This window comes from Helianthus annuus, chromosome 16 (assembly GCF_002127325.2).
Source record: "Helianthus annuus cultivar XRQ/B chromosome 16, HanXRQr2.0-SUNRISE, whole genome shotgun sequence".
Taxonomy (NCBI): domain Eukaryota; kingdom Viridiplantae; phylum Streptophyta; class Magnoliopsida; order Asterales; family Asteraceae; genus Helianthus; species Helianthus annuus.
This window is the reverse complement of record NC_035448.2, coordinates 129,572,503-129,644,591: the sequence shown is the minus strand read 5'-3', so window position 1 is coordinate 129,644,591 and position 72,089 is coordinate 129,572,503. Positions and strand designations below refer to the sequence as shown.

General features: G+C 37.3%; 5 protein-coding genes across 6 annotated transcripts; 1 reads left to right on the top strand and 4 right to left on the bottom strand.

Annotated features, from left to right (window-relative positions):
* The first annotated feature begins 698 nt into the window (after positions 1 to 698).
* On the top strand, positions 699 to 7,229 carry LOC110904513 (protein Mpv17). The gene is made up of 6 exons (XM_022150353.2): positions 699 to 1,027; positions 5,417 to 5,569; positions 5,651 to 5,783; positions 5,876 to 5,915; positions 6,845 to 6,968; positions 7,043 to 7,229. The coding sequence occupies exons 1-5, from the start codon at positions 761 to 763 to the stop codon at positions 6,930 to 6,932; spliced, it is 681 nt and encodes a 226-aa protein (XP_022006045.1). The 5' UTR covers positions 699 to 760; the 3' UTR covers positions 6,933 to 6,968; positions 7,043 to 7,229.
* An 8,499-nt stretch (positions 7,230 to 15,728) lies between these two features.
* Positions 15,729 to 20,466, bottom strand: LOC110904516 (protein FAR1-RELATED SEQUENCE 5). Its single transcript, XM_022150356.2, has 2 exons — positions 17,812 to 20,466; positions 15,729 to 16,224 (listed from the first exon to the last, which is right to left on the bottom strand). Exons 1-2 carry the CDS (start codon positions 20,011 to 20,013, stop codon positions 16,051 to 16,053), a joined length of 2,376 nt encoding a protein of 791 aa, XP_022006048.1. The 5' UTR covers positions 20,014 to 20,466; the 3' UTR covers positions 15,729 to 16,050.
* Positions 20,467 to 25,387: 4,921 nt separating this feature from the next.
* Positions 25,388 to 26,824, bottom strand: LOC110904517 (putative nuclease HARBI1). The gene is made up of 2 exons (XM_022150357.2): positions 26,616 to 26,824; positions 25,388 to 26,547 (listed from the first exon to the last, which is right to left on the bottom strand). Exons 1-2 carry the CDS (start codon positions 26,794 to 26,796, stop codon positions 25,415 to 25,417), a joined length of 1,314 nt encoding a protein of 437 aa, XP_022006049.1. The 5' UTR covers positions 26,797 to 26,824; the 3' UTR covers positions 25,388 to 25,414.
* A 4,331-nt stretch (positions 26,825 to 31,155) lies between these two features.
* LOC110904514 (brefeldin A-inhibited guanine nucleotide-exchange protein 1) lies at positions 31,156 to 42,474 on the bottom strand. Of its 2 annotated transcripts, none has more exons than XM_022150354.2 (11): positions 41,322 to 42,474; positions 39,831 to 40,148; positions 38,714 to 39,053; positions 38,019 to 38,441; positions 37,654 to 37,943; positions 37,264 to 37,537; positions 36,682 to 37,184; positions 36,258 to 36,579; positions 35,321 to 35,687; positions 33,509 to 34,191; positions 31,156 to 31,972 (listed from the first exon to the last, which is right to left on the bottom strand). In XM_022150354.2, exons 1-11 carry the CDS (start codon positions 42,353 to 42,355, stop codon positions 31,367 to 31,369), a joined length of 5,160 nt encoding a protein of 1,719 aa, XP_022006046.1. In that variant the 5' UTR covers positions 42,356 to 42,474; the 3' UTR covers positions 31,156 to 31,366. The 2 variants fall into 2 exon arrangements, with proteins under 2 accessions (XP_022006046.1, XP_022006047.1); XM_022150355.2 differs by having other exon boundaries at positions 38,714 to 39,063; positions 41,322 to 41,579.
* Positions 42,475 to 52,498: 10,024 nt separating this feature from the next.
* On the bottom strand, positions 52,499 to 58,815 carry LOC110904518 (glutamate--tRNA ligase, chloroplastic/mitochondrial). Its single transcript, XM_022150358.2, has 13 exons — positions 58,290 to 58,815; positions 58,084 to 58,202; positions 57,688 to 57,809; positions 57,141 to 57,323; positions 55,885 to 56,003; positions 55,753 to 55,801; positions 55,560 to 55,661; positions 55,379 to 55,481; positions 55,220 to 55,283; positions 53,720 to 53,834; positions 53,460 to 53,560; positions 53,105 to 53,261; positions 52,499 to 52,992 (listed from the first exon to the last, which is right to left on the bottom strand). Exons 1-13 carry the CDS (start codon positions 58,580 to 58,582, stop codon positions 52,774 to 52,776), a joined length of 1,746 nt encoding a protein of 581 aa, XP_022006050.1. The 5' UTR covers positions 58,583 to 58,815; the 3' UTR covers positions 52,499 to 52,773.
* Positions 58,816 to 72,089: the final 13,274 nt, after the last annotated feature.

The following is a 72,089-nucleotide window of genomic DNA, read 5'->3' as shown; positions in this document are numbered from 1 at the left end:
CTTTTACACATTTCCGCCACCACCTCTATACTTTTACACTTTGTCTTTTTTAGACTTTGTTTTTTACCCCTTGCACTATTACTCCATTTTTACACCCGCCCAACTTAAAAAAAAAATTGCAATTGTAACCCCTAGACTACAACTCATACTTTTGCAAATGTCAATGCATTGTGTTTTACGAAATGTCTTAGGCATTGTGTTTAACACTTCGTGTATACCTTTGTGTTTTACACTTTTTTTGTAATTGTCTTTTACGCATTGCGTTTTACGAATCGTGTTTTATCTTACTATATATTTCCACCCGTCACGCGCCGCCGCAACGTGCGGCGAGGAAAATACTAGCAGTAAAACAAACAAAAAAGTGATCAAATTTATTATTATTATTATATATAATTTGTTTATTATATATATAATTTGTTGACTCGCTATAAAACATTTGACTTTTGTTTCTCTCAACTTTTAACAGTTACACTTCTCAACTTTTAAATTTTTTTGTAAAATGTCATTTTGACCCCTTTCCCCCAAATAAGCAAGAAATTCTAGCTTATTGAAGTGTTTGGGAAATGTGTGTATGTGAGGCAATAAGTCAATAAGGAAGAAATTCTAGCTTATTGAAAAGGACTTATTATAAGTTACAAATAAGCTAAGCCAAACACCCTCTAATTTAAAAAAAAAAAGTCTATGTAAAAAAAAAAAAGAAAAATTACAAAACCCACTGACCACTACCATCTTTGTCTGCACAAATTAGAACCTCAGAATCATGGGGTCATTGGGCGGTGGCTTTAACGGCGGAATATGGGGAATGCGGCCGTTTGATTCAGAAAACGGAAGAAACAGACGGAACTCACCCAAATCATCATCCGAATCATCACAGGTTGCCGGAGAAAGAGGCGGATGGTTCCCTATGAAGCCAGCAGTGACAGCCGCCACTCTTGCCCTAACCGGTGACACCATTGCTCAGGTTCGAGAAAGATGGGTCAACTCCAAATCTCTCCAAAGTCAACACCCTTCTGATCATTCTAATCAGGTCACTCATCCAGTTAACTTTTGTTTTGATACTTAGTGACTGTATACTTGTATTGTATGCCATTGATAAGCACATCAACAAGATACGTTTGATATAGGATATAAGGAGGAAAGGGTAAATGGTGCAACCCGGCTGGCTCGATTATAAACTGAGCTGGCTCGGATTTAAAACCGAGCTGAAAATCGAAGCTCGGCTCGGCTTGGTTTTAAACCAAGCTGGCTCGGATTGGTTTGGCTTGATTTTAAAAAGAAAAATTAATATATGGCCCTCAAAATATTTAGTAGTCTAAAATATTATTCAACAGTTCAAAAGAACATATCCTAAATAAGTTCAACCTAATACATTACAAGTCAAAATCAAGTTCAACTAAACAAAATAAGTTTGAAGTTTCAACGAAATACAATATTAGTAATCAACCTTCAAATATGCCATAGATATCAAATTACACTCCTAAATACATGTAAATAATAATCAGTTTTTTGTAATATATTATAATGTATATAAAAATAAATATATTATAAGTAAAATAATTCGAGCTAAGCCGAGCTACCAAGTGAGCTAAACCGAGCCAATTCGCCTCGTTACGAGCCGAGCCGAGCTAGTCTCACTTTCTAACTGAGCTGAGCCGCCTCGGCTCAGTTTCAAACCGAGCCATATCGAGCAAGCTTCGAGCTGCAAGCTTTTTGGACGGCCCTACGCAAAGGGTGTGCCTTGGGCGTAGTCGCAACTCGCAAGGCACAAAAAAAGCGAAGGTCCAAGATAAGCAAGACACATAGCATAAAAAATACCATTTTTGGGGTTTTAGACATGTTTTAGGCTTGTTTAGGGCTGGTTTAGGCTGGTTCCAAGCCAATTTTGGATATTTCAGACCTATCTGCTCAAATTTGCTGAATTTTGCCGGAATCTGACCGAAATCTGGCCGGAATCTCGTACGAAGATTGCCAGAGGACCCGAATGGCAGTAAGGTGTTTTCCCTGCGCCTCGCCTTGCCTGAGGGGCCTAGGCGCATGCTCGAAGGGCTTTTGACAGCATAGCTTTCCATCCATCTATTCAATCAGTTCAATCAGTAAAGGGAAATTGGAATCTGCATAATAATAGACGAGACAAGGGAAGATGCCCCTTAAAGAACACAATTTTTAAGGTGCTAGAGAATAGGCAGGTTTTGAGTTAGAGGAATATAAAGATTTGGAATATCAGTCAGAAATCGAATAAGAGAAGCAAAGACGGGTTATAGACTTAGTAGAGTCGGTAATCATCTAGATGGGACACTTTTGCTTAAAGGTCAAAGGTCTCGTAGGATTTTCACATACTCAGAAATTAAGTTACAAGTGTCATGTGGGAGTTTCAAATCGGGTGGTGTACTAGTGACTCAAGTTAGCCATTCAAATGATTAGATTAAGCTTTGTCTTGTGCTGTTAGTAATCAGTACATTGTTATATAGCATTATAGCCACATCTGTAAAGAGGTAAGTTTAAATTAGAAGTTGAATAACACTCTAATGATTCTATTTTTTTTTTATTACAACTTACACATACAATACACGAGTTTTGCTGTACTCTTATTCACTCGTTCATTCATCTTGTCAAATAATCTTCTAACATGATGTTGTGCACTTGTGCTTAAATTCGAAACAAGGTGTAGTTGGTATTACAGACAAGAAAAAAATAGTCAAACCACAAATGCATTTTATCACTGACACATATATAGAGGCCGGTTATTGTACAATATCCCTTAACGTACATTACGTACGCGATTTGTGTTCAACATGCTATTTTGTAATTTTGGGGAGTCCGAGTTTATCAGCCATGCGAATTTATACATGTCCAGGTTTGTATAACATGCGATTATGGGGAGTCCGAATTTATCAGCCATGCGAATTTGTACATGTCCGGGTTTGTATAACATGCGATTATGACATGTCCGAGTTTGTGTATAACATGCTATTTCTAATCGCGTACGTAATGTACGTTAAGGCCAAATGTACGATACACTTTTTCCACATATATATAGGGGAAGGTTCGGTACAATAGTCCTTAACGTGCGAAGCCTACGCGAGTAAATTACCCATGTTATAAAAGTCAAACCCTAATCACGCATAAACGAAAAACCATAATCACGCATGAACAAAAACCATAATCACGCATGGTGACTATAATCATGCATGTGGTCAACAAAAAACAACAAAATCACGCATGAGTAAACCCTAATCACGCATGTTATATTCATAATTACACACGTTATGATTTTACTCGCGTACGCTTCGCACGTTAAGGACTTTTGTATTTTAAACTTTTTCTGTATATGTGTGTGTGCAGTGGCGGACCCAGAAATTTTTTCCTGGGGGTGCGGAATATTTTCAAAGATTTTAGACCTCTAGCTGTATAAAAATATCGGTTCATAGCGGGTTGGGTCGGATCATGTAAGACAAAAGAACATCAAACTAAAATTTATAAATCATCAAAACACGTCAAACATTATTACAAATTACAAACGTATTTAAAATTGTGCCATACAGGTTTTTTTTTTGAAATATATCCAAAATATCGTCTACAACAACAACAACAACCATACCCAGTAAAATCCCACAAATAGCAATAGCTACTTATAGGGTCTGGGGAGGGTGGGATGTAGACAGACCTTGCCTCTATCCATAAGGATAGAGAGGCTGCTTCCAGAGAGACCCTCGGCTCGACAACAAACAATAAACCAACACATCAAGTCAGAGAATATAGAATATAGAAATAAGAAGTCCCCCATACCAAGAGATTGATCCGAGTGACACAATATAATGTAAATCATGTTTAATAGCATGCATACAACATCATGTGGGCATAAACACAAGAAGACAATCACCGTAAAAGTCCCTTAAAGAGTAAGAAAAACCTACCTCCTTAAAATACACCTAAGACCTTACTGCAATATCTCCTAGAAGTCCTTAACCCTAATCCTACGCCTCCACGAAGTCCTATCTTGGACCATGTCCTCAGAAAGATGCAACTCTACTAAATCATGCCTAATCTGCTCATCCCATGTCAGTTTGGGTCTGCCTCTTCCTCTCCTCCCCTCAACAGTAAGAGTTTCCACTACTCTAACTGGTGCCGTCGTTTCCCTCCGCTTCACATGCCCAAACCATCTCAATCTCCCCTCCTTAATCTTCTCCGATATACTAGCCACTCCTAATCTTTCCCTAAAAACCTCATTTCTTATCCGATCTAACCTTGTGTGTCCACACATCCACCTCAGCATCCTCATCTCTGCTACCTCCATCTTGCGCGCTTGTGTCTTCTTGATAGCCCAACAGTCTGTTCCATATAGCATAGCGGGCCTGACTGCTACCCTATAAAATTTCCCCTTTAATTTAGTTGGGAACCTCCTATCACACAATACCCCACTGGCTGCCCTCCATCCAAAATATCGTCTAAAGATACTAAACACGCTATAAGTTCATTACATTCTTACTCATTGTTCCTAACACATATAATTTGCTCTATAAGTTCATAAAACAACACTAAACACGTAAACAAAATAAACAATCATGTTCCACCATTGCCCGTAACTTTCAATTATATTTTTAAACATTCAAGTCCTAATATTAAATGTTGATTACTTGTGTTGGTCCAACCTGAATTTTGGGTTTTCCGGTAAAAAAAACCACCAGGTCGTGAGCAGTGGCGTCAAGTCGCTTGGAGTTTTTTTGGGGGCGAGATTTGGAAATGGAATGGGTGGATGGGTTTGGGTTATTTTATTTAGTTCAAATTTCTTTAGGTTGGGTTTGTGCTTGTGTTAATAAAAGTTGATTGCAGATTGGCCTTTGATTGAATTAAATAATTAAGTGAATAAGTGGTTAATGATTATTTTTTTTCTAAGTGGGGCAGTTGAAAATTTTCAAGGGGTGCGGTCGGGATTTCGGGCGAAAAATAACACTAAAAAATACTTTTTCATGGGGTGCGCCCGCCCACCCTAGGCTTAGGGTGGGTACGCCCCTGTGTGTGTGTATGTGTATGTGTATAAAAAGATCCCATTTCTGATATGGATATTTATGCGAAGAGATGGTACGAAAAACTAGATACCTAAAGTGGGTCTGTGGGCTCGCACTAATAAACCATAATAATAATAAGTTAGGCAATGTGATCAAAATGGCAAGAAAAAGGAAAAGTCAGGGACCCAGAGGAGAAAAAAACTATTTGGACTAAAATGGTAATTTGGACAAAAACTCAGGGACTAAAATGGCAATTTACTCTATAATATATTATCCAGGAAAAGACTCCACAATCTGTTTGTATCTAGTCAACATAAAAAATTAACAATCTATCATGAACGTTTGAATTTGTAATTTGACTATTTTGCTTTTGAGATTTAAAAGTGGATGTAATGTATTATTATTATCAGGATGTCACATGGAGTCTGCTGGACCATAATTGGCTCCGAGCCCTGCGAATGGCTTCTTATGGGTTCCTTCTGTATGGGCCTGGTTCTTACGTCTGGTACCAGTATCTTGATCGTTGCATGCCAAAACAGACAGCACAGAACATTATAATGAAGGTTAAAACTAATTTTCCTTTTTACTGTTTAAATAAATTCATCCAGAGTGATAATAATTTAATCTATGATTTTAATTTGCAGGTTGTATTGAACCAAATTATACTTGGTCCATCTGTCATTGCTGTTGTTTTTGCATGGAATAATCTGTGGCAAGGGAAGCTTTCAGAGCTTCCGAATAAGTATCAGAAAGACGCTCTTCCTACATTACTTTTTGGTAACCACTTTACTTACACTTCAAAACTTGTTATTAATAATAAGTGATTAACAAACAGTTGGCCGTATGTTTAATTCCTCCAATTCTTGCAGGATTTAGATTCTGGATTCCCGTCAGCGTGATTAATTTCTGGTATATCTCTCTCTCTCTCTTCATCCATTTTGGTTTTGACTTTGCGTAGTTAAGTTAATCTATGCAGTGCACAAATATTACAGGGATAAGAAAATCTGAAGATGCAATGGCGGTCGTTTTTGGTCTTTCTTTTACAAAGTATTAAATAAAATACAGTTTTAGAAAGGCTAAAATAACTTTAGTTATTTAAGCTCCATGACCGCAAAGAAGAAAAAAAGACTACGGAGCATATCGTATGTGGTTATAGTTTGGATTAGTATAAAAAGGGTTGAGCGGGCCGGGTGGGTTGAGTAATGGGTCAGAACGGGTAATGTTTTGTGAGTTGAGTATCGGGTCAAAATGTTTCCTTTCTAAAAAAATTAAAATAAAACATATAGTATACTGTGTCAAATATGATTACCAAAATTGTTTTGGTTCAGTAATAATCCTTTCTATAAGATGATTTAAGATGTGTTGTTTATCAAAGATAAACTTTAGGTGACTTTCAACTTGTCGACGCCTTTTCTTTTAAGCCATCTTTTTCTTTTATTTTACCCTTTTGACCCTCTAAAGATAATACATAACATGAATCAACTCATTTATATGTACATTGCTCGGAATTGGCACATTAAAGTATGAATCATGAAACGACTTATGCTTCATAAGTTCTTTTAGGAATTCAGTTTTACATACACACACACATATATAAACAAACTCACATGTTCCCAGTCCCCTAGAATCTCCAAATCTTGGCATCAACTTTTGTCTGTTGAAATTTTAATTTACCTTAATGGAACCTTTCGGTTAAACAATAAATAATTTTATTTTCATGCACGGGTTAATCACGTGTGTAGTGTATAGTAGTGTATAAATTGTTTTTAGACCGGAGTCTCTTTGTATGAGACGGATCCTTGGATAAGTGATTAAAGCTGGTTTGGCATATGTTACAGGGCGATTCCTCTTCAAGCGCGTGTTGCTTTCATGTCCATGAATTCTATATTCTGGAATTTCTACTTGTCTTCTACTATAAGCAAGTGAAACTTTTCTTCTGCAAATTCTAGTCCTTAACAACAGGTATTTTTCCTATCAAAAACCGAAGCTGATAACTTCAATCAATCAAGATTTATCGTTTCACTTGTTTTCATCAGGTGAATGGTTGCGGTGCGGACTCAAAAGTGTTATATTCATCTTTGCTTGATTGGTTCTTTGGATGTTTAGACCATAACATTTCAAATTTTGATGTTTTTGAAAAAACCCAAGGTTCTCACACCAATGTTGATCTAGACAAACAAACCAATGAAATATATGGTCCAGAGCTTACTTGAGTGTCCAAAACAATGCTAGTCATGACATAATCACAAAAAAACTTAAATGTGTCACGGCATTGGTGGTGCAAAAGCGTCTCAATACGATAAAGAATACTATTTAATGGCGATTATCTCGAGGATCATAACTTAAAACAGAGTGGCTGCTGTACGTGCTACAAAAGATGCGTGTAAGTACAACTCTTGCTGGGTAACTGTGCTTTATCAGTTCTGGTCAACAAAGTCAAAGGCCCAAGGCAAAGTTTGTTGAATTGTTTGTCATTTGTATAACAAATGCAGATGGTATGTGACAAACGCATGAGCCACACAAAACGACTTGTGTGTCGATGTCACACCCACAACTTGAATAAACAAAAGCTTATACTCACTTAGAACCATGTTCCCTTCCCTCATCTTCGTTGACTTGTATTGTTTCTTTTTTAATTAGTATATATGACACATATAATTTCTGTATATGAGAATTAAGAATCAGGATTATAAACGGATTAGTAGGGGTGAGTAAGTTTAGGTCCGGACCGAAAATAACCGAGAATCGAACCGAAAATATACCTAACCCGACCCGAACCCAAGTACCTAGGTATTTAGATCGGTTCCATTTTTTCATATAAAATCGGGTCGGGTCGGTTCTCGGTTCTTTTCATGGTGAAACCCGACTTGGACCTATGGACCGAAACCGACCCTATATTTAGGGTAGTGAATCGGTTCTGTATTTTATGTTTGATCGGTACTCGGGTCAGGTAATGGTCGGGTAGGGTCGGGTTTTTCCTTTTGCTCACCCCTACGGATTAGACACTTGTCCCAGTGGAAGGGACAGGTTCACGTAACTGAGAGGTCTCGAGTTCGATCCGCGCAGATACTGGTTTGGGGCCGGTTGTTGGCATTTTTGGGATTTTTATTCATGAAACATATCATTTCTGCATAAGAGAATTAAGAATCAGGATTAAGAACCAGTTAGACACTTGTCCCAGTGAAAGGAACGGGTCCATGTAACTGAGAGGTCTCGAGCTCGATCCGTGCAACGTCTGTTTCATAAACAAAGACAATATGCAGATCAACAACATGAAGTTCAACTTCAAATGGACAGAAATGTCATGGAAGCTAGGTACAAAGATACTCAAGCAAATATCAAAGCCATTAAAGCTCATCTGCTTCAAACTACTGGCACTGCTCCTCCTTCAATCATCTTTGTTGAAAATCCTGATGATGTCAAAAAGTGGGAGAAAACTAAAGGGAAGAAGGGAAAAGAAGATGGTTTATACATGCAAGCAGATCGAATGTCCAAACTTGTGGTAGAAATCCCAAGACCAGATGGTTCCAAAAAGGTTGATGAGACTGAAAATGCATTTTCTGCATTAAAGGCAAACATGAAAGGATCTAAAAAGTTTGAGGAGAAGAAAGTTTTGATGGAAAAAGAAGAGCAGGGTACTTCTAAACCTAAAAGAAGACAGCCTACCAGAAAAGTAAGTCAACGCAAAACCACACCTTCCAAAACCACCAAACAAACTCCTCAAATTCCCAAAATGTGACACCCCAGGAAAACCAGGAAAACAATGCAACTTAACTAGCTTCCTCAGTAACCAGGTGCTAAATTTCGGGACGAAATTCTCTTACAGGGGGAGAATGTGACAACCCTCAAAATTTCATGTAATCCGTACAATTTATTAATGATAATTAAAGGGCTTGATGACTGTGCTGAATCATTTAACTGCTCTCTGATTACTATGATATACTTACATGTGTTTGTTAACGTACTTGGCTTGTGCTGAAAACTTGACTAAATGGTCCTAAATATTTTCCTATGTGTTAGGAATTAATTGTGTTACAAAAATATATGTATAAGACGCCTTACGGAATAATTAAACACTTTAACGAAACAGTATCCGACCGAACAACCGGACATTACCCGGGACGCCAAATATTTGTCAAACACATTATTTAATTATTTTTGGCTAGTCATGGTCCCCGTATGCCATAACACCCACCACAAATAAACTGACTAACAAGTGTAAGTTTATTACTTGGAATTTAACTACCTTGTTACATTTTAGTCACAATTTTTACACTAGACCCCCCCCCCCCAACCGTAAATCAGCCCCCATGGACCCCACCCAAGATCTTAACCATACTTCCAATCTCCTAACTAGATTATGATCTATTATTTTAATTGATTTAGCTTGTGAAAGTTGCCAAGATATATGAAACAATCTTTATAACTAGATTATGATCTATTATTTTAATTGATCTAGCTTGTGAAAGTTGCCAAGATATATGAAACAATCTTTATAACTAGATTATGATCTATTATTTTAATTGATTTAGCTTGTGAAAGTTGCCAAGATATATGAAACAATCTTTATAAGTATGGAACTCATGGATCCTCATCATCACAACAAATATCACACTCAACCTCACTACTCTCTCTCTCTCTCTCTCTATTCGGTTCCCCCAAACCGAACCCAACCCCCTCTCTCTTCACATCTTCATCTTCCATTTTTACAAGTCCCTTTTTAAACTTAGAAGGATTCAAGAAGGTAGCTACTTGTGGAGCTTCAAGAAGGGCTTTGTCTTGCTTGTTCTTCATCTTTTCTCATCATCCTCCTCAATAGATTCTACCCTAGCTATAAGCTAGTAGTAAGCTCTTGTTTAACCTTTGTTCATCTTATTTTATGGCTAACATTGTAGTATGATGCTTATGTTTACAACTAAAATGCAAGAACACTAAAAATATAAACATAAAGGTTACATGAAGTTTACTTGTATATGAAATGCTATTAGTTGATGTTGTCATGGGTATGTTGTTGGTTGGTTAATACATATATGATGATTGATCGTCGAACTCTTGATAAAATCCGTTGTTCGGACATGTGTTGATACAATATAGTAACATATTAAACTATAAAGAACATGCTGAATCACATTTCCAGCCGACTTCATCAGGCTGTAAACAGGTCATAAACTCAACGAAAAACTAATATTTCGAGTCTAAAATGTGATATTAGGAAATACGGTTCTAATGGCACCGGAATCATAATTTTTGGACTCCGTTTACTATTTTAAAAGCGTCTTTTCGTAACAGCAGTTAGAGCTGCAATTTTTCTGCTGAAAAAGTGCGTCTGGTTTTCTGTTATAACTTGTAATCTGTGTGGAGTCTGATCACGAAATTTATACCATAGTTGACCACCGATGTATTTGTAATTACCCCACTGGAATTTCGTAAATCGGACACTCGATGAATTTTAAATAAATTATCTCGTGGACTGTGGTCAGAAAAATATAAATCTGAGTTCAGTCCGGAATATGAATTTTTATAAAATATTGGTAATGAACCGGACCCCGATATTTTTACACAATAAAATTTGGAACGTTTAGGACATTCTGTAAAAATTTGGGAATTTTTGGAATAATTTAACTATTTTATTTAAATGTCCGAAAACAACCGGTTTTGAATATTAATGCTGAATTGATATAAGTTGTGACTTGCGTGTCTAAATGTCGAGTATGCTATCTGTGAATGATCTAACATGTTATATGTGTTACGTGCACTATCGTATGTATGCTTATGAGTGGGGAATGGATGGGAAATATATATATACGGGCATAAACAGTTAAAGTAATGCATGCTATGTGATAGATACGTGTAGGAACTTTGTGCTCTATTTGTAAGACACTAAATGACTAACTGTAAATCATACTAGGACGTGATTGACCGACCTTGACTGTTAGCGATATTTGAGAATCTAACCGAGCAAACCGAGGTGAGTTCACACTTTTCTACAAAGCGTGGTAAATTCTCGGTGGGAATGGGAATGGGTACAGGAATAGGGATTCCTCGTCCTTTGAGACGTGTTCAGGAATGTAAATTCCTCGTCCTGTTGGGACGTGTTAGACTTACTGGACTAGAACTCTATCAGCGAAGTCCCTCCCTTTTTGTATCGACTTAATCGCCGAGGCTATGGCGAGCGGGTCATTAGTTAATAGCGCTATTAGGTTTAACAAACCTCACACCGTGCCAGTCGGACGGGCGTGTACTAATGGACTATGGCACGTCGGTGGTGATAGAACACCGACGCTAGGGCACAATTGATTTTTGTTAGTAGTCGATATGATAAACGAGTCTGGTAGTTTAAAATACTGGGGTAGCTCCCCACGGCCAAAGAGCCGGGCTGGATAGCCAGGGAAGGTGGACATGGGATGGTTAACAAATAAACGTTTTCGAACTATGGGGTAACCCCCACGGCTGGATAGCCGAATGAGATTAAACTATGTTTTTGGAAACAACGCTAAAATGGACAACCAACCGTGAACTCACTCAACTTTGTTGTTGACTCGTTATTACATGCTTTGCAGGTCATTAAATGCTATGGAGCTTGCATATGGAGGTGGTCGTTGTGGGATGCGAACTGATATGTCTCGTATTTAATAAATAAACTTTATGAACTTATTAAACCTACGTTTTGGACTTTAAACTTATGAACTGCGAACTTATGTTTTGAACTTTATGTTTTATGCTTCCGCTGTTAAACTAAAATCGGATTACTTCCTATTGGTCACCAATCGTATTGTGTTTGGTTTTATTTACTTGATTATGTTGTTCAATATGATTCGTGGCTCGATCCTGGTCACGTCACGCCTCCAAGCGGTGGTACTCCGCATGGTGGATTTTGGGGGTGTGACACAAAATTTCCTGTCATCAAACCTCCAAACCAACAGATGTTAAAACTCATGTTGTATCAACAGTTGTTGGTACTTCAGTTGTTTCAACAGATGTTATCTCAACAACTGTCATCACTACTACATCAACCCACAGTCAATCCACTGTCATGCCAAAAACAATATCACTATCACAAAATCCAGCTGCCAAAAAGCAGAAAACAACAATTGACACATCAACTGTTGTAGTTACCACAATGGTTGGAAAACCAGTTGTTTCAACAGGTGTTAATCAGATACCAACTACTTCAATCTCTGCCACTGAATCCATAAATACACCACCAACTTCTCGAAAGCACAAAAGGAGAAAGATAACAAACAATGTAGTGGAAGATGACACTTCCCCAACTCTAACATCTACACAACCACTGTCCCTTGTCACCATTCGAAACCCTGTTCCATTATCTTCAATTTAATTCATCAATCAAAACACTGCCATTGACCCTGCAGGAGTACAATATCCTCTAGATCTTCCAGCAGTCAGGGAGGAAATCAAATCCTTCTACTCTGAAGATGATCCTGAAAAGAGGAAACTCCCATCTGTTCAAGGTTATCCTTTGCCAAGAAATATAGAAGAATATCTCAAAATAAAGGCCCAACAAGCAGAGGATATATCTAAAAGAGATACAGAGAGAAAGTCTGACAAAGAGATTCAAACAAATTATCAATATCTGCTCAGTAAAGTTAGAACTTTAGAGCAGTTCTCAAAAGTCTTTTGTCAGAAATTATCAGAAAAATATGATGAAAGCATGAGAAATTACTATCTTGAATACATAATAGCATACAAGAAGTACATGGCAGAAAAGTATCAATACAAAGAATGGACCATCCGTGAACTGCAAGAGGAGACAGTCAGAATTCAAAAGATGATTCAAGACAACATAAAGCAAACTCCTCCAGTTTGGGCCAATTACAAGAAAAATGTACCAGAAAGGACCTTGAAACTGAAAAGAATGAAAGAAGAGCTGATAACTGCTGATTATGGGTCAAGAAAGCAGGTTACAAGGTGGAGAGAAGAAAAGGTGTTTGCTACCTACAAAAAGTTGGAAGAGTTAAGGAAGAGAGATCCCACTGCTCCAAAAAAGCCCGATTATCCGGAAGCAGTGGTTCCAGTCAAACAACAAAAATTGCCAATCAGGAGACCCACTGCTCCACATACTAGCATCCTTTATCAAATAAGTAAAGAAAAGCAGATGGATGAATTAACAAAAGAAGACAAGGCCCAAGAAGATAACATCATCAAAATGGTTTTTCAGACATTTACATAAGAGAAACAAGACTCAGCAGAATCTAAACTTTAAGTTTTTATACTCTAAAATTTAAGTATTTACTGACTGACTTATTTATTTATTTTATTTATAATTCTATATAAATATAACTATAATCATCGTTTATATTTGTTATGCATGGTTTTCTAAGAAACCACTCGTGTTTGCACAATCTAAACTTTAAGTTTGTTAGACATCTTTTATTAAGTTTGTTAAAATCTTTTATATTTACTTGTATAGTTTTCTTTTAGCTATAATAAATAACACGTTTTGGTAAAATATCTATACACATATCTATATGTTCTGTCAATATTTGTTATGCATGGTTTTCTAATAAACGACCCGTGTTTGCACACGGGTCTTACCGTTAGTACTATATAATAAAAGAAACCATATAAGGAACACATGTCATTGTATGGAGTAATCTTCATGAGATTTTTCCACCTAAAATATAATATTATTAATTAATATTAATATAAGGATAATTATTTAGATAAATATATGATAATTAATTTGATAAATATATATTCTATTTATTTAAATCTTATTTTTCAAATTTCAAGATTTCAAATATATTAATAAATCTCTAGATTATAACGTTTTTTCACAACATCAATAAAGCTAAAAATATTAAAAAAATGTATACTATGCATCACCATCCAATGAAGATTTATAAACACTTGATATCCAGAACATATCATATGTTACAATTAATGACACCTCAAGCCAACTAATCAAAACAATTATCGTGTGTTTTTATATATTTTTTGTAACAATTAGAAGAGGGGAAAAGCCCTACGCATTAAAGAGATGAATGATTAGAATTACAGATTACAAATTGTAAAATAAAGAAAAAACTAGAAACAAAAACTTACATAGATTGAAGGCACCATCAAAATATATGAATGTAAACTAGGTTGGAACCCCGTGTATTACACGAACTGAATAAATACAATTTGATATGCTAAGTAATAAAAAATTACATTTTTAAAAACCAATGCATTGCATGGATTGAATAAACAAAGAGATGCATGATTATTTAGATGTATTTTTAGCTAAAAGAACACATAAAAATACACAAGAATAGTATATGTCATGTAAATAAGTGAGGAATTTGGAACAGAATGCTTCCCTGTAACGAAATCATTTGTTTTTTTATGCTATAACTTTTTCTTGTTATCACGAAAACCAAACTTTGTATTAAAATTAGGTTTATTCAACCCGTGTAATACATAGGGTTTTTTTAAAAAATAACTTTCTTTATACATTACTATACAAAATTACATTTATTTAACCCATGTATTACACAAGATTTTTAAAGATATAACTTTTTTTTTTTATTATTTGGTATATAAATACATTTGTTAAATCCATACAATACACGAGTTTTTTTAAGGATATATTATTTTTATTTTTTAGTATATAAAATTATATTTAGTAAACTCGTGTAATACATGGGGTTCTAATCTAGTACTTTATTATAATAACGCACCGTCTAATTTAGCGACAAAAAGACATCCTATAAAATGATACATCTCAGCAACTTACATTTGATCAAACCAAAAAACAAACGCCAAATACTACTAAATACCACCCACTGTAAAACACCAACAAATAAACTGAATGATTTGTTATCAGAGGGAAGTACCTCAGAAAAGATTTTGCTGCATGAGATGGACAAAATTTCAGGAAAAAGATACTGATGCCAGTCATATGGCATTTTGTATTTTTTGTTCTTGAAGAGGGTTTGGATGAGGAGAAGAGGTCAATGACAATGAAGAGTGGGTTCACTATAAAGATGAAGATCCAGATAAAGAAAAAACGAAAAAACCCACTCATACGCCATAGATCTATGTCCCGAAACATCCACACAAAAACACAGTTCAACAGACGAGCAAGCAAAAAAAATCAAACCCATGGGTTTGTTAAGTTTTACATAAAACATCATATATTTGATGACAGTTCTTGTACTATTAGAGAAGAGAGAGAGTGATGACACTGAAAACTGGGAAAAGAGATCCGATTAGGATTTGTAATTTATTTCCTTCCCTTGTATTTTTTTTCCTATGGTTGAAATATAATTTAACAATAGTAAAACGCCAAGATACCACAAACGCCAAAATGTTTATAAAAAATAACAGATCAATAAGCCAACTTGTTTAAACGTATTGGAAAACGCCATTCAAATAGATTTCCTGCCCCCTGGGTTCCTTTGGCATACGCTGTGAATAACGCCATAAACGCCAAAATGTTGATACAATGGAACCATTAAAACGCCATTAATTATTGAATTTGGTTAACGCAAAAAATATCAAAAACCAAAAATTAAAACAACATTGGGAAAAAGCGGAACAGGAAAAGCAGAAGATGAAAGCCCCTCCGCCCTTTTCTAAGCGGCGGGACATGTGTTGGTCCAGGAAGCATTCTCACACTTTTGATCGTTTTCTCCTTATAATATTATTTGGCTTGACCATGGTGAATACATTAACTTATCTAAACAGTAATACTGGAAGTATTATTTGGATTGAACGTTAAACACAAAACAATAGTATATGCAATATCATATGAGTTGAACAGGCTTTAACATATGCCACAACAATAAATGAACCCTACCTCATTTATTTTTGGCATTATGCCGCAACAAATCATTAAAGTTGTAAGTATTATATAACAAGTAACGAAGCTATACATACATACATGCATACATCCATACATACATATATGCATGTATATATGTATGTAATAATGTAAGTATGTTGGGCATCCAATAATCCTTTGAAGGTAGAAACAGCCAGCAAAAAGAGCCCCTGGTACTATGAAAAAAGATATACTATAACATGTTCAAACCAAGCTTTACAAGCAATCTTTCATGCTATACCTCATGATCTGGACTTTAAGTGATAGCTGCTGTTTATGATCTTCAATGTCTCTTAATACTGAAAGCAGATTGTTCCTATAAACTTCACATTTGCGCCTAGCACAATCCAGCTCATTGTTAAGTTGTTCGATCTTCCTGTCCTTCTCATCCTGCACAAAACCAAACAACTAATGATCATAATCATGTTTAGTTTATGAACAGCCATGCACCTTTATAAGAATATACATGCTTAAATGTTAATAAACATATAATTTTAGCTTGTAGATTTCAGGATTTTTGTTTCAGATCATTGTGTCTTTTTATTTGGCATCGTCACTGTGTCTTTTTTGCGATTCATTGTACCTTTTTTCCTCGGCATTGTGTTATATTGCTCGGCAAGTCGGCATCGTGCTATATTTTGTTCGGCATTGTGTTATATTTTGTGATCCATTATGTCTTTGTACACTTCCTAGATTTAACGGGTTGTGTAGGATAACTCAACTCTGCAACTACATCCAAACCTCAAGGTTTTCTTTAGCAGATGCACTTTATAAACATTCCAGAAATCACTAAGCTAACCCAAATACTGTGACGGTTAACCTCCTTTTCCTAGTGAAGGCATGGCTAAGACTAAGTTAATCTCCCTTATACTGCCAACCCTAGAAATCATTTTTGAATCTTGAGTGATGTAACTGTATTTCTTTCCTGACTACTTTCTTGAAACCTTGGTATCGACCCTACCTTTGGTGCCACTAACCAAGTAATCAACAGGGTCAAATTCGCAGCTACTTTTGGTTGCTCTCATACTCCTCATTTCTTTTGCTATATGGGAGTTTGAAAATGAAAGATGGGGTTGTATAAGGGCTAAGGCACTCTTCAAACTAACAAACTTATAACTGCCAAAAAAGTGGGTTGATCCGCACACAGTTTATTTGTCCATTTTTTTCTGACTCTAGGTTTTGAATTGCGTGATGCGCTCCGATGTGTTTGGTCCAAAAATCTGATGCGTGATGCGAGCGCATCATGTATGCGATGCGCTCTTTATCAAAAAGAAAGTAAAAAAAATAATTATACATAACTGCTTACAAAAACATACTTAAATTAAAGAAAAAAACTCACATAATAAGAAGATAAAGAGTTGTGCTTTTTGGTTCAAATCAAGCATACTAAAATATTTATAGAACCACAAATTAATCTTTAGGAACCATAATGGTCCAAATCAAGCTACTAAGATATTAATTATTGAAAACACCCAACCCAATTCAAAAACTCTGAAAAAAAAACAGAAAATGTTGCATTATGCAAAATCGCAGCAATATCCTCACATCACGTAAACGCAATGCAACAACTGTGGCGATGCGCTCTCATCAGTGCAACGGGCGCATCACACATTATGCACATATAACGCATGCATTTTAAAACCAAGCTAAAAGTAGATAATATATTCCAAATTATTATAAAAAAAGCACTTTAGGACAGTTGAATTTGCTTTGGTTAGCCTTTGGCATCATTTAAACTGTTTAACCCATTTCCTTTCTAACTATTTTTCTAAACGGCAAAAGAATAACTGAAATGTTTTCCTTTTTAACTAAATATCCAATGTTTTCCAATCGATTTGCTATCAAACTTATATAACCAATAAAATGAACCCTATTCACATAAAAGGGTCAAAATTACTCACTACAGAGATGATTTGGATCAGCTGAATTTAAGATTTAAAGTACAACAAGCAACTGGAAAGCTACGATGAAACTAACCTCTGATATATTCTGGTCCGAACTTCCATGATGATTTACAGTATTCCTTTTTGGCAACGTTCCGTTACTTCTTGAATCGTCCCTGCTACGCCCGTTAATCAAAACCGCTCTTCCTTCATTTTTTGCAGCCATGGAAATTTTACTTGCAGCTTCTTCCAATGCAGCCATGGCTACATTGTATGTGTCGACAGATTCAGCCCCTTCTTCTACAAATTTAAAAGCCTCGTGTCTAAGTGTATTATATCTGACAGTATGCGACTCCAGATAACTAGAAAACGCATCATTAACTCGTTCTTCAAGTATAACACTGCTCTTGGCGTTGACCGTCCATCGCTTTAAAATGTAACCAGAAGGAAGAGTAAGAACATTTGTCACTCTGAAAACCGCCAACACATGTCTACATAGAAGCCCTGAAAATTCAAACATACAGCAGCTGCAAGTAGCTCTCATTTCCAGAACATTGAAGCTAACACGGTAGCATTTGTTGTCCTCCCCGAATTTCGATACTTGATACATTGTGACCTCACCGTCATCCTCGACTTTTGATGCCATAAGAGTAAGTGTCCCAACTAACTCTTCTTGAAATCTCAAAAATATCTTTCTTGTGTAAAGTTCAGATGCTTGTTTCTCCATCGGGGAAGGAGTCCGCAAAGGAGGGAGCGTGTTCATCGTATCGTAATCCGCTTTAACTTCTTTCTCGTTACGGCTCTCTAATGCTTTCTCATACAGTTTAACAAACTGGTTTAAAGTAGTTGACGCATTTACATATCCATCAAAATAAGAGTTCATGCTATCGCTGCGTTGCGTTATAGACATTTCGGCGAAGAATGTATCACGCAAATACACAGGGACCCATTGTCTGCGTGAGGAGTATATCGCTTGAAGCCATTCGTGATCCCTGAGATCGTATTTATCAACAAGTAGCAACCAACAGGCTTCGAATTCATCAACTGAATCGGATAAATTCACACATTTATGGAAGTCCGCTTCGAAATTCGGATACTGAAGAAACACATGGGATAGCTTCTCCTGGCACTTTTTGAAAATGTGCCACTTGCAGAAGCGATGTCGGGTGTCGGGAAAAACATGCATAATGGCTGACCGTATGATCGTGTCATGATCTGTCGTGATTGACACTGGGGGGCGACCAGACATTGCTGAAACCCAAGTCTTAAACAGCCATACGAATGACGATTCAGTTTCGTTTAAGAGAAACGCACAGCCGAATAACACAGGCTGCCCATGATGATTGATCCCGGTAAAAGGTGCAAAAGGCAAACGGTATCTGTTTGATCTGTAAGTGGTGTCGAATGTGACAGTATCCCCAAAGTACATGTAGTTCTCCCTTGCCTTCGCATCAGCCCAGAAAACGTTACCCGTGCACTGTTCATCGTCCCCCTGGACCGCATAGAAAAATGACGGATTGTCGGCATGCATTTGCCTCAGATAATCAAGAAGAAGCTGTATATCTCCTTCTAAACTCCTTTGGCGATTATTCCTCATGTAGTTTCTACAATCTACCTCTGTGAATCCAACTTTACTAATGCCACCATACTCTTTAATCAAAGCCGACATTATCCTCCGGGGCCCCATCCCTGCAGCCTGCAAAGTATCAATCAAAGTCTTGGCGGGACCCGAGATTTGGCGGTGGGAACGTAAACAATGAACCTGGTCCGGTGGAACCAGCTCGTGGTTATGCTCTTTAACAAACGTTGACACAACCCACTTCCCCGAATCTTGAATCTTAACGGACATCGACGCTTTACAACCTACACGAGTGACAGTACGTGGGCGTTTAATCTCTCTATACTTCGTCCGCTTCTCATTTAAGTTACGAAACCCTTCTTTGGCACAAACAAAGGACCTCTGTATGATAGCACCATCCTTCCTAGACCTGCGAGACGAACTAACACGAGTACTGAACCCCACACGACGAGCATACGAGTTATAAAAACCCTTGGCAGCCTCTTCCGACTCAAACTCCATCCCTTCACATGGTTCAAGATCTAAATCCCTTTGAGAAACGTAACTCAAATTATCCATGAAAAAACCGCCACTCCCACTCCCACTCCCGGTCATTCCTCCCAGATTAATCCCGGCAGTCGGTGAATCATCGGTTAAGTCCTCATCATCAATAATAGCTACAGATTCATCTCCACCTCCCCCAATCCCAATGTCAAATTCAATCACCTCGTTTTCCATATTAAATCTAGGTCAAATCCAAACCTAATTATATATCTATTTCAATTGTAAGCAAGGCATTCAAACAACCACTTGCAGTCTATTTCAAACCATAAACAACAAAAATCATAACATAAACATTTGCACACCTTCATGTGTCAATCTGCTTCGTATAACAACACATGAATTGAACAATGAACAATTGAAGATCGAATTAGGGTTTATGCTAACGTAAACTGCCGAAAACGAAGATATTACTGACAAAATCGCTTTTGGAATCGGTGATTGCGGATCTTCTGGTGGTCCTGCCGCTCGAATTCGTTGATTGTGGATGTTTTTGGTGTTGAATTTGTTGGTGAATTGATGGAAAACGAAACCAGAGGTGAATGCAGGGGAATAAGGGTTCGAGCCTTCTGAGTGTGTTGTGTGAGATGGATGGAACCTAGGGAGTAAGTAGGGTACTACTTCACACAATGTAGTGTGGTGGTTTTATGGTTAGATTGTCATATAAAGTTTTTACTATTTATGTATTTATGGTATTTATTCATGTGTTGTTGCTAAGATTAGATGATTAGGGTAAAGGGGGAAGGTTGAAATGAAAACCACTAGTTATTGTGAAAACTAGAAAACTAACTAAAACCCACTAAAAAGGAGGGGGGAAGACTTTTAATGAAGGAGGGGTAAAATTGGAACAAAAAATATATAACTTTTCAAACATTTCTCATTTCTCCATACGTTATCATTTTAAAACAAAAATGACACCATAAGATCACAAATTTTCTTATCTTTCATTCAAGTATATTCGAGCATATTTTTTATGACATAAAAAAAGATTTATGGTGTCGTCTTGTTTTCAATACTATTATTATAGTAGTGCACATGTGCAATATAACATGTACTACAATGTGCATTACATGCTTAAAATTAGCTTTTTGAGTCTAGTTTAGCTTTTAGGGTTAGTTTTTTTGGAGGTTTAGGATTAGGATTAGGTTTTTGGGTGTGGGGGGAGGGGGTTTAGGTTTTTGGGGGGTGGGGGTGGGGGGGTTAGGTTTTTTTCGGGTTTATGTTTAGGGTTTAGTTTTAGGTTTTCGGGAGGGTGGGGGTGGGGGGGGGTTAGGCTTTTGGTGGGAGGGTGAATTTAGGTTTTTTTTTTTTTTTTTTTTTTTGGGGGGGGGGGGGGTGGGGGTGTCGGTGGGGGGTGGGTTAAGTGGTTTAGGCTTTCCGTATTAGTGCACATGTGCAGTACAACCAAAAAAAAATTTTTTTTTTTTGAAATTTTCTTTTCATATATAAAAAGTAGCGATTTTTCTAAAAAAAAATTTTGTATGTTTTTTAGGTTTTTTTAGTTAGTTTTCGAGTTTTCACAATAAAAGTGGTTTTTATTTGAACCATCCCCTAGGGTAAAGTTCTTGTACAAATAATTTTAATATACTAAACATATAAATTGGAGGAAAACTCAAAAATACGAGGTGACATTTTTGTAATTATCAATAACTATCAAAGTTACTCTACAAATATACCTAAAAAACCTAAAAAAAACCTAACCCCCCACCCCCCACCCAAGCTAAAATGCTAAAAACTAAACCCCCAAAAAACCTAAAAAAATCTAAAAAGAAAAAAAAAACACACACAAATTATTATTTTTTTAACATTTTTATTAAAAAATCGCTACTTTTAGTAGAAAAAAAATTTTCTAACAAAATGTAGCGATTTTTTAATAAAAAATGTTAAAAACATTTTTGTGTTTTTTAGGTATTTTTGGTTGAGTTCACATTTGTATAGTAACTTTGATAGTTAGTGGTAATTACAAAAATGTCACCTTGTCTTTTTGAGTTTTCCTTTAGTATGTTAAGATTATTTGTATTTGATCTTTTTGCCTAGATGATTATGTAATAAATATATAATATATAGTTTTAGTGAGTTATTCATTAGTGTATACCTTAGTTGATTTGAATGAGTCAAGATTGATATGGGATGTCTATCTATGGTTTGTAATCGGAGTTGATCAAGTGTGTGTATGTATGTTGTTATGGATATGTCATATCTGTCATAATGTAATGGCGGAAGCATAGATGTAAGGTATTGGATTGGCTGATCTGAGAATACTGAAATCCGTTTTTGATTTTTTTTTTTTATTTGTAAAGTTGCATGTGAAAGGTTTTATAATTTTTTCAAGTATCGAGGATTGTAGCATTACTTTGATGTGAATGAGACATCGTCTCATAGAGTGAGTTATGCGTAAAATAAAAAAGCACAAACTATCATGATAGGTATGAAGTGGTATGCTTTAGGTCTGCAGTATTAAAGAGTTTCGATTCAATTTGGTTGACTGGGTTCATAGTCAGACCAGGTCTGGATTTCCCTCTTCATTTTTCGCAACATAGCAATATAGGTCAATCGAGTTCATGGTTGGACCGAGTAGCACTCTACTTTCTCTCCTTTCTTAGACGACCATAGAAAAGGCAAAAGAATAATGTATTGATGCTCATGTACCTCTCGCTTCTGCATTGGTGGTGTGTGCGGTTATGGTGTCACTTGAGATAGAAAAACAAATATATGAGATGACAATGAGGAGAGAGGTACATGGACAATCTTAGATAGACGTTGGCTTAGATGTAAATTGGAATGGAGACTTTCAGTATTTAAATAATTAACATTGAAGTTAGGATATAAAATATCTATGAATACAAAATCTAATCATAGAAATGAGCAAAACTTTATGAATGAGTTGTAATGAACATGTTGGATGTGTTATAAACTAGTAGATGCCCCGCCCGAGTTGCGGGGCAATGGTCGAATAATTCTCAATCAATTAAAAAAATACTACTATAATTTTGCTATGAAAAAAAACGATGATAAGACCGTAGTTTTTGGCTCAGGGCAAAACTGTAATTTTTCAGGACTAATGAGCCAGTGTTAGGCAGCTAGAGTTATGCGCCGCCCTCGTTGCGGGGCGCTAAACCGAGTATTTCTTAGGTTAATAACATGTACGCCTTTATGTCGGTTAGTTGTACATGCTACCTATAACACGATATAAAAAAAAAGACACATCAAGTTAACCAATTAAAGAAAACAGTACCATAGTTATGATAAAAAAAATTAACTAAAACGATGACAAGCGTGTAACTTAGAGTTGGGGGCAAAACAATAATTTGTCAGGACCATTTAGCGAGTGCTAGGCAGCTGTTTGGCATGAATAAAAACAAAATTAAGTCAACAAAGAAAAATAAAACACTACCATGGTTTTGCCAAAGGAAAAAAACCGATGGCAAGATTGCAATTTTTAACGGAGGTAAAATCGTAATTTTAAAATGGAGGTAAAATAATTTTTTTAACGGAGGGTAAAACCAATTTTTTTATTTTGAAATGGGGGCAAAATCGTAATATTTTAGCTGCGGGCGAAATCGTAATTTTTAGCTGGGGGCAAAATCGTAATTTTAAAATGGGAACCAAATCGTAACTTGGCAGGACTCTAGCTGAGGGCAAAAGCATATTTTTATTTTGAACTAGGGGTAAAATTGTATTTTTTAACTGAGGGCAAAATCGTAAATTTAAGCAAGGGGCAAAAGCAATTTTTTTTTTGAATCGAGGGCGAAATCGTAATTTTACACCTGGGATAAAATTGTAATTTGGCATCACCTATAAATAACTATTATATGAAAAAAGAAAAAAAAAAGTGAAAGTGGCCGCCAAAAGTGGCCACTTAACAATATTATTCCTTGATGACGTAAGCAACTTATTTTTGTATATGTTGAGAACTAGTTGATGGCCGAATATTTCTCAATCAATTAAAAAACACTGTTATAATTTTGTTAGGAAAAAACAAAAACGATGATAAGACTATAATTTTGGACTCAAGGTAAAACTGTAATTTTTCAGGACTAATGAGCGCGTGTTAGGCAGCTCCTTTAGACGAAAAAAATTAAATCGAGTCAACCAATTAAAAAAAAAACTTTTATAGTTTTGCTAGAAAAATTAGAACGATGGGGAAAACGTAATTTTGAACTGAGGGGGAAATCATAATTTTGTTTCAGGGATAAAATCGTAAATTAAATGGACCAATGGGGATGAGGGGAAAATCGTAACTTGGCTGTGTGAGGAAAAAACCTAATAGCAAAACTGTAAATTTAAACGGGGCAAAATCGTAATTTTGAATCGAGGGCAAAATTGAAATTTTTAGCTGGGAACAAAAGCGTAAATTTATTTTTAAATGGGGGTAAAAACATAATTTTGAACAGATGACAAAATCATTATTATAAAGGAAAAAACCTAATGGCAAAACTGTAAATTTAAACGGGACAAAATTATAATAAAATTGAAAATTTTTAGCTGGGAGCAAAAGCATAAATTTATTTTTAAATGAGAGTAAAATCATAATTTTGAACTGATGGTAAAATCGTAATTTTAAAACGAGATAAAATTGTAAATTTGTTGGACCATATAGGGGAGTGTCATGCATGACTATAAATATAAACGAGACAAAATCGTAATTTAGAAAAAAAAAAAAAAAAAAAAAAAAAAAAAAAAAAACTGGGTGGCAGGTGGCCGCCATGGCCGCCCAACTCAACCAATCAGATGAAACCATTATTACCGCCGTTGGTTTTTGTTAGAGTAGATAATAATTCATAAGAAGACTTATAGTGAAATAGTTTTGAATCTTGTATGTAATATGTGGCGTATTAATTAGCAGCTACCAATATGTGTTGAGTTAAAGTGCTCAACGGATCGGGACTAGCAACTAAGGGGGTGTTTGGCCTAGTTTTTATTTTTTGGCTTATGCTTATATTTTAAAGTAGCTTATAGCTTATTTTCTATCATTTGATAAGTTCTTTTTAAGTGTTTGGATTAGCTTATAGCTTATTTATATCATTTGCCCTTACACAAAGAAGACTTCTTCAAATAAGCTAAAAAACCATCATCAAATAAGCTTCTTCAAATTAGCTTATATAAGCTAATAAGCATAAGCTTAAAAAGCTAAACCAAACATCAAATTAAGCTTATTTTGTAAAAAAGCTAAAAAAAGCTATAAGCTTTGTTAAAAAAGCTAGGCCAAACACCCCCTAAGATAAAAAGAACTTAGACTAGAAGGTATGGTTTGGCTCATCCCCACGGGGATGAGCCTCCACGTAGACGCCACGTAGACGGTTAGCATGGGATGAGTCAAAATGAAGATGGAGGGGGATGGAGGATGGGGCCCCACCACATATTTTTTATTGTTTAAGTCATTTTAATTGTTTAATTTTTATTTCTTTAACTTTTATTTTTTATAAAAAGTATTCAACATTTAAATAAAAATACCACATAAAGGAAGATAATAAAATCCATTACATAAAAAAAATAAAAATTACATAACCTAAAAAATAAAAAATTACGCTACCTAAAAAATAAAAAAGACTAGATTTAAAAATTTAAAACAAACACACTACTCGTCTTCGTCTTCGTCTTCGGCTCCGTCACCCTCCACAATGTTAACGTTGTTCCAAATATGTTCTACCAAATCTTGTTGAAGGTTTGCATGCGTGAAGTCGTTTGTTAGCGAGAACGAGTTTAAATCCTGTTGTGGGGGATCAACCGGGACAGTGTTCCCCCAAGCTGCATTCTCATCATACTCACAAATCGCCCGACCTTCGTCTTCAATAATCATGTTATGGAGCAAAATGCAAGCGTACATACAAAGACGCAGCCTTTTTGGGGTGAACGCACGTGCCCGTTGTGCAACGATGGCCCATTTTTTTCGTAAGACACCAAAAGCGCGTTCGATGTCTTTTCTTGCAGCTTCTTGACGCTTGGCAAATTTTTTCCGTTTTTCGTCCTCGGGATACGGAATAGTCTTCACAATTGTAGACCAAGACGGATATATCCCGTCAGCAAGATAATACCCACGTCTATACTCAACCCCAGAAACTGTAAAACTTGTGTCCGGTCCCGTTCCATTAACGACATCGGTAAAGATGGCCGATTGGTATAACACGTTGAGGTCGTTGAGTGAACCAGGGAGACCAAAGAAAGAATGCCATATCCACAAATCTTGTGATGCCACAGCTTCAAGTATCACAGTTGGATAGCCGTGATCACCTCGCGTATATTGGCCGCGCCACGCAGTCGGGCAATTATGCCACCCCCAATGCATACAATCAATGCTACCAAGCATTCCCGGAAACCCGTGCCTTGCTTCATGCGCTTGGTACAACTGTTGAACATCATACGCGTTTGGTTTCCGCAAATATTTTTTGCTATACAGTTTCACCACATTATGGCAAAACCGATACAAACATTCCCGCGTAGTTCTTGCCGACATCTGTAAGTACTCGTCCAAAGCGTCGGCCACTGTCCCGTACGCCAGTTGTCGAATGGCCGCAGTACACTTTTGTAACGTTGTAAACCCTTCATAATTTCGAGCATCAGGACGTTGCGTGAAAAACGGGTCTAGCCCCGCCAAATCATTGGCAATCCTTGTGAATAAGCGGCGACTCATTCGGAACCTGCGTCTAAAAATGTCGGCGTTGTAAAGTGGCTCATCCGAAAAATAATCGTTCACCAATTTGTCGTGCGCTCCTGTCGTATAAATTATATAAGTACGAGTTACAAAAAAAATAAGGACAATGAAATTTTGTAATGAAAACCTTGGCGGTCTCTGTTAATGCGTATTCGTGTGGTAATAACATTTTCACCAATTTCTTCCTCTTCCTCTTCCTCTTCCTCTTCCTCTTCGATTAAAATCTGTCCCGCCCGTAGAACAGCGTTTGCGAAAAACATCTCCTCTTCGTCATCCGAAGACGAGGGCCACCAAGGATTAGAAGCCATTGTGGGTAAAAGGATATTTTTTTTTATAAAAGTAGGGAGAAATTGGTATAAAAGTGAGAGGGTTTTGGGTTGAAAGTGGGGAAATAATATTGAAAGTGGGTGATTTTATAGGAAAAAATGAATTTTTTTTTTTATTAAAGAACTAGCCGTTCAACGGCTATATGTTTTGAAAATTGGGGCGGCACACCCGGCTGGAGGTTGCCGGTTGTGATGCTTGCCGGGCCAGGGGGGCGGTGTGGGGGTCCGGCGCCGGGCCAAGCCGGGCCAAGCCGGCCCCCATACCTTCTAGTCTTACAAGACAAAAACAAGTAAATTTTATATAACTATTATGAGTTTGCAAATTAATTTGTTATTGTGATTGTTATTATTATACTTGTGTAATCAATCTAATTGGTCACAAATGTTGTATTTGTGAACTCGTGTTAAAACAAGAAACACATGGTGCTAGCAATGGTGGATCTAGTGTAGGAGGGGCAAAGGCCTCTCGTGTTAGGCCATCAACAAGGGTAAAGTTTTTCATTTTTTTAAGATGCGGGCATTATTGTGAGCATATGGGGCATACCGAACTTCTCTTTCTATACTTCTTTGTTACAACTATTTTTTAAGGAAATTTACAAAACTAGTCATTGATTAAAAACTACTTTCAAAACTAGCCATCTTTTGCGTTTTTTGAGCGATGCATCATGCACGGGATGCTTCTTTGGAGCCACGTCATTGAAACCCAATAAAAATGGACACATGGCGTTTTAAAAAGTTGCAAATGGTATCTAATATAGTAATATGTTGAAATGTGACCCATATGTTGCCAACGAGATTCCTTACATATTATCTATCTCATTATTATTTTAATTATTTTAATTCATTTGTGTGTTGTATATATAGTCATAATGTATAATATAGATCATATGATAGTGGGATTAGAAATGATGTTTAATGATGTAGATAAAACTTGTTACAAACTCATTTTGCAAATATGGTGACTTGAGGTATGTGCAAGTTGTATAGAATCATAAATTGCTTGCAAGAGTTACAAATTGGATTTTGGTGTCGTAGGGGCCGTACCATACGCCCATAGGCGTATGGTACGCTACTCTGTTGGTAAATACATATTGAAGAACTTGGGTAATTAAATCTTATGTAACAGTGTAAATATATGTGAGATTCCATATTGATGGTACACTAAGTTTTTGGCTATGAGAACGTTAGTACATAATTGTGTGACCTCTTGCCAGATTCAAACATAACCAACTTTTTTTTTTTTTTTTGCTTCACAAATTTTTGCCCATAAATGACACAGTTTACTCCAATTACTCATTAACCATGATTAAATGACACGGTTTACTCCAATTACTCATTAACCATGATTAAAGGATTAGTTCCGAATATTCAAGCCACTCACATGTAATTCAATTCATTTTGCTAAATAATTCCGAAATCAGAAATTTTACTAGTGCATAATTCTATATAGTAGTATCTACTACTTGCACAATCAAACACATGCAAGATTGCAAGCTATATTTAAGTGAGTTAAGCTACACATTCGTATACTCATTGTAATTGAAATTCATTAGTTTACCGATCTAATAATAGGAAGATATTCATGTGCATAGATGTAAATGGTTAGCCTATCAAGTCAAATTTCATGGTACACTTATACTCTTGGTACACTTATACTCTTTGTAAAAGAAAACAAATCATCATAATCAAATTATCGGAATCGAGTCCTCAAGTTAATAAGAATCATCGATATACATCTATGTTCATAACTTTAAGCCCTCAAGTATTAAAGATAGGGATGAGATCGGTCCTGAACCGGTACCGTACCGATATCGAGAACGAGCAAAAATATAAACTGAATATTGTACCGATTATGGTTCTACGGTACTCGTAGTGCAAAAGTCATCATCATACTCAGTAAATCACACCAATTGCAAAGCTAAGTTAGGGTAGATGCAGACAGTGTTGACAAGGGCCCCTTGACTGGGCTTCCTGTCTTGGCTGTTCCATTGGGCTCCTTAGCAGGCCCAATTACCATTCTCTAATAAGCCACATGAAAAAGAAGCGGGAACGGGCACGTCCATCATATCGTCTCCCCTGCAAGACCATTTAATGTCGGTAAGAAGAGAGAGAGTGTGGACGCCGGAGAAGTACGAGGTTAGTACCTGCCTCGTTAATGACGGAGATCATCTCTCCAATAGAAAGGAGTCACGTGTGTAGACACTGCAAAGATCACTTCTGTCCGACAGGGAACCGTTAGATTGCCTTGTAATCTCCACCCGGTTGATAAGTTGTTTCCTCTGTATAAGCCATCCTCATCCTCAATTAAGGAATGCATTAAATAACCTTAACATTTACACACACAAGCAACATTAACTTCGAACATTCTCTCAATCGCATTGAATACTCAAATCCTTGGATTCACACTAGATACTCCGGCAGCTCCATCACGCTGAAATTACCTTTTGTCTTCGGCAAGTTTACTTATTCTCACGCCGGAGCGTGGTCACGGATCCCCCCGGGGCCCTCCGTGACGAGGCTAACGGTGTTCTATTTTGCAGACCGAAAGGAAGATCTCTCTGAGCGTTGACGAGTTTCTTCAATCACCAAACGGAGTTAGGGGATTCAACAAACAGTCTTACCTCTACACCGTAGGAATAGAGAGACTGCTTCCAGTGAGACCCCCGGCTCGATTGTAGTTTTGTATCAAGCCTTGGAAGTTGGACCTAAGATACATAACACTCAAACAATCAGGACAGAGATTAATTGGTGCATGTACTCCCATGTCTTTCAGCTATCAACGTCACCACATGATGCATGATTAACCATTCGTCGCTTTTAACGTTATTTTCACGAAATTAATAAAATAACGTTGAAGTTAGTATCATTTCACTTTTGCCCCCCCAAACGCCCACACATATATGCATTATATGTGCACACCGCAAGCGGGGCACTGGTAGTGCAAAAGTACCGAACCTATTAGTATCGAAACCGAAAAACCTAAAAACGAAACTAGTACTGGTACGAATTTTGTTTAGTCGGTATCACTTTAGTATCAGTATGGTATCGGCATTCATATTCGGTAAAAGATGCTCATCCCCAATTAAAGGTTATTTATACCACCCTGGAAAGCAAATCATGGCCAGGAGAATAAATGTTTCAAATTCCAGCCTTTTAGCATGCCCTCATTATTTTTGATTTATTATTTTTTTTAAACCCAAAAGAGAACTATTTGTTTGCAACTCAAAATCTTTGTAAAAGCAAATTCTTATCCTAGAGAACTTAGAATTAAATTATTCTATTTTAATCTTAGCATACAACTTTAATTCATAATTAAACATCAGCATAAATTTGTTAGCATATAAGGTCTCAAATTTGTATGACATATAACTAAGCATGTAAACTTTTTCCAACTATTATTCCATCAAGTTGACCACTTGCTTAAATCACAAAGGTTCTAAAAGTAGGATATTTTTAGAATAAAATTTGTTTGGAAACTCTATTACTAACTTTAGCAACATTAGCTCCCAACTTAGTGAATATTTGCTCCAAAACTGAAAAACCCTTGAACACCTATGGCTCATTCAAATCTCATTATCATAATCTATTCAATTCTGCTTAGATACTATCAAATCCATTTAATCATGCTCATTTCAAAAACCTTCAGAATAAGGTAGTGTTTGGTATGAAGGAATTGAAGGCGGAATGAAATGAATCATTCCAATTGAATGAAACGAAACATTTTGGTTATCATGTGGTAATGGAATGGATCATTCCATTAGAATGTGATTTCTTCCAAATATAAGAATTTTCATTTCTTGGTAAAAGTGGTGTTTTTTTTTTTTTCATTCCTCTTCAACGAATGGAAAGACATCTACAATTATTATTATCATTGTTGTTATTATTAATTATTTTTACTATTAATATATTATTATATTAATATTTTAATTACCAATTTAATCATTATTATTATTATTGAGAAAATTATATTTTTGTCGTTTATGTTAATTGCATTTCATTACTCGCCCTTTTTTGCCTACAAACCTATACAAACTAATGATTCATTCTATTCACATATGTGCAACCAAACATCACAATAAAATGGAATGATCCATTTCATTCCGTTGTCCATTCCATTCCTATATCCGTTCTCTCGTTCATTCCATTACTTCATACCAAACAAACCCTAAGTTTACACAAATCTTCCATATTAGTTTTTAAGTTGAAAAAACTTATGGAAGTACAATTGATCATTCTGTACCATCTTTGACCAACTTGGTCAAACAATTCATCAAAAATGTCATTATGGTCATATTTGGTTGCTGCGGTACAAGGATATACTGTATTTGAGAACCTAGTAAAAAAACCGGCAACAAGTGTTTGTATTAATCAATAAAAAATAATCATACAGTAAATATTACAAATCATACACCATAACCATCTTCTCTCATTATACCAATGTACCAAAAATGATGCACAAGATATATCATGTCAAACGCTACCATACTACACCGCAAATATATACACATATATACATATGTGTATATATGTATATATATAGGTCAGTAAACTGTCACACGTTCATTATTATCGGGCCTATACATGTCTGAAACAAGTTGCTTAAAACAGGCTGGACTTCACGGGAAGTGTGCTCACAACGCACCAACTCTACAAGCAGCGGGAACAGCGCAGACGCATACCTCCTAAACCGCTCCCTGTCTACTTCACTTAAAACCCTCAATGCTGACACGAGCAATGACGTTCTAACCCCTAACTCGTCCTTCACGGCTGAATTCAACGGAAGGATCCAGTGAACCGGTTTCTGCTGCTGCAGTTGCTGCTGTTCCAATTTACAACAGGATAGGTACATTTGTATAATTTCTCGGCATATTGAAAAAAGTTGTGCTTCTATACCCATCTCCTCTGACAAAGACAGGTCACTTGTCAGTAAATGGTGCAACAAGTTGAGTATGTTTTGATACGATTCGTTCTCAAAGTGTACTACGGGCGGGTCTGTAATCTCGAGGATGGAGCATGCTCTCTGCAGCTTTAGATGTAGGCCCGTGTTTGCACTCAATTCATGTGCGTGACTCACTGTTTGGGAAAATAATTCAAGCACGATTTTCACACTTGAGGCCTTGAGCAAGTGCTGCTGCATATTGTAGAGATCAGTTGCCACCTGCAAACAGAAACAAGTAGCAATGATGCATCTATAATGGCAATTTAAACCAAGGCGGCTTAAGAAAACAGGTTAAAGGTTTCCAAAAATTATTTTTTAAGCATAAAAACTTCTAACCATATTGACACGCTAATTATCTATTAGATTATTTATATGTATTAGCTCAGATGTAGCCCAATGGGCCTTAGGGTTTAGTTTAGAAGTGATTCCCACATCTACAATGGGCCTTGGGGTTTGGGTTTAGTCTAACGGATTCGGGTCAGTTTCAGTTAATGCGGTAAAAAATCGGATATCAGTCAAGGGCCGATATTTCAGATATAGGTTATCGCGGTGGGATGTTGGTAATTTTAATGTCATATATATATAGCAATTTAACACTAACAATTACTGAATACTCTCCTACCAAACAAATTAACCTCTTCAACTTGCAAAACACTAACAACTGTAGCAAGTAGGAACTAATTAAGACTTAAAACACTACAATTAAGATTTAAAACACTACAATTAGGACTTAAAACACTAATAGCAGCAATAAGAAGAAAGATGAATGCTAGAACTAAGAGGAAAGGTACTAATATTGGGAAAATCGGTGATATATCGGATTAGTATCGCTGATGATATCGGTACCGATATTTTACATGGGGACCGGTTATCGATATACCACCAATATTAACCGCATAGATTAGTATCTTATTTTTTGTGTTTAAAAAGTAACATGTTAAAATATAATCTATAAATAATGTATTACTATTTTTTGGCAAATTGGAAAATAATAATCCTATCTTTCTGAAATTGGCCGATAATAATCCCAAGTCAGTTATTAGCCAATAATAATCCGATCTCGTCCAAATTTTTTGTAAAATAGTCCGCCGTTAAAATAGCTTAACGGAGTTAAGTTTTTTTCCGAATTACAAACCGATGTGTTAGGCTTTTGATTAGAACGAGAATACGAGTCGATTGATATAAAACTTACCTCAAAATACTGCCCCCAACCCACGAAAACAGTGCTTCAATTCGGGTGTTTAACTTCCAATTAACAAAATTCAAGCCATTTCGAACACAATTTCGAGGTAAGTTTTACATCAATCAACTCGTGTCCTCGTTCTGATCAAAAGCCCTAAACATCGGTTTGTAATTTGGAAAAAAACTTAACTCCGTTAAGCTTATTTTAACGGCGGTCTATTTTACAAAAAAAAAATGGACGAGGTCGGATTATTATTGGCTAATAACTGACTTGGGATTATTATCAGATGGGATTATTATTTTCCAATTTGCCCTATTTTTTTATACCAAAAGCCTCGCGTACGTGAAGCGCCTTGCACTTCTATAAAACAAAGGCCCAAGTAAAAAATATACAAGGTGGTTAAATCCAGAGTTTCATCTAGTTTGTGATTACAATCTTATTTTTGTTAGGAAGGGTTAAAAGCTTTGGACAAAAAAATGCTCCGGGTCAATGTGAACCCGCTTTGCATTCAAAGATCTATCAAGAGAAAATTATACTGCAACTTTTAAGTGAGAGAAAGAGAGAGAGAGAACCTGCATGATAAGTAGTTGTGTTGATATATGAGTTTTCATTCTCGAAACGACATATCCTGCAGTCTGCAAATTGTCATCGTCATAATTATCAACTGCACCATTACTACTGGACAACGGCGTTTCTCTCCCATCATCATCATCATCATAAAAGGATGATTGCGCAACATTAGGCATGCCAATTTCAATTCTATCCATAATTTTCAAAAGTTTTAGAAAACTCGGTAACAACGAAGCTGCAGTTTCTTTCAACGAAAGAAAAATGCACGCCCACTCATCTTCAGTGAGCATGCCACCCAACTCACCCACCAAACGCATCAATCCCGATACTCCACTTCTAGCACAGCCTTGTCCTGTATTTTTCAACAATCCCGCCACTAGCGATACTACCGCACCTAAATGAGCCCTCATCACGCCAAAAAAGTTGATGAATAAATCCACTAAACACCGAGTTGCCACAGAACAAGTTTCGGAATCCCAGCAGCTACTTTTTGGTGAAGACTGGTCTTTATCTTCTTTGTTGTCACCGCTCACGTTTTTGAAAACTGGAAAAATTACCGAATTGATTACGGTAATCCAAAATGAGCGGGAAAATACATGGCCGTGGTCCTTCAAAATGTTGAAAAGCACTTCTAAAGAGCTCTTTCTGATGGCTAATCTTGGATCAGATGTTAACAAAGATAGCCCTGAAACAGTAACATTAATACAGTCTGAGAATACATTTCACAGGGTTCTTCTATAACCAGCAGAGAGCATTTAGTATTAATTAGAGAAATAATAAGTCGAAATTTCTTCAAAGATGAATTCAGTTGCCGCCAGAGATTTGAAGTATAACATCTTACAAGTAACTACAGCAACCATGATGACAAAAGGTCAAAGCCGTCTGGAAACAGGTAATTTTTGGTACAGGTCAGATTGGGTTGATCCACAAACACCTTTTTGTCCACATTTATTATGCATTAGTAAGGCCGGAGGGTGTGGAGGGCGCCACCCCTGCCACCTCACCAACGATAGCGCCTGTGGGGCGCCACCGTCCATACCCACCGATTTAAGGGCGCCATGGTGGTTTCGCCAACATGGTAACGAAGAAGATTTGGCAGGATCGAGGGGTGATTGGTTGCAGGTGGGGGCGCTATAGTTTGAAGGGGGGCTTTATCCCACACCCTGCAAGTTAAGGGAAGGCGTGATAAAGCCCCCTGGCTGACGTGGATCTGACGTGACGTGATAAAGCCCCTAGGGGCTTTATCCCACACCCCATAGCCTAATTAACTGATGTCACATATGCATTCCCCTTTAGTTTTTTTTTTTTAGCTTAAACTATTTGACACGTTTAGAGATTAAAAAAAGTCCAAATCGACCCGTTCCATAATGAAGTGGGTCGGATTTTCCACCTCTAGATCAAAGAAAAGCAATAGCATAGTTGTTAATAGCGAATAGCGGACGATAGCGACAAGCTACCTATACGCTACGTAGCAATAGCAATGAAATAGTGGGCGCTCTTTTATGATTAGCGATACACTAGAAGATAATTTTAGAAATACTTTATATGTGTATTTCATCAAAATACACTGTTTTCATATGTATATTTAAATAAAACGAAAATTCTGCTATTTTATAGGCATGTATTATTGCTATTTATATCAAAAAAAAAAAAAAAACCTATAATCCCGCTATTTCTACGCTATGGAGGCACCAAAATCAGATTGCGAGCAATAATCGCATTGCCACGCTAAAGGCTATAGTGAGCGCTATGCTCGCTATTAACAACATTGAGCAATAGAGAAATGGGTCTTGTTAAATGCATTAGTACATTACCACTTAGCAAAGGAATCCAATAGGAAGCGTTTTCGTCTACATCCGTTAAATTTTCTCCATCAGCTTCCTTCACAACTGAAACGCTTGAAGCATCAGCAGCAGCAGCAGCAACATTTTCAGTATTGCAGATAAGGCCCCCTTCGGCAAGCTTGACAGCACAAAAGCGGAGAAAAGCAATGGCGTTTAGGCTTACATCACTGTCAAATCTGCTATTGGTGAAAGTGATGAGACATCTGACACAATCCGTAAAAGTCGCGGTCTCTGTCTCAGTTATATAAGGAAAATACTCCCGTACTATTTTCTCCATCGTCTCAAATGCCAACACCACCACATTCTTCCTTTCATCAGCAGCAGCAGCAGTTAACGCCTGTCAACAAAATATAGTGTATAAGAACGAAAGATTGTATACATACTAAAATATAGTTATTAGAGTAAAATGCCATTTTCGTCCCTGAGGTTTGGCCAGTTTTGCACTTTAGTCCAAAGGTTTGTTTTCCGCATTTTGATCCAAAAGGTTTGAAATCTTACCACTTTCATCTGGCTTGTTAACTCCATCCATTTTTCTCCGTTAATTCAGGGGTATTTTCGTCTTTTCTGTTAACTTAAAAGGCAATTTGGTCTTTTTCAGCAGTATTTGGTCTTTTTCCATAAAGTGAAAGGGATTGAATTGCCCTTTACGTTAACAAAAAAGACGAAAATTCCCCTGACTTAACGCAGAAAAATGGATGGATTTAATGAGATGGATGAAAATGGCAAGATTTCAAACCTTTTGGATCCAGATGCGGAAACACAAAGTTTTGGATGTAAGTCGCAAAACTGGCCAAACCTCAGGGATGAAAAATGGCATTTTACTCTAGTTGTTTTTTTAGAGTAAAGTCATGTGAATGTAGAACAAGACACCAGCTAAAAATAGCAAGGAAAGCACAAAAAAGCATACCATGAAAACACTTTTCCAACCAGATTTTACGTTACCGACGCGACTCAGTATCATTTGTGAGAGGCAGCGAACTATTAATTCCCTGATTTCAACAGAGTTGCTTTTCTGCATGACTATCACAAATGGTCGCAAAAACTCATTCTGAAAGTTGTAGTTTGCCAGCTCTTCTCTCTCAAGAAATTTCATAGACAGTTGACGCAACGAATCCATGACAAAGATAGCAACTGACAGGTTTTCTGACAAACCAACTGAAACAAAGAAATCCGAAAGAACACTCCAGATGCGAGACCACACTAATCTGATACGGTTCATATTGTAGTGCCTGAAGAAAATTCAAATGAGATGATGTGTGAAATTCATAACGTAAAAGTTATGAACAGAAAATTTAATCTAAAGTTTTGGAGATACAAGGTTAGGATCTTACGCAACTTCAACTATTTTCGTCAGACTGAACACCCGAGGATCGGTTGGGGATTGCAACTCCGACATGGAAACTTTGCAAAGGGCTTTGACAAAAGCGACTATTGCTTCACTATCCAACCTTTGGCTGTGAGCAAAAATGTGATTAAGCTCAAAATTTCCTATCTGTTCAAGCAGGTTCAAATTCGAAAGGAAGCTGCTAATTTGATCTGGGGTCACCAGTCCTGACGTATTAGCTCCTAGAGAAGTGCTGTCGTACGAGCTGCCTCTAACAACAGCCATCACAACCGGATTCTGGAGGGTTCCTTTCTTTTTCAAGGACGGAAAGTTGTTCCTGAGTGATTTGTCTTCTGTTGTTTCAACGTTTGATCCACTTAAAAAGGAGGCATCAGATGGAGCACCCTCTCCCAGTAGTTGCAAATGCTCAAATCGAGACAGACAAGTCAATATATGTTCCCAGGAATCCTGAAGATAATTCCCGTCTTCTATCGCGATTGCTATTATTGCCTACCAATTAAAAAACACTTAACAGATCAGATGTGAGTCTATCTATAACTATAGAATGTAAACCCATTAAGATGACTACCTTGACAGCATCAACATTTTTTTGCTTCATATCTGCTGCACAATGAAGGTACGTAAATTTTGCAACAGTGGTGACAAACGCATCTCTCTGTGTCTGCATACCCATTACAGCTGTGACATGCACAGCATGCCTAAACCCCTGTAAGCAATAATTAGCGGCTGCTCTATCGTCACTTTGGTCCAGAGTCATACTGAACGCAGCAAGCATTGGGCCCCAGCAGACTTCTACCATAAACCTCAATATTGCAGCATCCGTAACAGCATAGTAAGTAGATCTGCAAGGGAGAAATGTTACAAAACTACAACCTATAAAGTTATTGATTCTATAACTGTATTTAGAACATATATATAGAATCATAAAATATCACTTAAAGCTGTAGTATTATATTACTCTGATTTTCCTGATTTTTCCTTGAACTGCTCTTGGATGTGCTTTATAAGGGCTCCATTCGCACCCAAGGGTTTTTCCTCTGTCTGCTTCCAGACAAGATTAAGTATACCATCCAAGCCGAGTAATCTATTGACACTGTTTGTCTGCTTGCTTTGTGGTATTGAAGTATCGGCTTTCATCTTTATTTCGTTCTTCACAATTTGATCATAGAGGGCGCCCAAACTTTCTTCAGGTAAGTCCTTTCCATCATCGATCCCACGGTTGTTGCGGATAAAATCAGCTTTGCTCATCTTACATGTAAACCATCATGAATGTCAGATAAAACCAAAATAATCAACGTGGCATGAAAGTTTGGTAAATCTTACCTTGTCTTTGACCATGCTGTTATGGGCATCTGTATTCAGCATTATGACAGAATAGGCAAGAACATAAGCTGTATCGGCACTGGTAAACGAATTAGGGTTGCATTTACAATAGCGCTCTGCAAATTTCTCCATGATACGGTCGATTTTCTGTGCCTCGCCGGGCAATCTGAAACCCCTTAGAAAAAATCTAATAGCCTCACCAAAGTCCATTCCGTCGAACTTAAAGGAATCCACATAAGCATGCATTACCTTTAACGAGAAATCTTCCCTTTCACCCAAATAGTCACCAATCACAGTCTCGTTCAGACCAGAAGTGTTCTTCAAAAACAATGCAACCGCTTCAGGTGTTGCATCAACTTTTTTGTTACTTATCAGGAATTCTATACCCTTGGAAGGTTTTCTATTGAATAGGGAAATACCTTTCTGCAATAATAGCAACGTAAAAATTTTAGTACACAATGGTATTACAACTTGAACATAAAAGACATCAGATAAGCATAATACTAGCATTACTATTATTATTAATAATAATAATAATAATAATAATAATAATAATAATAATAATAATAATAATAATAAAAGACTACTCAAAGACATGGCATGCATTTTGAGATAAAATGGCATCTTCCAACGCATCGTCCATTGTCAAAACCACACATGTATACATATATATGATGTATTATTTAATTATGTACCTGGAGTTCTAACTTATAAGTGCGGCGTTGCTCTAGGGTAGCAGTGGAATGGTCATTAATAGTTTCTTGGTGCAACTCAAAATCAGAAAGACCTACTTCATCACCTCCGAGACTTGTGTGACTAGTCTCCAGCGCAGTATCATTATTATCAGGCGTGCTGCGTACAACACCAAACTCGCCAATTCTAAGTTGTTGGTCCATCCAAGCTCCCATAGACTTGACGATTATAACCAAGCACTTAACTGATTCAAACCGGAATGTTAGATCGTGCACTGGAGTCAAGGTGGTAGTGGAACCAGGAGGTGGACCTAGAGCAGTTTTCAGAAGACCGTTCACAGTCCTGCAAACGTCTGACGGAATTAACAAGGTTTAAATACAATTTACTAACCCAAAATCCCAGCATCATCATAGAGGAAGATATGAAAACTATACATTAGTCAAAATTATATGCGAAACATAGCTTGCTTATAAATATACGAGTAAAATGCCATTTTTGTTCCTGAGGTTTGGCCAGTTTTGCCACGTTAGTCCAAAGGTTTGGTTTTCCGTATCTGGATCCAAAAGGTTTGAAATCTTGTCATTTTCATCCAGCTCGTTAACTCCATCCATTTTTCTTCGTTAAGTCGGGGGGTATTTCCGTCTTTTTTTGTTAGCTTAAAGGGTTTTGAATACATGTACATTATGCAAAACGCTTGTACATAAAGTGAAAAGGATCGAAATTGCCCTTTAAGTTAACAAAAAAAGACAAAAATACCCCTGACTTAACTGAGAAAAATAGATGGAATTAACAAGCCGGATGAAATGGAAAGATTTCAAACTTTTTGGATCTAGATGCGGCAAAACAAACCTTTGGACGAAAGTCGCAAAACTGGCCAAACCTTAGAGACGAAAATGGCATTTTACTCTTAATAAATTGACGATTCTTTTGCTATTGGAAAAGTTCAACCTCAAAAATAACATCGAGATGCTAATTATAAAATATTAATCCAACATTGTAGGCCATAGCCACCATATGCTAGAATACGCATTAACATCGTTGATCAACAAACAGCAAGCTTAAAAACATGCATTCTTCACTAGCAACAAGAAAATCAATGAATCTTTAACTGGTTCTTACCTTTCAAATATGTTGGGAGAATCAACATCACAATCATAGTTGACAAAAATGTCAATCATAATCTGTGAATCCTGAGATATTTTATCCAGTAAATTGAGGATTGTCATCTTCTGTATGAAGCTCGGCTGAAGAACGTTTTCAAGAACACGGAGAATGAGCATGGGGAAAAATATCCCGATTTCTGATTTCAATACAGATCTGTATTTTATAAGTAAGCTCTGAAATATTGAACAGAGAAGCTGAAAAATTGACATGACTGACAATGCACTGTTCTTTAACAAGGACAGGCAAAGAAACTGTTTGATGACATTTATGAACCTGTAGAGTAAGATAATCAGAATTAACAAACATGAAGTTTGTGGGTTTACCTTAATTATAAAAACAGAAAATAAATTCAAATATAAAATAAGTGAGTCAACCCACATGCTAAGGCAAGAAAAGCAGGTAAAAGGCAAATGGAGGTTGGCAGAAAAGTTCAGTGCAAAAAAGACCCAATATCGACATATTCACGGCATATAACTTTTTTTATAATTTTATTAATATAAAATAACGCATATCGAGTAAAAAACTAATAAATAGTTTTTAAACTCTTTTTCTAAAAATTATTCTATATACACCTTATACTATCATCTAATTTTACATACATTAGGAATATAATTCAGTATATGGGTAAATTAGTAATGTATAACTAACATATTATATGTAGGTATCACTCAAAGACCGAAAATAAACTGGATTTACATAACAAAGTAGATCTGTGGAAAAAATAGCAAATACCTCATATAAAAAATCGATAAAAATCTAACTTTCAAACTACTCTAGATGCAGTCTTCTATTATTTAGAACATCTGCAAAAGAATTGCTTCAGTTTGAAGCAGTAAAAATGATGTAATGAACTCACACAAGTAGCGCCCCAAAATAGTTTTGTAGAGCTTATAGTGAAATCCAAAAAATATAAAAAAGGGAGTTATTGGGCAACTAATTGAAAGTAATTTTAAAACATTATATATCATTATTATTACTGATATAAACTACTGTCGTCCTTCTATTTAGACAATAATTCTACAAATTCCACAGCTGAAGAGAACAAGAACATGCTAATCTAACCTAAGCAGTATTTCATTATCCCAGGTTTAACGTTCTTTTTATGTACATCCCTCTTTAAAACTTCAAGATTGACAACTCATCTAAGGATCTATTTATGTATATATTTTTATGACATGGTTTGAGTATAATTCTTGGCCTCGTCACCTTTTCATTTTTTCACTACAATATTAAGAAACGATACATCAAAAAGATCTCATTATACAAACAAAATGATGTTTCTAGTTTCTACCGACACCTGATTCCAAGATCATATATGCTAGTTAAATGCAAGAACATGGTTAGGAGTATATGGCTGTCTATTGTAGTTCCTGGCTAAGTTAAGTCGATAACTATACATACATTTGAGAGCTAGTAATTACAGTCAAGAGACATGAAGCTACTTGCCTCTCATTCGTGCGCCATATCGGACCGGCATTGTCCATGATCACCTTCAACAGCTCCAAAGACAACATCTTCCCCCTCAACAAAATCTGATCATCCGACTGCTCCTGTGACGAAAACTTCATCGACAACTTACACAAATTCTTAAAAACCATAACCCCCGAATCCCTAATCTTTGTATACCCACTCAAATCCTCTTTCTCACCCACCTCACCCTCACCCTCACCCACCTTCTCCCCACCTTTCTCCTCCTGCACTTCCGGAACCACCGGCGACGTCACATCACCACTCCCATCAACCACATCAACCACATTAGTAAACACCACCTCATTAATCAAATTCTGCGCAAACTGCACCGAACTCCCCTCACTAAGCCCCCTATCATTAAACTCCAACAACTCAGTCACCGAAACCGTATTAAACGTCGCCTGCACCGAATCCGCCTCCACACGAGCGAAAATAATGGCCATCATCTGCGCCAACACCGCCTTGGCACAGATCTGGTTCGTCCCATTCACTCCACCTAAATAAATATTATAACACGTTTTCACAATCTGATTCAAACAATCCGCCTTAACCAAAACCGTAGTGGACCGAACAACCGACAACAAAGTCTTAACAACCAATAGCTCCACAATCTCTTCTCCCAAACCACTACACTTACAAACGGAATCAATTAACCTAGACACAATAGAACCTGAGTCATCATTTGAATTTAAATCGATCTCACCGCGGATGAGACGTAAGGAGAATAATTTGTAACAGCAATCTAGGGCGGGTTCGACGACTTTGGGGGAGGAGGAATCAACGGCGAGGATGAGAGGGAGGAGGAGGAGATCGAGGTCGGAGGAGGAGGAGACGCCGTAGAGGGAGGTGGAGGAGGAGGGATCGTCGGCTAGGGTTTGGAGTTTGTCGAGTGCGGATTTGGAAGCGGCGACGATGTGAGAGTGTTTGCGCCATGCGGCGTTTTTGATGATTTTGTCGAGTGATGGGCCGAGTAGCCAGCCGCAGCGGGATTGGCCGCCGAGAGAGGACATTGGTGGCTTTTCAGATCGGGTGAGCTAGGTGAAGAAGAAGAAGAAGATGATGATCGTTGGTGAATGTTGTCATCGGGAATGAGATTTGATTTGATACTTTGTGAAAGTAAAGAAAGAATCCTTGTGATTATTATTATTATTATTTTATTCTATAATTGTTATTACCTGTGATTCAACCGACCGACCGACGTAATGTCGAAACTACGCTTTCTTAACTAACGCTTCTTCCTTTTGTCCTCCTTTTTTTTTTTTTTTTTTTTTTATAAGGTGAGTGGAGGTGGTCACTAGTGATAGAATTCCATCACTCACAAACATCCAATCAAGTTTCGTCATGTCATCAACCACTATTCTATCACTCATAAGCTTTTTTTAGTGACGGTGGTCATCACTAGTGATGGATTCCATCACTCACAACTTTATTTTTATTTTTTAAATTAGAAATTAACAATAAAACACTAAATTATAAATTTCATTAAAATTAAAAAATAAATTACATAGCAAAATAAAAACAACTAAACATTGGAAAAAAAAAACTTAAATTAAACGGGTGGCATCTCCCAACCCCACCTTTCGCAAATCTCGCGCTTTTGTTGAATTACAACCGACTTAGGGGCTGTTTGACAACATCTGAATCAATAAGTGCTGAATGAATAAAAGATCTGAATGGGTAAGAGGCTCTGAACCAGTAAGTGCTGAACCAGTAAAGTGTTGTTTGGTTGCACATCTGAATGACTGTGTAAAATGACATTTTTACCCCTTTTAATTAAAAAAACCATTTTATAAACATAATTAAAAAAACCAATATTTACCCAACTTTCGGTCCTATTGTGTCCGTTTGAACCCTATGATTTATGACCATTTCCTCATTTTATAAATATATATACATGTTCATCCTCGTCCTCAGAACTCTCCACCTCCAGAACTTTCTCTCTCTCTCTCTACCTAAGCCATCTTTTTTTGAAGATCTCTACCTAAACCATCTCCATCCCCATCCCTCCACCATCAACACCACCGTCGCTACTGCAACTCCACCGTCATCACTACCACTACACCGTCACCACCACTGTTGCACCTCCACAACACCCACCACCGCTTCACCACCACAACACCCACCACCGATCTTCAACAACAACAAGACGATCTTCAACAATTGAAACATCATCATGGTAACAAGTCACACAAACTCCGGCAGTGATGTCGATGATGATAATGACCGATGATGTTGTTGATGATAATGATAGCGATGGTTGATGGCGAAAGTGGTGGTGTCGGACAGCGGGTTCGAAGCAGGAAGAAGAGAGAGAGATCAGTGAGCTTGTTGTTTTACTGGAAACCCGAAGACGTCGCCGGTGGCGGTGTTCTTTGTCTGCTGTTCATCGCTCATCTCCGGCGCACAAATGACCGGAACAAGAAGGTCGCCGGCTGGAATATGATGAAGAAGGAGATGTTTATGTTTTTTAGGATTGAGGGTATCCAAGTCACAATTGTCATTCAGAGTTAGTCAGACTCCTCTCCATGTCTGACTCGGACAGAGCAAAATAAGAGGGATGATAAGTTTTAAGAGGCATGAAACAAACAGTCTGAACTCTGACTCAGTCAGACATGGAAGAATAAGAGGCTATTAAGATGTAAACAAACAGGGCCTTAAACGGTTCGTCGAGATGGGCAATTAAAATTTATATAAAGATGAGGGACCTGAATTGCAATTAAAGGAAAGCTATTTAAAAATAGCTAACAAAAGTTGAGGGGCTAATTTGCACCTTTCATCAAAGTTGCTATTAATTCAATTTCATAAAACGACAAAACAATCTAAAAGTGAATTGTTTTCAACGCGTGATGATTTTAACGCATTGAATAATTCACCCATTATATTTGTGGCGGCGACGGTGTGCTATTTTGTTCCACGCGTGATGGGGTGGCCATCAAGGACCACCCCACTCCCCTAACGACTAACTGCTTTTCACGTGTAAATCCATCCTTTCGGAGCTATGTCCAAAGGTCGACTACTCGAGCACCGCTAGAAAGCGTAGCACACTGCGCGGGAACCCCGTGAAATGGGTAAACCCTCGCCCCCGTTGGACTCGACCCCGGGATAAATCCCGAACCGAGCCTTCACCCAGGTGTCACAACCACTGCGCTGCAGATGAAAAGATTTCTCCTCCCCCTATTACTCTTTGATTTGTTACATCATTTGTGTTTCTATGTTACTTATTATTATTATTCATTATACCATGAGGTATTATGGTTTAGGATCAAATACAAAAGACTTCTACAAATAAGTAGTTATATAACGGGTATCAAACGGACTCTGATTGACCTCATTCAAGCGGCATTGAAACCTTCTCATCGAACGTTACAATGTGAGATTTTAGGTTTTCATTTTTGGATTTATAGGTTATAGATTTTAGAATTTTTGTTTATTATCACATCATTGTGTCTTTTTTGCAACTCATTATGTCTTTTTTCCTCGATATTATGTTATATTTTTCGGCATTGTGTTATATTTTCCTCGACATTTTGTCATCTTGTGTCATTCATTGTGTCTTTGTACACTTCTTATTTTTAGAAGCCTTTGTATAATAACTTATATACATACTATTTTATTTATGACATTTTTCAGAATGAGAAAATCGTTTAACTTTAAGTGCGGAAAAAATAATGTTTATAGAGTCAAATGACTAAGTGTTTGTTTTTGAACGACTAACAAAAGCCTAAGTCGGGTAAACTTAATGCAAAAGGCTATTAACGTCCACAAATGCACCCGAAACATTTTTGCTTCAGGTGAGACTATTACTTATGACCTCCACGTTAGAAGGTTAGAAGGTCATGAGTCTGTCAATGCACCAGAAGGTCATTGGCCAAAGGATGGTAAAGATAATAAGTGAAATAAACTTGCTTAGTATCTATAAGAGTAAATTGCTATTTTAGTCCCTGAGATTTGTCCCAAATTGCTATTTTAGTCCAAATAGTTTTTTTTCTCCTCTGGGTCGCTGAGTTTTCCATTTTTATGCTATTTTGATCACATTGCCTAACTCTATCTTAAAACCTAGTTTTAACCAGGGGTATTTGTGGCATTTTCCTTACAACCTTTTCAACTTGCCATTTTAGTCCATAACTTATTTTACATTTAAAAGAATAGAAGAAAAAAAATTAGAGTAAACTGCCATTTTGGTCCCTGAGGTTTGGTTACTTTTGCCACTTTAGTCCAAAACTCAAACCTTTTGCATCTGGGTCCCTGTGGTTTCAGTTTTATTGCCATTTTGGTCCAAAAATGAAATCAGGTCATATTTGTCTTATAAAATCCTGCAATTTTGTTCTTTTCCTTAAGGGCAAATCAGGTCATATTTGTCTTATAAAATTTGGTATTTATTTATAAAAAAGAAATGACCATTTTGCTTATGCGGAAAAGGACAAAATAGCAGGATTTTATAAGACAAATATGACCTGATTTCATTTTTGGACCAAAATGGCAATAAAACTGAAACCACAGGACCCAGATGCAAAATGTTTCAGTTTTGGACTAAAGTGGCAAAAGTGACCAAACCACAGAAACCAAAATGGCAGTTTACTCAAAAAATTATGTCATTATTATTATTGTTAGTGGGACCCACCCCACCCTTCCCTTCTTCATCAAATGAACCTGGTGGAGAACCCCCCCCCCCCTAACCAGCTAAAAACTCTGGCGACCCATTAGCACCACCACCGAGTCCACCTCCACCTGCGAGAACCACCACCGAGCCCTCTAACTCCACCACGATCAACAACACCCAACCGTCTACCATCAGATCTAATAACCCCCCACCGCCCCATTCTAGATTAGTAGTTGTTAATTAAATAATATAGTTAAACACTAACCACGTATTCCCCGTGGATACGATACCCTACTTACGCTATCTACTTAGTTTAATTAGGTTTTCCAACACTATGTTTATGTGGTGTCCAAATAACTAGCTAATCTTGTGTAAACCTACAACCTGAAGTTTGGAGGAAGTTACATAGTATAAATCAAAACCCCCAATTCTAGATTAGTAGACTAGCAGTAGTTAATTAAATAATATAGCTAAACACTAACCACATATTTCCCGTGGATACGATACCCTATTTACGTTATTTACTTAGTTTAATTAGGTTTTTGCATGACCCTTACGACAATCATCAAAATGAAGCCATTGCCGGGGAATTAGTGCGCTTAGTGTTTTTCTAGTTTTATAAACAAAATAAAAATAATAAAATAATAAAAAAAACAAAAACCCAAAAATACCTTTCTTTTTATTTTATTATATATATATATATATTTGTTTAGTTCGGTATTACGCTTGGGTGTCCTGTTTGAGTTTGTACAGGTGAATTCTTCGAAACATGGATGGAGCTTATTAGAGGCCAATCAGGATTCAGTCAGAACTGTCCATACTCAATCTCCATTTGAATGGCAATGATCTGAACATCATTTATAGAGAGCAACCCGAGTTTTTGCTGAACGCGGCCGCGAATGGAATGACATACGGTCATTGTGGAACATTCACGAGGATCTTGCTTTTTCAAACACGGGAATTTGTTCCAATCTTCTGTACATATATTTTTTCTTTTATCTTTGAGTCGTAGTTTCCTTCCACATTGAGGACAATGAGATTTTAAGTGTGGGAGGTGGGGGTAGCATTTTAGTCAGGTCTTTAAAAAAAGAAAAAAACTTGAAAAATAAAAAAAATAAAAAAAAATTGAAAAATAGAAAATGTTTCGAGAAAGTTTTTGCAATAAATGGAAAACGATAGGTATAATTGGATCGTTGGCATTTGATTACTATATATATATATGAGATAATGAACGGTCAGTCACGCGTCTAACTTAGGATATGTGGATAGGTCCATCCATTTGAAAGGTTCCTTAGGAATGATATAAAATACCTAAAATTAGGAGTCTTGTAGGTTCTCACCTTAGGAGCTGTGGCAAAAACTGAAACTGTGGAGAGTAAAAGGGGTACGTCATAAATAAAAAGCTTATAATTTTTTTCCGATTAAATTGGCACACATGTTTCTTTTTGTGAAAACAAATCCGAAACAGTGTGGCGCCCGAAAAAATATTTCATCCATTCATTTGAGCATATGTTGAAAAAAAGAAATGGGAAAAAACGAAGCCTATGGTATTGCCGCGGGGATAGCGTCTCATGCGGTACATACCCTCTAGGTGGAGTTATAAAAAATATGTGAAGTTTATGGCATTAACCATGGGGATGGTGACTCGTGTGGAGTATGCCCACTAAACTGATTGTATACAAAATCATGTAAAGCTCGCAACATCTTAATACATCTATCAATCATAAGTTTAATCGGAATAGCATAATAATTTTTTATATAAGACGCTATGCTTAATATCTTTTAACCTTATAAACTTGAAACGGGATTAGGTGAGATTGTAGTCTTTTGAGTGTGAGATCCATAAATAACTATAAATTACTTGAACTTAAATGAATCATAAATAAAGGCTTGGAAGCTGGCGGTTAGGTTTAAATGGATCGTATACCTGCAATCTTAATTAACGTGTGATTTGATTTGTTAATAAATTAATTTAATATATCAAATGCCAATGTTTCTGATTGTGATTCCATTGCAAATAATTTTTTCTGGACGAATTTGATCGGTGCACTTTATGTACACCATATTGAACATTAATTATGTTATAAATGTATCATATTGTTAGGAAATATATTGTTTTGATTGGTTTTTATATTTTATAGGTCTTAAGTGACAATGAGTTAAAAATGATGGAAAAAAATGTGTTGATAAATAAATGTTGAACCTCATGTCATAACTACACATTTATTATAATTAACATAATTAGTGGTTTGCACTTTGCATTACAGGAAGAGGAACAAGAACACGAACGAAAGGAATTGTGCATTACCCATGAATTAAATTGGTGAAAGTAATTAATGAGCTTCAATGTCAAAATTAGTTGGGATGCAAAACAGATGTGGGTCACTTTGATGTCGGTTGGAGGAAACTAAGGGGTTGTTTGTTTACCTCTTAATGAGATTTTTAATAGTTCAGACTTCTTACTGGTTCAACACTTAATGGTTCAGACTGTTTGTTTCACGAGCAGATGTCTGAATGGTTCAAACATTTGCCTCTAAATGGTTAAGATTTATACAGAGTCTGAATGGTTAAGATCTCTAATCTGAATTTGTCAGACATTTGCCTCTGAACGGTTAGCATTATATAGGCTCTAAATGGTTCAGAACTCTTACTGGTTCAGCTCTTACTAGTTCAGCACTTAACCATTTAGGTGTCACCAAACAGCCCCTAATATGATATTATAGATATTAGGCTGGTGCTTGCGGCCCACGTTGAAAAACTAATATGATATTACTCAATTAATTAATTTTCAGTTTTTAATTAATTTTCAATTTTTTAATTAATTTTTAACTTTATAAAATTATAAACCATTTCATTAAATTTAAAAAAAAAACATTACAATAAAAAAAATATTAAAATAAAATTAAAAAAAAAACATTACACTAAAAAAAATTAAAAACTCAAAAGTTATCTTTTTTTTTCGATCCGCTTCTTTTGTGCCAACACCATCTTCAACGTTTTTCCGGTTAGGTGGTCGTGCGGTTTCAAGTAGAATTCAAAGTCATGAGCCCATTGTCTATCCCTCATAATCTCGGTCACTTCGCGGTTTTCTTTCATACGTTTAGTCCCTAGTTCGTGTTTGTCTTGAAGTCGTTTGTTTATCTCCGAAAATGCATTAGTCATTTCGGATCCCATCGACGATGACTCGGCCCTTTTCGATCTTGCACTGCTTCTTCTTCCGGCGGATCGTGGTAGCTCTTCCACCGGCTCTTCCTCCGGAATATCATTGTTGACATCGGTGTTTCGAGCGTCAGAGGTTGGCGTTTCGGGTTCACCGGACTCGTTGGTTTTTTATCTCTTTGACGACCTTTTATTTGCCGACCGACCGGTATTCGTACAGACGTTGGTCCATTTGGGGCTATTTCGAAGAATTTGCCAACACTTTAAGTACGGGAAATTGCCTTGACTTTGTGTATACTCGACTTAGGTCGTTTGTGTAATGTCCTCGTCCTTGTGGCCACTTTTCCATCTGTTAAAAGTGCGTTGGTAAACGGATTGGAAATTCGTGCACTTCTTGTTGATATTGGTCCACTTGCCCAATATCGAGTCCGCCGGCCGGTATTCGTCTCCTCTACCCATGAGCCTGAAAAAAGTTCTCGGATTCGGCTCTAAACAACGGCTTTACTTTGGTTGTTTGCTAAAAAAAATAATAATTAATACAAAAAACCTAAAAAAATAAAAATTACAAAACAGAAAATAAAAAATCGAAAATAAAAAATAGTAAATAAAAAAACCAAAAAATAAAAAAAAAAACAGAAAATAAAAAAAAAACAAATAAAATTACCTATTTGGGGGTCCTCCGACACGTCGATCCAAGCTCGGGTTAACACATACTCCTTTTCGGCAACCCACAATTGCACATTTTTTTCGCTCTGGTGGTTTCCGTTTTCTTTTTATATGGGTGTTTTGTTTTTTCTTTTTGCGTCTCCTCTACTTCCGGTTGTGTTTCCGGAAAAACCTCGGGCTCGTGTAGTGCGGAGTTGAATGCTTGTGCCGATCCGAATGCTTGAGACGACCCCATTCCATCTGTGTTTTGATTATTCGGGTTCCAACCGTATAGATTCGGATCCCATGAGAGTGGTTGGTTCAAAAGGTTCATGAACCCGGTATTATGTTGATTAAAATCGACAAAACCGGATCCGTATGGGGTGGGTCGAGCGGGAACCGGAGACACGGGACGGGTAGGATTGCTACTTTGGTTCGGGTCCGCAGTAGAACGGGGAGGAATAAAACTGCGGTTGAAGGGTTGCATTGTATAAAAATTTCTAGATTTAAAAAAAAAGTAGAGAGAAAGAGGGTTTAAAAGTATGTTGGTTATATTGGATTTTATAAAAAAATGGGAGATGGGGGTATATTTATATGAGGAGTTAATTACTGTTTTCGTCCTTGTGGTTTGTCAAATATCACTATTTCAGTTCATTAGTTTAAAAATTGCGATTTCAGTCCCTGTGGTTTCACTTTCGTAACCATTTCAGTCCACCTCCGTTAACCCCATCCATTTATTCTGTTAAGTACACGTGAATTGACCATAATGCCCTTATTAATAAAAAACAAAAAGATGTCTAAATGAGTTAATTACTGTTTCCGTCCATGTGGTTTGTCAAAAATCACTACTTCAGTCCTTGTGGTTTGTCAAAAATCACTATTTCAGTCCATGTGGTTTCACTCTCGTAACCATTTCAGTCCAGTCTCCTAACACCGTGTATTTTACCGTTAAGTTTTTAATGAAATACCTAAATTACCCTTGTGTTAATTAAATTGGATTGTAGGGTTCGACCCACTATGGCTTCAGTAGAAGTAGAAGTCTGGCACTATTTTTACATATATGGTTCCAAAATTTTAATTTTGGATTTTAGAATGAGAAAATGTTTAGATAGGCATTGTTTTTTAAAGTTATTATGTTAATTGATGCTGCTAGGAAGATATTAATTGGGGTGGAGTAATGAGTCACCGGACATTAAGAGAGTGGGGTTGTGATGCCGGAGAAGATGACCGGAAACTTTTTGCCGGAAATGAGAGCAGGGATGGAGTGGGGTGGGGTAGCGTGGGGTTGTGTTTTAACAAGTGGGTCCTAGAATACGATCTTTTAAATTTCCATGGTTTTTTTATTTAATTAGCACAAGGGTAATTTAGGTATTTCATTAAAAACTTAACGGTAAAATAATTGGTGTTAGGAGATTGGACAGAAATGGTTACGAAAGTGAAACCACATGGACTAATATAGTGATTTTTGACAAACCACGGGGACGGAAACAGTAATTAACTCATTTAGATATCTTTTTGTTTTTTTATTAATAAGGGCATTATGGTCAATTCATGTGTACTTAACAGAATAAATGGATGAGGTTAACGGAGGTGGACTGAAATGGTTACGAAAGTGAAACCACAGGAACTGAAATCGCAATTTTTAAACTATTGGACTGAAATAGTGATTTTTGACCAACCACAGGGACGAAAACAGTAATTAACTCTTTATATGAGAGATGAAAAATTAATTGAATTTAATTTTTTTTTACTTTATGACCGTTGCAAAGGGTCAAAAAAATAAAACTTTTCCTTCTTCACGCCGCTAGGCACATCACGGGAACAACCAAATCTTCCCCCATAGCGCCGCCTGTTATGGTGTGGCCGGCGCTATTGGGCGCGAACTGGGTTTAATTGTGAGGCATGGCGCCCCACTACACATACACTTATTCCTGTAACTACTAGCAGAGCAGCTGCCATCAGAGTCAAGAGACATTGTCGACCAAATAATCAAACCATTCCAACTTAAAACTTCTATTTTCTCTCTTTAGAGAGTCAGTTCATAGGGTGCGACTGCAAAATTTTAAGGGGTACGATTGGGATTTTACGGCGTATATAACACTAAATTCCTTTTTTTTTAAGGTGGGCGACCGCCCCTTGAGATGGCCATAGATCCGCCCGTGCATAACATTATTGTTTAGAAAAGATTTGCTTTATACAAAATAAGTACATTATTGTTTAGAAAAGATTTGCTTTATACAAAATAAGTAGGGGTGTTCAAATTGTAATAACATATTAGTTCAACTGGTAACATGTCAATACAATACTTAAAAAATATTGGAAAGAAAACATATGGTCGATACACAGTCCAATTGTGACATGAGCTCATCAAAGTTTGTAAAACCAAGCAACAATAGAGACACATCGATATACACCTCAACCTTAGACGACGAACCGTTTGAACAAATTAGACAGGTTAAATTTTCAATATCTCAAACCACCAATGAACCTACAAATCCTTGGGTATTCAAGATGCATCATTTCAAGGATAACTTGTTAAGATTAGGCTTAAGTTAATTAAAAATTAATTACACTTTTATAAAGCTTATAAATACGTCTTATTACCAAGTTCTACAAAATAGTTCAAGATTATTTTAGACTGATTTAAACAATACATGACTAAGAAAATCCAAAGTTAAAAATACCACTAAAACAAGTTTTATAAAATCAAAATAATATATTGTAAAAAAAAAAAATTCTATAAATCACGTATCAAATATATTAAATATTTCTTACTAAATCTACACTAAAAGTTGAACATTACTCTAACTAGTGTATAGCAAACGGGTCAAACCCGAAACATGAGCGACCCAACATGTTGCGCGATTGTGTAAACATATAATACAACGCCCAAACAATCCAATGCAGTTAATATACTCTGAACTATCAAACAAAATGAAATAACGACTGACTGACTATATTCTACAAAATCCGACTTATTTTCCTCAATGAAATGGCCCAAGTAAACCACAAAAACCATATAGCTCAGTGAGAAGCAACAGTAGCAGGCTCCACCTTGCTAAATGCTTCCCAGTCAACCTGTTTCAACGATTCGAGCCGTTGTTCCAATGTCACAAACCCCACTTGAGGGGCCACAATGCCGCTAGTCCCAGCTCTATAAATCAAAACTATGCCCTCTCCCATGTCAGGCCCATGAAGTTTTCCGGTCAGCAAAACTCGCAGGGGCATGAACAGTGATTTTCCCTGCAAATTCACACCATAGCCTCAATAATTAATTAATTAATTAATTATTGTATTTAATCAAAAGCTATACTCAACCAATTGCTGAATTATATTCTCTAGTCTATAATCTCACCTTGCGTTTTAATGATTTCCCGAAGGCTTTCACCCACTTCTGCCACCCGGATTTTCCTTCTTCAAGTGCACCTAAAAGTTCACCACTGTCATATGCAGCTAACAAGCTCGATGCAACCGCAGGAAGACCGTCTTCTAAGATTTCTCTACCTTCAGAACTGCCAACGCCATAATTTATAAGATAAGTATCGAATGGGTTTCCTTTATATCTCTATTGTGAACCAGATATGGTTTGACTATAGAAGTCAAATTATTTGTTCTTTTTTTTTTTTTGGTTTGTTATCTGAAAACTTCTCACATTCAAATCAAAGAGTAAACAGGCTTTAAACGTCGAATGCACATAAAGGTCAAGTTACCTTGACAGAGTAGCATGGAGAGGATAAGATAGCAAGTCTAAAAGTAACTTATCAGCATCTGTTATCAAGTCCATCCCGCCCTCCAAGAGCTTAAAAGCATCCTGTATATAACATTAAAATGCATAATACAAACTTTAAGAAGTTTTAACTTCTAAGAATTTGAAAACACTTGCAACAACTTCAACCCGTTTGGCTTGTTCAACCCGCTGAAGATAAAATACAATCCAAATCAATGCATGTTTAGGGAACAGAAGTCTTACTTGTATGAAAACCCCTTCTGATTCATTGAGGATGCCAGCACTCCTCCATTGCTCACCGACGGACTTTAACAACTCCTCTGCGGGAAGAGCTTTCAAATGCAGGCCATTCATCCACCTAAATAATGTTATTTAAAGAATGTAATAGTTAAGAGTATTTGAAAGCAGACACCTTTTCGAAAAAACTAAAAATCACTTGGATAAATTAACATGTAAACACTATGTCACCAACACATACCATGGAACACTAGCTATACTAAAGTTACAACAATGAGAGGAGTGCATGGGTCGGTTCGGTTTGGTTTTATGGTAAAACCGAAACCATAGTTATCAAAAGCGCACGCTTATGGCGCCTAGGCGATTTTTTTGAGCGATGCGCATCGAATCCGCTCCTACTTCCTAGGTAATTATAGCGCAGCCCACTTCCCAATTCCCATGCGTGATTAATGCTAATTGATCTTTTTTTTTTAATTTAATGCATAAATTCCTCAACTTCTGCTGTATTTATAGGCCTCTAACTAACCGATTATATCACTAAAGATTAATTAAGATCTCAGTTCGTATTATTCACATCCAATTTTGAATTCTGCAGTATTTACAGTGCTTTATGTTCTCAAATTTAATTCTGCATTCTGCAGTATTTATTTCTGATTGATTAAAATCTGAATCTGTTGTCACAGAATACAAAAATGGCTTCTCAAAATGATTCTGGACCCTCAGAATACAGGAAAACCGATATAATATATTTTAATTTCTTTTTATTTAAGTGCGCTTTTTATTTCTCGGGCCCACGCTTTTTTTGCGCCTTTCGCCTATGCCCTAGGCGGAGCCTAAGCGCCTTGAGTGCGCTTCGAGCCTTTGATAACTATGACCGAAACCGTAACCGAAATGCTCGGTTTTCGGTTATTCAAAACCGTTCGGTTTCGGTTTTAACAACGGTTCGGTTTTTCAGTTTTTGGAACACAATTACATAAGATTCAAAAATAAAAAGTATAATCCAAGATTTAATAATCTTTCTTAGATGTTTACATTGAAGTTATTATGTTTAACCATTTTAATTAACATCGTTCACACATAAACTTAACTTCTAATCTATTTTTATGTTTCTCCAAAGTTTTTATTATGACAATTTCTTTTATAATATTTTGAAAATCATTTAATTTTTGTGTTAAATTTGTTATTTCTTGTTGGCAATGAACAAATCATTTTTAAGATAAATAAACATTTTAATGTTTTTGTTATAAAAACTTAACTTCCAATAATAAAACTAATAATTCCTAAATCAATATATAACCAACATTAAAAAAAATGATTTTTTAAGTAATTCGGTTCGGTTTAGGTTTTTTTTTCGGTTTTCATAAAATGCAAAACCATAACCGAACCGTAAATTTCGGTTCGATTTTTTTTCCCTTTTTTTTTTTTTGCGCGGTTCAGTTTTTTTGGTTCAGTTAAATCAGTTACTGCTGCAGTCACATACATGCAAAACTAGAAAAACAATGTCACCTCAATTTTACTGCATCAAATATGGCTCCACTTTTGTTGACGCGGTCAATCGAGAACTTTTCAACTGTAACACAAGAAAATTAGATAAAGTCCACAAAGGACACGACTCCATTCATCAGCTATATACCATGTGCATAACCTCAATTTATATGTACTAACCCATCTGCTCCAGTGTAAAAAATTCGTCATTAGTCCCATCACTCCAGCCCAACAATGCTAGGTAATTCACAATCGCTTGAGGCAAATAGCCCATTTCCCTATACTGTCAAATGTCAAAAAGTTAATAAGCCACAAAAAGTAATAAATATGTATAACAATTATGAATGACGATGACAGCTACCTGCCCTACTGAAGTTGCACCGTGTCTTTTCGACAGTTTGCTCCGATCAGGGGCAAGAATCAATGAAACGTGTGCAAAAGAAGGCATCGGGAACCCCAGAGCCTATGACAAAGTAACATATAGCACGAAGAATGAATGTGCCGCCAGGAGTAAGTTGGTTGAAAAAAAAAGCCCATCAACGTATAGAAAGTACCTTATATATCAATGCTTGCCTCAACGTATTAGGTAAGTGCTCTTCTGCCCTGGAGCCCAAGTGTTTAACAATATTAATAATATCAGCAAGAGAAATGCTTGTAATGCAATGAAGCCGACAAATTTGTACTACCTTATAACATGTGTAATAGCCATGGTAGCATCATCAACGGTTACGCAAAAATTATATACTGGTTGGCCGTTACTCCTCATAACTACAAAATCCCCAAGTGTGTCTAGATTCCAGCTAACCTACACGACATTACTAAGCGTATTAACAGCCTAACTACAGTATGTAGCACGGGACAACTTTCAAACAAGTAAGCTGCATACAACCACACGGTGTGATAAATTCATTTCTTACTGTAGATAATACAACTATACAAGGCCGAGACAATAACACAATTGGTGGTCCAGTACTTTTTAGTACATGATTAACAGTACAATTTGTATAATATTGCGATCAACACAAAAGAAAAAAAATACTACTAGGGTTTGTTCATTTATGTTCGTGAACGTTCGGTAACGTGTTTGTTTATGTCCATTTGTGTTCGATAGTTCATTAGTGTTTAATTTTTATAACTTATTTAAATACTTCAAAATTTCGACAAATAAAATATCTAATAAGTATCAATGTATTATATATTATGTTCAGAAACGCTTGTTTGTGTTCATTTGTTTCCATATGTGTTCATGAACGTTTGTTTGTGTTCGTTGCCTAAAACTAACAAATGAACATGTTCATTTTCTTAACGAACGGACATGAACATAAAATCTTGTTCGGTGAGTGTTCATGAACAGTTCGTGAACACATATATTTCCTTAACAAACGAACAAATAGGATCTTGTTTGTGTTCGTTCGGTTCATTTGCAGCCCTAAACACAACAAATCATAGAGTAGCTGGGTTCCTTCGGCAAAGAAGATGTCTAAACAATGCTGTTCGCAGTTAAGATGCTAAGCGAATTATTTATGTGACAAGTAAAATTGGGATCCAATATAACAACTAAGAGGCAAAGAAGATGTCTAAACAATGCTGTTAGCAGTTAAGATGCTAAGCGAATTATGTCTAAACAATGCTGTTCGCAGTTAAGATGCTAAGTGAATTATTTTTGTGATAAGTAAAACTGGGATCCAATATAACAATTAAGAAGAATAATTGCTCTTACAATCCGTTTTAAAGGCATGGTAATGGATGTTATAGAACGGAAAACGTAAATAATCTAATGATCAGTGTATAATTCTGCAAGTGCCAAATTCAGCAACCCATATAAACTGCCTTAATGAAATAGCATGGCATAAATATATTTTTGAGTGCGAGGAAGTATGTAACACCAGCAGCATCTAATAGCTGTTGAATTAAGTTTTTTTTTTTACGCAAAATGAGTTACCTCCCCTCTAATCAAGTCATTGATTTTCAAACTCCCTTCCTTAGGAACGCGGAATCTGTAGGTAAACGGGGTTCCCTTTGCCAACTCCTCTTGAACTTCCTCATCAGTAGCAGTGGCCCACTTTCCAGAATACACAGGAGGTAAATTTTTTTCCTTTGCGATTTCTTTCATTTGTTCGAGTTCCTAAAAGATCTCACAGGGTTTAGCATACCAATCAAGAAGAGATAAAGCCAGCATATTAAGAACTGAAAGTATTCGAGGCTTAATAGAAGCAAATAAAACAAATGGCCACATAAGAATGAACATGATTACAACTTATAGATCTCACACCATTGATCCTTTTTCAATTGTACAGTTCATTAAACGTTTTCTCTATCCACCATTGATCCTTTTTCAATTGTACAGTTGATTAAGCTATCTGAATGTAAACTAAAACACAAAATAGAACATAACCTTATAGTTTAGAAAGGGGATGACTTTCTTCCACATAAACATATATAAAAACTTCAACAATGGCATCCCAGATTCCCAGTTCAACAACACATACCTCATTTGAGCAAAAGCATCTATAAACTTGCCCAGATTGTAAAAGCTTCTCCGCATACTGTTTATACAAATCATTCCTTTCCGACTGCCTATACGGACCATAATCACCACCAATTCCAGGACCTATACAATCAAAATCAACAACAGTCATCATGGTTGTAAGAATCATGCCTAGGCTCCGATTAATCGCTAATCGGACCTAGAAATTACATCTAATCCACCCATAATTAATCGCTAGGCGTCAACGGTGCCACAAATCTGCGGCAGCCCAGCATTTCCGGCCAAACACTATAAATTCCGGCAATTAGTCATGTTTACATATAAAAATCTCAATCGCATGTCGGTACCCCACCATAAACCCTAAGTAAAATATTGAAAAAAGGAAATTGGTTCTAACCTTCATCCCAATCAAGGCCTAGCCAAGAAAGATCTCTTAACACAGCTTCCTCAGATTCCTTAGTTGATCTCTCCAAATCAGTATCCTCTATCCTCAACACAAACTTTCCCCCTTTTGACCTATTTCAATTCACCAAACATAAACCCTAAATAAATATTATTAAATTCTCATATCAAACCATTAACAAAATGAAATTAGAATCCAACCTAGCGTAAAGGTAGTTGAAGAGAGCAGTTCTGGCGCCACCGACGTGAAGATTACCGGTGGGAGACGGAGCAAAACGAACGCGGACTTGACGGTCATTGACGCCGTTACTAATGTCGGAAATTGATGCGGATATTGAGAACGATCGTTTTGGGATGTAGGAGATGCTGATGAAGGTGTTGGTGGTTTTGCGGGTTTGTAGGGATGGGCGGACTAGTCTTGATTGTGGGAAGAGTTCTGGGAGAGTTATACGAGTCCGACAGCCGATTCCGGCGAGAGTCGCCATTTTTATCATCTGTAGATTAGCAGGGGCGGGTAGAAGAAGATAATATAGTTATCCTTAACTTAAAAGGGATGCTACATGTACGATACCCGGACGTGAAATAGTAATCTGCACGTGTTTCATCGATCGAAAACCATAAAAATAAATTTTGGTATCGATAAATGTTGTTTGGACGGGCAGTTCGAATCTATCATGGTACACACGCAATATAACTTACGACAAAAAAAAAAAAAATAAAAAAAAACCTTTACTGCAAATACAAGTTTGTTTTCAACAGAAGTTATAGATACATACCAGTTTGTTTCATTACAGAAAAGAAAGGAAAATAGTTATATTTGACTTGTCCGATTTCAAACAATACGTTTGTAAAACATTTATCAAAACTTTTATCGGTTTACGTTTATATTATTTGAATAACAAAAAGAGTAATCAACGTCAATTTATAAAATAAAAAATCGCAAGACAATATTGATGACATGTACGTTTGTGATTTTATCACTTGTACATTATTAATCACAACTTGGTTTGAATTATATCAAAACATAGATAAAAATAAGCACGTCACAACATCATACTCAAAACTTTATAAATTCTTGTATTTTAAAAGTTATAAAAAAACAAAATATACTCAACATAATTATAATAATAAAAAATTCAAATAAAAAACGTGCGAATAAATTATAATCTTGCTTCTTGTTATTCTTATTTCTTATTGTTTTACATGTATTCATTTTATAATTTATATGTTGATTAAATCCAGCAGGATTACAAAATCTTTTTCATCATATGTATTTGTTTGGATAAAAGTATATTTATCATGTGCCTCAATTTCTTTGCAAATTTTGTCATTGATTAAGTTAATAAAAAAATCGAAAATCCGTTTGAGAAGGGCTAGAACATGAGGTAAAGAAATAAGTTAAAAGAGGCATTAACCATTGGAGCACTAGAATGTTTTTGGTCTGGTGTTTGCTGATATATGCATATATAAATACAATTAATCAGTGGGAAAAAAAATGGCATTCACTAATTGGTTTCACCTTCTGGCAGCCAATCATTAAATAAGAGTATTGTACATCTCTCTCTAAAATGTACGGTATAAGTGTGGCTATCCGGAGTAAGTGGGTAAGTTAGCAAAAGATGATGCCATACATTTGGAATCGCTGACAGTGCTAAGTAGCCTAAGCCCACCATCTACAGTTTTCGGGGAAAACCACTCGCCTGAATGCCAATTGCGGTAAAACTAGGTTGAAATCGGATTCGAACTTAAGACCTGTAACCTTCGATTGAAATCTTCACTTCCCCTTGAATGCCAATTGAGTTAAAGCTCATTTGCATTCCATATTAGATTTCAAATTCCCTTAAAAACTTTGTTTTTTCACAGCACCAATTTTCACAAATCTTCACCGCACAACCCAATTTTTATATAAATATGATGTTGTTTGTGGGTGCCCTCTCCTTGGTCTGTTTGACGTTCATAAGTAAGGATCTGACAACTAGACTTGAGCTTCGAACCTCCTGGTGAAGATTGGGGTGTGCATGGGTTGGTTTTGGTCTAAAACCATAAACATAACCATAACTGCGATGTCGGTTAATGGATATCCATAACCATAACTGATCGGTTATGACGGTTTTGGTTAATCGGTTTTGATGGTTATGACGGGTCGGTTATGGGTGGTTAACTATGAATTTAGGCCTAGCTAAAATAGCTCATTTTTTAACATGGAATAAATTTTTATTACATATTTTATATATTAGCATATTAACTAGTATTAAAAATAATTGGTTAATACCGATTATTAAAAATGATATGACATATTCATATAAATTCAAATAACCATTCAACCAAAATGATATGAAATAACCCGTAAATACTAAAAACGTTCAACCAAAAACATCAAATATTAAAAAAATGGTGAAAAGTCCTAAATCCGACTAAGAATTACGACATATTGGTTCGGTTCGGTTATGGTGAGTACGGAAATATTGATAACGATAACCGACCCGCTACTTTCAGTTTTCAAAAAAAATTGTTAACCGACCCACCGGTTTATGAGTTGGTTCGGTTTTTTTCGGTTCGGTTTTATCGGTTAATTTGGTTATCGGTCGGCCACTTTGGTTTTTTGCACACTGATATGTGGTCGAATAACGGTGTTCGTATTTGCGTAACTTGATGTTTTTACATGAGTTTTAATTCCGAATAGCCTACTTTTAATTAAAATTGTGTTTTGCAGGATTATTGAAGTTTAAGGTGCTATTTGGGAGCTTTACGGATAACCGGGATGGAAAATGGACCACCGGGACGCGAATCTGGTCAATCGGGAGCAAGGAAATGGAAAAACAGGAACTATATATTGCAAGCATCGTCGCCGACGGGGTCTTAGGCCGTCGGCGATGCATCCTAAAAAACCCCTGTCGGCTGAGTTGGTTCGTATCCAGGAGATTAAAGCGTCGGACGTATTTCATAATAGTGACAATATTATAATTCAACTAAGTCCATTCGCAAACCACAAACTCTTCGTGGCCCGACCCCTTACTACCACTAACACATTTGTTAAGTGTAATTTGGGACCACACCACCTTTTCAAAACCGAGGCCTAAATAATAACCAAAGAATACCTCCACAACAAAACCTTCACCAACACAACTCCTTACCCACTAACCTTGATGACCGGAATGTTAATTCCAATCGTAGAGGCAACCGAGACCGCGGCAATCCCGCGAATGAAGACCTATTCTTTAACATTAACGACTTGAGAAACGCCATCCCCGATGATGAGCCATATAGTGTTCCCAGTTACCAATTGTCGGAACACGTGAGTATTCACTCGGAATACTCGGATGACGGGGGAATTATGACGAACGGGTAGACGATGATGGTTGGGGGTATGTGAACCAAGATAATGTTTACAACGCAAGGGGGTTTGATAATGACGAGTTTGGCTACCAAAACACCAACTTTGTGGGGAGTGACAACTATGGTTATGGGAATATGCGAAATGAGGGTTATGGAAACAACTGAAACCCACAGAACAACAACCCAAGGAACCGGAATGATGGGTATTACAACAATGTTAATCATAACCAGATTCCTCGCTTCGTGGGAGGAGGTAATCAAGGTGGAAACCAAGGTGGGGATCGAGGTGGTAATAGACGAGATAACCGAAGACCATTTGATCAAGAAGTTGACGATCCACATCATCGTCAACAACCTCCGAGGGGTGTTAATGACCGTTTTAGACCGGTGGTCACCGACAATGATTCACCGATTGTGTGTGAAAGACGAATGTTTGATTGTAAACCCCATTACATCAACATCCTCCCCCACTTCAATGGGAGGACTAATGATGAGTCGTACACCCATTTGGAGGAGTTTTCTGCCATATGTGGTACGATTGGAGGACATGATTTTGCATTGGATGAGGTGAAGCTTCGGTTGTTTCAGTTTTCATTGAAGGACAAGGCGAAATAATGGTTTCTCACACTTCCGGCGGGTAGTATTCGTACATGGGCTGAAATGCAACAGGTTTTTCTTGACGAGTATTATTCGATGGCAAAGATCGACGATGCTAGAGATGAAATTAGGTCTTTTTGCCAACTCTCGAGTGAATCATTGCACGAAGCCTTCACTCGATACAAGGAATTAATCCGGAAGTGCCCACATCATCAAATAGAAAAATGGGAGTTGGTTAAATGTTTTGTGAGGGGTTTGGATGATGAGACATGGAATCACCTCGAGTCAACGAGTAATGGGACGTTGTTGAGTAACCATGAGGATGAAGATTGAGAATTTCTTGAGCGGATGAGCAAGAGGTCAAAGTCAAAGGAATCGGCCGATAGAGCTAAAAAACATCTCGTTTCCCGATCACTTCCCGATCTCAATTCTAATTCTAAGGATCGGATCACTACTCTAGAACGGGAGTTAGCTCGTATGAAGAGGAAAGAGGTAAACGCAGTGCAATTCGCGATATGTGAAGATTGTGGGGAGATTGGTCATCGGACCGATCAATGTGAAAGGGGACTGGGTGACTACACCAAATAAGTAAATCAAGTGTTCGGTGATAGAAAGAATAATGACATGAATTCGAATACTTATCATCCCGAATTGAGAAATCATCCCAATTTCAGATATGGGAATGCCGCAAACCAAATGAACCCGAATTTTCAACCGGGTAATCAAAGCGGGTTATCATACCAAAATCGCCAAGGTAGTAATCAAGGAGGTTACCAACGTAACTACAACCAAGGGTACCAAGGTCGGGACAACAACTACCAAGGTGGGTACCAAAGGAATTACAACAACCACGGTAGTAATGGAAGTGGGTCGAACAATCAAGGCGGGAATGGTAGTGATTTGAATGCAAAGATGGATGCAATGCTCTCAATGATGCAAGAGTCCAAGAAAGAGAATAAGATTCGGGACAAATCGCATGAAGCATTGGCAAAGCAAGTGGGCCAACTGACGGAATAAGTGGCTCAAATGAGGGGAAGCTTCCAAGTGACACCACTGTGAACCCTAAGCATAAAGGGTCAAGCTCGAAGAACATACGAGAGGTACCAATTAATAAAATATCTTTACGTAGTGGTCGAGTCGTTGATAATGGTGTCAAAATACCATCACCCCAGTTTGTTGAAGGGGTGGTGGAAGATGCTAGTGATGAAAACGGTGATGATGGTCAAACGGGTCAAAACAAAAATGATTAAAAAATTAATAATAAGACACCGTTGTGACCATCCCCGTCCCAAAGGCTAAGGAAAAGGGTGTGGAGGTTAATATCGCCCCTTATCCCGAAGCATTGAAGGGACCCACAAAGAAAGTTGTAAACAAAAGAGGTCCACAACAAGAAGATTTGTTGGAAGTTTTTAGACATGTAAAAATTAATTTACCTCTTTTGGATGCAATCAAGCAAGTACCGTCTTATGCTAAGTACTTGAAAGAATTATGTACCCAAAAGCGAACTCACAAATTTCCCAAAAAATTAGATTTAACTGAAAATGTGAGTTCGATTCTTTCGGGTGCACTTCCACCTAAGCTCCAAGATCCGGGTGCGCCTATCATTTCAATTCAAGTAGGCGATTTTAAAATCAACCGGGCACTTCTAGATCTTGGTGCGAGTGTGAGCATTCTACCGGGTAGTTTGTATGATCAATACGAATTTGGTCCATTTCAAACATCGAACACCGCCGTGGTGTTAGCCGATTTGAACCCCAAACTACCCCGTGGGATAGTCTCAGATGTGATAGTAAAAATCGAGGATTTTTACTATCCGATGGACTTTTTAGTACTTGATTTTGTGGCCAAAGACCCAACCAAGCAACCTACGGTGATTTTTGGTCGACCGTTCCTACCAACCACAAACTCTCAAATTGATTGCAAAACGGGGACAGTTGATATGACACTTGGAAACCGAAGGTTGAGGTTGCATGTTTTTTCGGGATTGATGACTCCTTCGGTCGACAATGAATGCTATATGGCAGACATTGTTGACAGGTGTATAGCTCTCTGCGACACCGTTGTAGATAAGGAAAACACAATGGAGGATTGTTCTATGTTTAACATGTCACAGGTAGAGATGAATCGAAGCATAGACGAGGAGGTGAAGAGTTTGGAGGTGCTCGCGGTAAAAGAAGGGAAACCGACATGGACACACCAGGTGGAGAGCTTACCAGAAACCATTGACACAAAGTTGAAGTCGTCATTGGTGGAGCCGCCGGAAGTTGAGTTGAAGGTGTTGCCAAAGCATCTTAAGTATGCGTATGTTGGTGAAGGCAACACGCTCCTGGTCATAATTGCATCAAACTTGACTGAGGAGCAAGAAGGGAAATTAATGAAGGTATTGGTCACCAATAGGGCGGCTATTGGGTGGACCATAGCAGATTTGAAGGGTATTAGTCCTTCAATAGTGATGCACAAGATCATCACTGACGACACCATAACACCCGCCCGTGATGCATAAAGGAGATTGAATCCAAACATGCGGGAAGTTGTCAAAAAGGAGGTGCTAAAATGGCTCGATGCGAGTATTGTTTACCCCATCTCTGATAGCCAGTGGGTGAGTCCTACACAAACCGTCCCGAAGAAAGCAGGTATACAAGTCGTCAAAAATGACGCAGGTGAGGAGGTAGCTACCCGGCCGGTAACCGGGTGGTGTATTTGCATTGATTATAGGAAGTTGAATACCGCTTCTTCCAAAGATCATTTTCCCTTACCATTTATTGACTAAATAGTGGAAAAATTAGCCGGACAAAAATTTTATTGTTTCTTGGATGGGTATTCCGGATACAATCAAATTGCGATTTATCCGGAAGATCAACAAAAGACTATATTTACGTGTCCGTATGGCACTTTCGCATTTAGACGAATGCCATTTGGATTATGTAATGCCCCCGCCACCTTTCAAAGGTGTATGATGAGTATCTTTTCGGATATGGTTGGGGAGTCTTTAGAGATCTTCATGGATGATTTTTCCATTTTTGGGTCATCTTTTGAAACTTGCTTAGACCAATTAGAAAAAGTGTCAAAACGTTGTGTCGAAACTAATTTGGTCTTGAGTTGGGAGAAGAGCCATTTTATGGTTCAAGAGGGGATAATGTTGGGACACGTGGTGTCAAGTCGTGGGATAGAGGTAGACCATCCTAAAATTAAAGTAATTTCTACACTATCATATTCCACGAGTGTTAAAGGCATTAGGTCATTCTTGGGACACGCGGGTTTTTATAGGAGGTTTATTAAAGGGTTTAGTGATATTTCAAAACCATTATGTAACCTTTTATTAAAAGATGTATCATTTGTTTTTGATGAAAAGTGTAAGGATGCTTTTAACGTGTTAAAACAAAAGTTGGTTGAGGCCCCAATCTTGCAATCACCAAATTGGTCTTTACCATTCGAAATTATGTGTGATGCAAGTGACTATGCGGTGGGGGCCGTGTTGGGTAAACAGGTGGATAAGAAACCGGTTGCCATATATTACGCAAGTAAGACGCTCTCAGATGCACAATTAAATTATACAACCACCGAGAAAGAGCTACTTGCAGTAGTATATGCATTGGATAAGTATCGTGCTTACATATGGGGTACTAAAGTTGTTGTTTATTCTGACCATTCTGCAGTTAGGTATCTCATGGATAAGAAGGAAGCTAAGCCACAGCTAATCCGATGGGTTCTCTTATTACAAGATTTCGATCTAGAAATCCGAGACAAAAAAGGGAGTGAAAATGTGGTTGCGGACCACTTGTCTCGGTTGGTAGAGGAGAAGGATTCTTCGCGTGTGGAGATTAATGAGAATTTTCCAGATGAGCAAATCTTAAAAGTTTCAATATTACCTTGGTATGCTAATATTGTTAATTATTTGGTTACAGGTGATTTGCCGGCTCATTGGGATAGAAGGAAGAGGTTGCACTTCCTTTCTCAAATCAAATACTACACGTTGGAAGAACCGGACTTATTCAAGATATGTCCGGATCGAGTAATTAGAAGATGCATCTCGGACGACGAGATTCCTAGTGTCTTGATGCACTTGCATTCATTTGCTTGTGGGGGCCATTTCAGTGGTCACAAAACTGGGTACAAAGTGCTCAATAGTGGTCTTTATTGGCCGACTGTTTTTAAGGATGCATTTAACTTTGCTAAAAATTACGTTGAGTGTCAAAAACTAGGGGGTATTTCTAAACGGGACGAGATGCCCATGCAACCGATCCTCATTGTAGATATTTTTGATGTGTGGGGGATCGATTTCATGGGCTGTTCCCTAATTCGCATGGCAATTTATACATCTTGGTGGCGGTCGACTATGTGTCTAAATGGGTCGAAGCGATCGCCACCAAGACAAATGACCATACCGTAGTTTGCAATTTCGTACAAACTAACATAATTTCTAGATTTGGGATTCCCCGTGTAATCATTAGTGATGGGGGATCTCATTTCAAGAACTTTAACTTTGGCAAACTATTGAAAGGGTATGGTGTTGACCATCGAATACCTACCCCCTACCATCCGCAAACGAGTGGTCAAGTGGAAGTATCCAATAGGCAAATAAAAGAAATTTTGCAAAAGACCGTTCGATCGGACCCAAAGGATTGGTCGACGAAGTTGAATGATGTTTTATAGGCTTATCGAACGGCTCATAAAACACCTATTGGAACTACACCATACCACTTAGTTTACGGTAGAAATTATCACTTACCGGTAGAGCTTGTACATCGTGCTTGGTGGGCTATCAAAGAAGTTAACATGAAATACGATGATGCAGGTAAAGAGCGGAAGTTAAAGCTATGCGAGTTGGAGGAGCTTCGGGAGGAAACATATGAGTGTGCCTCGAAATATAAAAACGGAATGAAGAGAGCACATGATGCAAGGTTAAAGCTAAAGGAGTTTGTAATGGGGCAAAAGGTGTGGCTCTACAACTCAAGGCTCAAGTACTTCCCTGGGAAGCTAAAGAGTAAGTGGATGGGCCCGTACGTGATTACACGGGTCGGAAAGCTTAGAGATGTTACCATCGAGAACCCGAAGGATGGATCGAAGCAAACGGTTAACGGTCACTGCCTTAAACCGTTCCTCGATGGTAATGAGGAGAAAAAGGATGCGAATGTGGAGTTGGTAAGCTTCGTGGTAAGCGTGCCAACGTATGAGGTCAACTAAAAGGACCGGTAACAATTTTTGCAGAGTTTTGTACATTTTATTTGCTCGTTTGTAGTGTTCATAGTTATAATCATTCTGTTTCGTACTAACCTCCTTTGATGTGTGAAGTCCGGACATCACGAACAGGTCATGAAGATACAAGGTATGTTTTTAGACTTATTTTTGTGTATTAGGGACAATACACAGCTTTTCAGGGGAGTGGTAAGACCGTAAATGGTTTCGTAAATTTAAAATTTAACTTATAAAAATTTACAAAAACATTTTTAATAATTTTTAGGATTTTCTTTAGCATTGGGTCCTTTTGTAAAAAGTTCGTATTTTTCTTCCTAGTAAAAAAAATTAGAAATTCAAAAAACATAAAAATGGAATAAGTAAAGCCCGTCGGCGACAGGATCTATTTGCATCGGGGACGGGGCCTCACAAATGGGCGTCGGGTGGCTTGTCCCATAAACAGGAGGTTAGCGCGTCGGCTTAAGGGCCTAAAACCCTTAAGCGTCGGCGACGGGGTGATGACCCGTCGGCGACGGGTTCCGGTTGTTTGTCCGACGCTGATTTTTTCCCAGGGCATTATAACTGAACCCACATCCATTAAAACTCACCCAAACTCAACTCCAAACCATTTTCAACCACATATTCGACCCGCAATCGATCTTACATCATCCATTCACTCCAAAACTTAAAAAATTCTCTACTCTCTCTCTCTCTCCAAAACCTCACCTTTCATCTTCATCTTCTTCACAACTTACTAAGAACCCTAATCTTCTTCTTCTCATTACTCTTTCAATTCTCCACCAAATCAACTGATTCTTGAGCCTGTTTTGCTTAGTTTTTCAAGAGGAACAAAACCCCCATCTTAGTTTTCGTTGATTCTTGCGTATTTGCGAGATATCTGAGTGTAAAGATTCAGGTTTTTGAAGGGTGTTTATCAAGCTACTTGTTTTGCATCATTTACTAGTTCTTCTTGTTCTCCTGCATCAAAGGTATGAAATTTCTTTTTAATTTAAGCATGATTATCATATGGTATGTTGATTTCTTCCGAAATTTTAAACTTTTTGTTTAAGAGTAGGTTGTTTATTGCAATGTATGATGTTTTAGCTTAAATTTAAGGATGATTATTTGATTTGAACGAGTTTTGAACATGCTATAGCTTTAGTGAAGTGATTACACTAGTTATTTGCACGATTAAACAATGACATGTTGATTGAATATTGTTGAAATCATAAGGTATTATGAATAAACATGAAAAATTGTTGCTTAGATGATAAAATGTGCAACTTTGGAAGTTTAAATAGGCGATTTTGCATCTATTTATCAACTGAAATTCAACATCATGTGAATTGTTTAAAGTTTGGGATTGTTCTTGAAGTTTGGGGTTTGTATTGATTGTTCCTTTGTTTTGCGATTGTAGCCATGGCCGGAAGCAGAAAGAAAGCCAAGACCACGGGTCAAGGATCATCGTCTGGGGCTGGGTCTTTTTCAGGGTTGCTACCTAGGAAGTGGGAATAATTGAGTTCAGTGGAAGAAGGTGATGGGTGGTTGTACCGTCAAGATTGGGCATGGAAAAAATTTCGGGATAGTCATAGTGCCAACGTTTGGAATGACGATAAGAACAAGGCACTTTCGACGTTTAATGATAAGAAACTGGAAATCAAGTTATAGAAGTGGAAGATGGTTACGAATGTATCGACCTCAATTTTGGATAGGGTTTTTGCAGAAAGATCGGTTAATGCGGAAGAGTTGAGAACAATCGGGATCACTCAAATGTTCGAACGCCTTGGTTGGGAATAGGTTCTAGATTGGTGTGAAGATAACACCCCCAGATATACTTGTCGGAAGTTTGTGAGTGGCTTGCGTCTTTGCGGTTTCGAAACAGAGACGCCCCCCCAGAAAAGTGGAAATTAGTTGGCAATACGGGCAGGGGGGAGATGACGATGTCATTCGAGACAATGAATTGTATCTTGTGGTTCGATTCTCTTGGTGTGCAGGCATATGATTACCCAAGGATGGATCATTTCTTTGACAACAAGACGAATGAACACGATCCTGAGGGTATTATTGACTCAGTGTTGCCATACACTGATGGTGGAGTGGCTGCGAAAAGCCACTTAACGGTTGAAGGGAAAATTTTACAAGGCATCTCCCTTGAAAACATCATGGTACGCTTGGGGGATTGAGGGAAGGAATGAGCATCTGACTGCAGGGTTATTCATGCTTTGGTATACGGGACACCCACATTGTCTCGGAGACACATCGTTATGATGAATACGTAGATTACCCGGGAGTCATGCAACCGGAGGATGATTCCATATGCACGCCTAATTAGTGCAATGATCCTCCAGCAGAACTGTCTACCTCCCGAGTCACTTTGGGTTTCTAAACCCGTAGAGGAGTTTAACTTGGCGACAATGAAAAGGCACTGGAAGATCCAAGTGCAACTCCACGGTAATAAGTACACGGTGACCGATGATGTGGGGCGAAAGTATGAATTTATTGACCCAAATGCACCTCAAGGAGCCGCCGAAGATGTGGAGATGGGGGATGAAGAAGACGAAGATGAACCTGCCGGTCCAAGGGGATCAAGGCAAAAATATATGCGGCCACATCGAGAACTATCCGAGGATGTGGCAAGATTTATGATATGTAGACGGGTACCATCGTATCCGAACTTTAACCGCGGTTAACAGGCGGTTTTCGACAACGTCTCCGCAGTCATGGGGGAAGGCCGGGAATACGAGGTGAGAAGAAGAAACTGGGAAAAGGAACATCAAGCCCAGTTGCAGGCTCGCTGGGATGTCGGTCCTCCACGATCAAGAGCGGCATCAGCGGGATTGGTTAGCGAGTCTTCCATACGCAGACTATTCGGGATGGACCGACTATTCAAACCTTCTCGTTCCTCGAGGCCCCTCCGATCCATCGCCTCATTGGTCCGAGGAAGTGGGGTCTAGCTTCATCCCACCCCAGTTTCAACCACCAGCGAAAGGAGAATCGGGCCCCCTAGACAATTACCGGGCGATGTTTGAGGCTCTCACTGGGTATCCGTACAACCCAAACCCACCAACGGACCCGAACGAGCGATACCAGAGGTGATGGTGAGGTGTGTTTTATGTTGTTGTTGTATATTTATTTTTGTTAGTTAGTTTTTATGTTTTTAGTATTTTATTTCCTTAGTTAAATGAACTTTGTGAGTGTGTTCCCTATATAACCCTCACGAGACCTACTCGTCCTCTCGAGCTATCGGGAGGTTTAAAAGGGCTTGTTGCATACGCTAAATGCAACCGTGATTCCTATGAAAGTGAGTTAGGTTTGTTGTTGTTGTAGATTATTTTTTCCACATAAATCAAAGTAAATTAACGTATGGTTTGGTAACATTTTCATAAAAGTGGTAGAACTATGTAACTAACAAATTTTAATGGTTGTGAGAAGCTTCTACACAAGGGTTAAGATTTGTAGGTACATTATGTTCGTAGGACGACCGCTTTCTTGAAGAGATGAAGAACACATGAGCCACTAGCGAGAAAATCAGGTGCACACGTTTCTTTTTACCTTTGAATTTTAGTTAGCACATAAGTGGAATGTAATTTGTATTTTAATTTCGGGGTGAAATTTTGGGGAAGTTAGCCGTGTCATATCCCATGTGCATTTTAAAAACTCTAGTTCTTACACAATGAAGACAATGTTTACCTCAAGTGTGGGGATGGGGGAGTAAAATTTTTGCGATTTTTGACCCATTTAAACACTACACATTGAAGACAATATTTACCTCAAGTGTGGGGATGGGAGAAAAATTTCAAAAATTTTTCAAAATGTCTTTGTTTGAAGCGATCTTAAAAGCACAAGTAACTAAGTTAATGAGAGATGACAGAACCCATTTAGTCTTTTGTCATGGTCAAGTTCGAATTAATAGCATGACGGGTATTTAGCGGGTGGTTATTTGGGAATAATTCGCTTAAGAAACTTGCAATTCATGTATATCATATTCCATACCCTTATACATGAGATTTTGAGCCACTTGTATACATTATATATACACATATTTCTTTGTTTGAGTGGACCATTAGTCATGTATTGTAAAACTTGCATCTTTTGATACGTTTGAGACCATAGATGGAATACAAGCACGAGAATGATTAAGGCATTAGGTAAACCTTTTCCTTTTACACCATTTATTTATCCTTACCTGAAATTTGTCCCCTAGTCGCCAACTTTGAGCCTAAACCTTTCGTTTGACAACCCACTTAGCCCATAACCATAAGCCTTTTCTTTTTAAACCCGTGTGATGAAAATTCGATTATAGGAGTACATGTTTGTATAGTTGTGATTTGTTTATGTGAAAAAAAAAATTTCAGAAAATGTTGCGAAAAAAGAATGAAAAAGTGTTGAGAAAAACACAAAAAGATGTGTAGTAGTAATTGAATAAAAGGAGAAAATCGTTGCCTATTAGATGATATTTATATTTAGTTTTGTTTAGCATAGTTGTTTGTAATAAAAATCGAATTTTCATCACCTTAGCCACTTTAAAATATCCTATTTCCTACCCTTAGCCTAGCCCCGTTACAACCCTTAAAAAGACCTTTTGACTTGTGCTTAGTATTCATGTTCGGTAGTGGAGAATGATTGAGTTGCAAGCCTATGCGGGTACATGTTCTATTCGGTTTTGAGTGGTTACTTTAAAAGGTGCCAATACATCATTAAAATTAGCCAATTTGTAAACCGAGTGGAGTGAACATTGTGAGGGATATGTATGAAAATTGTAAAAAGCTTGAACCGGGCATGACAATAGAGCTTAACCTTAGTCACGGGAATGGGGAGTGTGTTTCTTGTTCGACCCACGTGAAAGTGAAAAGCAGATTTGCTTGAGGGCAAGCAAAAGACAAGTGTGGGGAT

Bases quoted from the DNA above. Each gene is read 5' to 3' on its own strand.
- LOC110904513 (XM_022150353.2), top strand. From the start codon at position 761: ATGGGGTCATTGGGCGGTGGCTTTAACGGCGGAATATGGGGAATGCGG. The intron at 5,570-5,650 runs GTTAAAACTAAT...TTTAATTTGCAG, and splicing joins CACAGAACATTATAATGAAG to GTTGTATTGAACCAAATTAT. The intron at 5,784-5,875 runs GTAACCACTTTA...CAATTCTTGCAG, and splicing joins TCTTCCTACATTACTTTTTG to GATTTAGATTCTGGATTCCC.
- LOC110904516 (XM_022150356.2), bottom strand. From the start codon at position 20,013: ATGGAAAACGAGGTGATTGAATTTGACATTGGGATTGGGGGAGGTGGA. The intron at 16,225-17,811 runs GTTAGTTTCATC...GGTTTTGTGCAG, and splicing joins CGGACCAGAATATATCAGAG to GATGAGAAGGACAGGAAGAT.
- LOC110904517 (XM_022150357.2), bottom strand. From the start codon at position 26,796: ATGGCTTCTAATCCTTGGTGGCCCTCGTCTTCGGATGACGAAGAGGAG. The intron at 26,548-26,615 runs GTTTTCATTACA...TTTATACGACAG, and splicing joins CATTAACAGAGACCGCCAAG to GAGCGCACGACAAATTGGTG.
- LOC110904514 (XM_022150354.2), bottom strand. From the start codon at position 42,355: ATGTCCTCTCTCGGCGGCCAATCCCGCTGCGGCTGGCTACTCGGCCCA. The intron at 38,442-38,713 runs GTACATAATTAA...CTATTATTGCAG, and splicing joins CTTATAAGTTAGAACTCCAG to AAAGGTATTTCCCTATTCAA. The intron at 36,580-36,681 runs GTAAGATCCTAA...AATTTTCTTCAG, and splicing joins ACGAAAATAGTTGAAGTTGC to GCACTACAATATGAACCGTA.
- LOC110904518 (XM_022150358.2), bottom strand. From the start codon at position 58,582: ATGATAAAAATGGCGACTCTCGCCGGAATCGGCTGTCGGACTCGTATA. The intron at 58,203-58,289 runs GTTGGATTCTAA...GAATTGAAATAG, and splicing joins TTCAACTACCTTTACGCTAG to GTCAAAAGGGGGAAAGTTTG. The intron at 57,810-58,083 runs GTTAGAACCAAT...TTGATTGTATAG, and splicing joins AGGCCTTGATTGGGATGAAG to GTCCTGGAATTGGTGGTGAT.